Here is a 70,655-nt window from a genome sequence, read left to right as displayed (position 1 = left end):
TGACCCAAGGGCAAGGATAGTAAGAGCAGGCCACCCATACACCTTCTGCCCCCAAAGAGTCCCCAGCACAGCCCAGCAGTTGCACAGATGTGCAGGGCTAAGGGGACTCCCAGGTTGATGTTGGAATCACAAAGTATCTTTCCCCTAGGCCAGCTCTTCTTCTGGCAGGGCATGTTGTCCACCTCTGCTTGGTGGTCTGCTCCCCTACCAAGATCATGGATAGAGCTGTACAGCCTGGTCACACTGGGGCAGGGCTGCGGGAAGCCTATGAGGTACTGCATGAGAAGGCCTCCAAGGATGGGGGGAGTGCAATGGGGAGAGCAGGTCCTCCAGACCTCAGCACACAGCCATACAGCAACTGGAGGGTCCACAAGGTGGTTCTGAGTATTTTTGAAAATTATTGTAATCTTGTAATTCCAGGAAGGACCATTGCCAGAGGGCAAGTTTTCCATCTTTCTTTGAACTCCAGCCGCTAAGGGACATATCTCAGAGGAGAGACTCAAAGAGACAGGCCCACAGGAAACCCTACAGAAGCAGTGTGCAGCAGGGAGATCCAGAAAGCAAAGAGCAGCAGTGAGGAACCATTGCACAAACCCCCACAACCTCCTGCATTGCCCACCAGCTCACCAGAGCCATTGGGCAGAATAACCACATAACCCCCGGTGAAAACAAGGGAACCTGAGAGTCTTTCACCACCTTCTCTTTCTTCTCAGGTCACTGACACTGTCCTCTCCTGGAAGAGAATCTTGTCCTGCAGATCCCTGGGTGAACAGGGGAAGCAGCACTGCCAGGGCACACCTGACAGCCCCTTCCCTCACCCTCAGCCTTGCACAGACACATCTCCTTCCTCCCCTGCGTTCTTGTACAGACAAGGAAGCTCCCTGCACCGGGGTGTCTTGCACAGCACAGAGGTACAAGGCACTGTCAGAGAGCTCGACTTTCTCCAGCTGCAGGAGGCTGTATTTCTCGGTGGTGTTCAGCACGGTGGTGAGACGGCCGCTGCGCTTGCGACCAGCTGCTGCCTGATAGGAGATACGCTGTGGGGCTTGTCCTTTCCTCTGATGGTACCAGAGCAAGGCATCAAAGCTGGGTGTTCTGTAGGTGCAGGTGGTTTCAAAGATGTCTCCCTGCTTCACTGTGACTTGTGCTTCTTGCTGGGTGACAGTGGTCTGTCCCACGGTGCCTGGAAGAAAGAGAGGGTCAGTGACTGTGCAGGGAAAGACTCAGAGACTCAAAACAAGAGGAGATGTAATATGTCAGAGGAGCAGGCTCCCTTTTCCTTTCTCTGCAGCACTAGCCCCATGGATGGGTACAGCAAGGCGGTATCTTTGGGCAGGCAGCCTCACACCTCAGCTCAGCATGGATCCCACAACACAGTAATGCCAACTACCTCCCACAGGGATACCCCCAGAGGAGAGCTGTGCTTTCACCCACACTTTTAATTTCCACTCTCCTGCTGCCCAGAGTCTCCAGGGAAGAGCCTGTGGTGCCTGACCTTCCTGTGCTGGCTCCAGGACACCTCCAGCATGGTGAGAGATCATGGGAACACCTGTGAGGAGTTTCATCCTGCTCCCCATTCCCTGTCCTCTCAGGAGTCTACAAAGTCAAGAAAGGGAGGGAAAAAGAAGCCCAGGTATTGAGGACTTGCAGGAGGAATGGATAGTCCAGGCAAGCTGCATGACATGTGCCAGCCAGGAGAGAGACTGGGACACCCTAAGAACGTGAGTGGCATGAGAGAGCTTTCATGTCCCTGCATCAGCTTTCAAAAACCCTGTGCGTCAAAACACAAGCCAAGGTCAGAAAAGGTGTACTACCAAGATAGAAAAGAGCTTCTGCAGTGATATGTCTGCAAAACACTGGGCCCAGAGAGATCAGAAGAGACAGGCAGAGAGAGGTGGATGGGTGGCAAGAGAAAAGGAAGGCAAGAGGTCTGTGATGGTCAGGAGAGGAGCTCTTTCTTCTCGGTCTCATCTTTTCTTTTCCATCAGTAGCAGCAGTATCTTGAGAAAGCAGGTGCAAAACCACACTTGCGATCTGGTGTTTCCCAACATTTGCCCGTAATTCAAGAGCAACTCCCTGCAGAGACCTGTTGAGGGGGTGAGGGTCTCCTGGGAAGAAGGGGAATCATGCCTCCAGTCAAAGCCAATGCTTACCCAGTGGTTGCCTCAGGAAGGCAGCAAGGACAAGATACCCGAGGTGCATGCTGAGACCGATCCTCCTGCGTGTGTGGGAGAGACTCAGAAAAATCACACATCCCCACCAAGAGCCCCGAGAGAGCAGAGCTGCCGGAAATGACTCTGCAAGGGGAACAAAGAATGAAATGGGGAGGAGAAAATGCTTGTTCTTAGCACATCTCAAATGCCTGTGCTGTGGTTTTCTCTCCTTCAGTAATGTCACATCTTACTTGATGCTGATTGCGATGCTGATGCTTGATGCTTGATGCTGGTGCCAGCGCTGATGCTGATGACAACGCCTGGCGGCAGGGGAACAGTTGCCCCAGCGCCCGTGTCTGGGTATGGCTGGACGGGGAAAGGTGTTTCCGTCAAGCAGCGCAGCAGTGCCCGTGGTGGGCGTGGCTGGGGTTGTCATAGATTCAGAGAATGGTTTGTGTTGGAAAGAACTTTGAAAGACCGACTAATCCAACACTCCGGCCACGGGCAGGGACATCTGTCACTAGATCAGATTGCTCAAAGTCCAATCCAGCCTGACCTTGAACACTTCCAATGACGGGGCATCCACCACTTCTCTGGGCAACTTGCTCCAGTGTCTCACCACCCTTATGCAAATTTCCAAATTATACAAAATGTCCAACCTAATTCTACCCTCTTTCTGTTTAAAACAATTAGCCCTTGTCCTGTCCATACTGGGACCAATAGTGTTTGATACCTTCATTAATAACATAGACAGTGGGATTGAGTGCACCCTCGGCAATTTTGCAGGTGACACCAAGCTGAGTGGTGCAGTTGGTACTCTTGAGGGAAGGGATGCCATCCAGAGGGACCTTGACAGTCTGGCGGAATGGGTGCATAGGAACCTCCTGAAGTCCCACAAGACCAAGTGCAAGGTTCTGCAGCTGGCCTGGGGCAATCTCCATTATCAGTACAGACCGGGAGTCAAGTTGATTGAGAGCAGCTCTGTGGAGAAAGACTTGGGGATACCAGTGGTTGAAAAACTGGACACGAGCTGACAATGTGTGCTTATAGCCCAGAAAGCCAGTTGTATCCTGAGCTGCATCAAAAGAAGCTTTTCCAGCAGGTCAAGGGAGGTGATTCTCCCCTTCTGCTCCGCTCTGGTGAGAGCCCACCTCGAGTACTGTGTCCGGCTGTTCTGGGGTTCCAATAAAGAAAGACAGGGACCACGGGATGGCTGTAAAAAATGACCCGAGGACTGGAACACCTGTCTTAGGAAGAAAAGCTGAGAGAGTTGGAGTTCTTCAGCCAGGGACACTAAAGAGAAGGCTCCAGTGAGACCTCATTGCTGCACGTCAATATATTAAGTGGGGTTATAGGATGGAGAAGGGCTTTTTATGAGGGCCTGTAGTGACAGGACAAGGCATAATGGTCCACCAGAGCAGCCACTGCCACGCTCAACATCCAACAATGGAAAACCCTGACATAGGTGTGCTTTTTACACACATTGTACATATCTATTATGGCTGCCCTGTGGCTAATGACAGAAGCAGATGATTTAGCCTAAGCAATGTGGCAGCCGCTTTCTGAGAAGATTTCTAACAAACCCGTCTGGCTGGCACCTTGCTTCCTGATGCTGCCCTTGCAGAGCACAGCTGGGAGAGGGACTCCTTCCATGGGAGGCAGGTCCCAGTTGGCGGGACCTGAATGGGAGTCTTTCAGGCCAGGTGAGGACCCTCGGAAAATGCCAGCCTTTCTGGGAGGCTCTCCAGGCACAAGGCTTGTCCTCCTGGTGCCTGTGCAGTGCTGGGCACAGCCTTCTGCCACCACTCCTCTGACTCTCCCGGCTGCTCCAGTGCTAAAAGCAGATGAGGAGATGGTCACCTCAGCAGAGCAGCTCCCTGAGCTCAAATGAGCCACGTTCACTGACAGATGTCAGGGCTTGGCTCAGACAGCTTGAAATCTCCTCCTGATGCCACCTGCTAATTAATATTAGTTTGTCTTTTGAAGAGATGGTATTTATCTTAAGGCAACTTCATCAGGCCAGCTTCCTCTCTGGTGTCCCAGCCCCAGCATTTGCAGCTGTAGGCTGCCCCCACACACAACATTTGCTGCCATGTGAGCATGTCAGGGCAGCACCTCTCCCAGCGCTGAAGCTGGAACTGGTCCCAGACCTCCACAACTGCCCTACAGCAATCAACCAGGGATGGGCCAGAGCTTGCAAAACTTCAGGATCATTTTGACTTGTAAAGTGGAGAATGTCTGGAGCTGCAGCAATAGGGATGGTCTTGAGCTTTGACTTTGTCTCTCACACACGGACTTGCCTGAAGTTGTCAGGGTCACAGGGGCAGAGAACTGCCCGTGGAGTCCTGCTTCTCAGAGTGTGGGGGGAGGCTGGGCTTCCTCATGTGCATATGCATCTGTCTGTGCCTGGGGGCATATTTGTGCCTCTGTGTTTGCATTTGTGCGGGTATTTGCAAATGCACACGTGAGAGTGTGTGTCTGCCAGCATGTGTGTGAACAAGGGCATTTCTCCATGTGTCTGTGCGTGTGTTTGTGTCCACGCATGTTTTTGCAGGTGAGCAAGTGCGTGTGTGTGTTGTCAGTGTGTGTGTGTGTGTGTCTGTGGGCATACGTTCATGGAGACAAGCACATACATCTGTGTGTTTGTGCAGGAGCTTGCATATATACGTACATGCAAGTGCGAGTATGTAAGGGAACGCTTATGTGATGACAATCTGGGGGGGTGAATGTGTGTGCATGTGCAGGGGGTCCTGTGTAACTGGGTGTGCATGCACGTGCGTTTATATGAGTGCTGACATGTGAATGAAGGGAGGATGGAGCTCCTGGTCATTCCCTTTTGGAGAGATTAAACATCTCCCATTCTCCTTGCAAAGGAAGGCTGAAAGCATGGCTCATGTCTACCTTTGCTTCCTGCTGCTCTCCCCTTTCCCTCTCCTCTCATGTTGGCTTCTGGTCCTCTTTAGTCTGCCCAGGCCAGCCTAGGGGGGAACGTGCTGCACCTCTCCCTCCTCAGGGCAAGCTGAGGGATGCCCTGCAGGAACTCTGCTACAGGCAAAGGGCACTAAAGCTCCACTGTTCCTGGTGTTCTCTCCAGGGTGACCCTCTGCTTGAAGGAACATTGTTTTCATCCTTTGGGGTATGAAAGTTCTGCTGCATCCCAGCCTCTTTCTCTGTGTTGTCCTTCCCTGTGTGGACACTCTGGCAAGCGCGCAGTGAGCAAGGTGTTAGTCTCGGGTGAGCAGAGTGGAGGGAAAAGGGGATTCTTCACTGTCCTCAGAGGAAGGGGAGTGTGGGACACAGTGCGTGGCCCCCTTTAAGGCACTGCTCCTGGGAAGGGAGGAAGGCTCCTCCAGAGCCAGTGGCCTGCCTGGCTTTGTCTCTCCCTAGAAATGCCCTCTTGAGTATGTCGTGTGGTTGGGGAGCCTGATCAGCAGCGTCCAGCCTGGGCACTGCAGCAAGCAGGTGGGAGGCTCACAGACTCCTCTTGGGGTTGGGTGTTCCATAGTCTGCCGGGAGTTTTGCTGGGAGCCAGAACGGGAGAAGATGACCTTGCAGTCCCACACAATTCCTGTGCAGAGGGAAGAGGGAAGCAGGAGAGAGGCATGGCAGGAAGAGAGGCTGGGGCTGCTGCCTAAGTGTCCCAAGGGTGGCCAGAGGCTTTCCAAATTCCTGCTTTTACCCACAGAGGGGTTGGAGAGCACTTTCCCACTGTGGAAGGGGACCTACTGAAGTGTTGCAGGAAAGTGCTGGGCCTGCTGAAACGCCTCTGCCCAAGGCGTTGCTCAAGGGTTGATCTGGCAGCAGAGACGCAGCCCCCTTTCTGATCCTGCACATCTTCCAACTCCTCACAAGCAAAGCCCAAGAGGGGAGGGAGGAAAAGCTGCTGAGAGAGGAGGCAACCAGTTCCACACAGACATGTGAACTGAAGTGCTGATACGCTGATACAAAATCTCCTTTTCCTCTCAGATGTTATTTAAAGTGGGTTTTTTTGGCCTTTGGAGAGAATGCATTTCCCTACAACTACACCTGGGAGAATCTTCATTAACTGAACCTCTTTTCTGTGTGCAGAACTCAGCATTTGCAGCCTGCGGGAAGCTGGGCTGTCAGGAGACACACAGTCCTTTGCTGCAGCCTTGCGTCTTGCATAGGAGCTGAGGAGGCTGGTCCCAGACAGCAAGGTGTCCCTGCAGGAGATGACAAACACCCCATGGAGAGTGTCATGTGTTCTTTGTTTCTACCAGGGGAGTAGAGGAGACACCTGCTAATATGAGGCTGAGGCTGGGGCTGTCTTCCCAAAGAGCGCAGGGCAATGAGGGCCCAAGGATACCCCATGCTGGCGTTTGCCTGGGTTGAGCTTTACTTTGTCTGCATTTGTTTTGTTCTATCGTTAGTCATGCAGACAGGAGAAGGAAAAGGTACAGCATCGCTTTACATCAACAGCCATGGCTGAAGTTCAAGAGGGAAATAAAACAATGGAACCAATTTTAAGGTGCCTCCATATTGAGAGAAGACAAACTCAGTTGCTGTGAGGGAGGATGTATGTGCTGTGGTTATTAATAGTGGTCAAGATGAAAAAAATGCTAATATGTAAATGCAAAGGCCCTTGGATGTTGGACTGCAGAGTTGTGGGTGCACCGGGGAAGCAGCACTGCCAGAGGACACATGAAGGCCTCTTCCCTCACCCTCAGCCTTGCACAGACACATCTCCTCCCTCCCCTGGGTTCTTGCACAGCCAAGGAAGCTCCCTGCACCACAGTGTCTTGCACAGCACAGAGGTACAAGGCACTGTCAGAGAGCTCGACTTCCTCCAGCTGCAGGAGGCTGTATTTCTCGGTGGTGTTCAGCACGGTGGTGAGACGGCCACTGGGCTTGCGGCCAGCAGTTCCCTGATAGGAGACCAGCTGGGGACCTTGGCCTTTCCTCTGCTGATACCAGAGCAAGCCTTGAAAGTAGGAGGTCTGGTATGTGCATGTTGTCTGGAAGGTGTCTCCCTGCTTCACTGTGACTTGTCCTTCTTGCTGGGCGACAGTGATCTGTCCCATAGTGCCTGGAAGGAAGTGAAGGTCGGCAGCTCGTCAGGGAATGGCTTTGGGAAGCAAACCAGGAGTGGATAAAAAACCCTTGTAGAGAATGCTCCCTGTCCATTGCCCTGCAGGAAAATCCTAAAGGCAGGGGGAAAGCCAGGTGGAGAGTACTTTTGGGCAGCAGCTCCGGGCTCTAAGCCCAACGTGGACCCTGAGGAGAGCTGTGCTGTGTCCCTTCTCCTCCTGCCTGCTCCTGTTCCTGCTGCTCAGTGGAGCAGGGAACAGCCTGTCATGCCTGACCTTCATGTGCTGGGACCAGCAACCCTCCAGCAGGTAAAGGGGCCCATGCAGCTATGGCAAAAAGATTCACCCTGCTTCCCCATCCATCCCATCTCCGAGGGCTCCCAGCTCCCTGAGTATATACAATGGTGAGCTTGAAAAGAGGGATCCCTGGCTGTGTCAACATCCAGGAGAAAAGTGGAAGCCACGGCAGACATGTGCCAGCCAGGAGGCAGAATGGGACACCCAGTTAATGTCAGTGGGATGAGAGCTTTAAAGTCCCTGTAAGAGCTTTGACAGGATCTACTGATTTGCACTGGAAAGGGAGAAATGTGAGAGTGAGAGAGAGCGCCAAGATCTCCTGTGGTGAGAGCAGGTGGATCAGAAGAGAGAGGCAGAGAGAAAGGCATTGAAGGTGAGAGAAGAGCAGCAGAAGAGGTCTGAGGTGTCTCTCCTCTCTCCTTTCAAACAGTAAGAGCATCTTGAGAAAAGAGGTGCAAAACCAGAAATGTGAGCTGGTATTTCACAGTGTTTTCCTGTAATTCAAGAGTAGTTCTCTGCATGATCCTGATCAGGCTGGCAAGGGTTTCCTTGGGGGAAGAAGGATGCATTTATAGTAAGCCAGGACTTACCCAGCAGTTGCCCCAGGAAGGCCGTGAGGATGAGAGATCCGAGCTGCATGTCGACATCAACCCGCCTCTTTGTGGAGTGAGAGAGAGTCAGAAAACCCCCTCCCAGCCCCGAGATAACAGAGCTGCCAGAAACAACGCTGTTGGGGGAGCAAAGGAAGAAGCGGGGAAGAGCAGAGGTCTGTTCTTCCTGTGCCTCAGATGCTGCTTCTGGGTTTCTCCCTCCTCCAGCAGCAACACCTGTGGCTCCCTCAGCCAGTGGCATTCTCAGCCTGTCCATGTTTTGTGTCCCTGGGGGCTCTGCGTGTCCCAGTGGTGGGAAGAGGCTGTTCCCAGTGAGCTCACAGTACAGTCCCCACCTCCCCAGTTACAATCCCCTGCTCTTCTGCACACGCACTGCTGGGCCATTTGTGACGTTAGGGCTTTACTCCTCAATGAGGTTTCATATTTTCTCTCTGTGCTCCTCAGTTGTGTAGGATGTTGCTGTTTCTTTTGGGAACAGAATTCTCTTCTGTTTCTCTCACTTCTCCCCTTTCTTTCCTCATCTGCTTGGGAACAATGCCTCTCCCCCAAATTCCCCCAGTTAGGAAAGGAACCCTCCTGTGCAGCAGCCCCGGGCTTCTGGCCGTGTCCTGTTCTGGTGGGATCCAGAACTGCTCTTAGATGTCACAAACCCAGAGATGACAAGGACAACCTACTTCTACTCTAGGGAAAGGGTGAGGGGTCAGCAGGGAGCAGGATGAAGATGGGTGGGTCACCCCCACTCCGAGGGAGAACATGGGACACCCATTGGGGTGCTGCACTGCGAGGGCTGTGGATAGGGCAGCCCTGCGCCCACAGCTGAAAGGGCACGTGAAGGGGTGGGGGTACTGCAGGTGGGGACCCCTTCTCCCACCACCTTTCCACATGAAGTCCAGAGTGATCCCATGCACCACTCACGGCAGAGAGAACCAACTGCTCATTGTCGTTAAGTTAACCTGACCTGAGTAGGCCCCGACCTGTGCTATGCTGAGCTGTATATATCACTTGGCAAACTTGGCAACACTGCCACAAACATGGGGACTTCAACTTCCCAGATGTCTGCTGGAAATATAACACAGCAGAGAGGGAACAGTCCCGGAGGTTCCTGGAGTGCGTGGAAGACAACTTCCTAACGCAGCTGCTGAGGGAGCTGACTAGGGAAAGTGCCCCACTGGACCTGCTGCTTGTTAACAGAGAAGGTCTCGTAGGGGATGTAAAGATTGGAGGTCATCCTGGGCAGAGTGATCATGAAATGATAGAATTTTCAATTCTCGGTGAAGCAAGGCGGGGAGCCAGCAGAACTGCCACCTTAGATTTCCGAAGGGCGGACTTTGGCCTGCTTAGGAGCATGGTTGAGAGTGTGCCTTGGGGGACAGTCCTGAAGGGCAAAAGTGCCCGGGAAGGCTGGTCTTACTTCAAAGAGGAACTCTTAAAAGCACAGGAGAAGGCCATCCCCAAGCCCCAAAAAACGACCAGACAGGGAAGTAGACCAGGCTGGCTAAATAGAGAGCTTTGGCTGGACCTCAGGATGTCCTGGTTCCGGCAGGGATAGGGTTAATTTTTCCTGGTATTCCATGCCATGTGAGCCATGCCCACCCTGAGCTGCCGGGGGAGGGGGCAGGAATTTGCTGCTTGGAGCGGGCTGGTGTGTCCAGGGTCTCGTTGGTGAGCGGCTGGGAGCAGGGGTTCCGTCCTCGTGTTTGTATATTCCTCTATCCGTGTTATTGTTGGTGTTTGCTTGTTCCCTTTGCTGTTCTGTTAAACTGCCTTTGTCTCAACCCAAGAGTCTTGCCTTTTTCTTCTGATTCTTCCTGTATTGGGAAGACCCGAGCGAGTGGCACGTGGTTCTTTGTTGCCGTCTGAGGCCAAACCACGACACAAGAAAAAAAGGAAAGTTTATGATCTTTGGACAAGGGGGTTGTCTACTTAAGAAAAATGCCGAGATGTAGATAAGCCACGCAGGGCGAAAATTAGAAGGGCCAAAGCTCAAGCAGAACTCGTCTTGGCCACCGCAGTTAAAGATAACAGGAAGAGGTTCTTTCAGTATATCAATAGAAAAAGGAAGACTAGGGAAAATGTAGGCCCACTAACGAATGAGGTGGGCACCCTAGTGGTGGAAGACACAGAGAAGGCAGAGCTACTGAATGCCGCCTTTGCTTGAGTCTTCACTGCTGAAGCTGTCCCTCATGAATCCCAGGCCCTGGAGGCAAGGGGGAAGGTCTGGAGAGAGGAGGAGTTTTCCCCAGTAGGGGAAAATCAGGTTAGAGACCACTTGGCCAAACTGGACATCCATAAGTCTGTGGGCCCTGACGAAATGCACCCGCGAGTGCTGAGAGAGCTGGCACATGTCATTGCTTGGCCACTCTCCATCATCTTTGAAAAGTCATGGAGAACAGGAGAGGTGCCTGAGGACCAGAGGAAGGCCAATATCACTCCAATCTTCAAAAAGGGCAAGAAGGAGGACTCAGGGAACTACAGACCGGTTAGTCTCACCTCTGTCCCTGGGAAGGTAATGGAGCGACTCGTTCTGGATGTCATATCCAAGCACGTTCAGGAGCAGGAAGTTATTGGAAGTGGCCGACATGGATTTACCAAGGGTAAATCATGCTTGACCAATCTCATAGCCATCTATGATGTTATAACTGGTTGGCTGAATGAGGGGAGAGCAGCAGGTGTCATCTACCTTGACTTCAGCAAGGCTTTTGACACTGTCTCTCGTAACATCCTCCTTAGGAAACTGAGGAAGTGTAGACTAGATGAGGGGACAGTGAGGTGGATTGAGAGCTGGCTGTGTAACAGGACCCAGAGGGTTGCAATTAATGGAGCAGGGTTGAGTTGGAGGCCCATAACCAGTGGTGTCCCCCCGGGGTCAATACTTGGACCAGTATTGTTTAACATATTCATGAACGACCTGGAGGAGGGGACAGAGTGTATCCTCAGCAAGTTCACTGATGATACCAAACTTGTTGGGGTGACTGACACCCCAGATAGATAGCCGTGCTGCCATCCAGTGTGACCTAGACAGGCTGGAGAGCTGGGCAGAGAAGAACGTAATGAGGTTCAACAAGGACAAGTATAGGGTCCTGCACCTGGGGAGGAAGAATATCAGGCACCAATATAGGTTAGGGGTGGACCTGCCGGAAAGCAGTTCTGGAGAAAAGGATCTGGGGGTCTTGGTAGACAGTAAATTATCCATGAGCAAGCAATGTGCCCTTGCTGCCCAGAAGGCCAACAGAGTTCTGGGCTCCTCTGGGCTCCACAGGGAAGAGCGCGGCCAGCAGGGCAAGGGAGGTCATTCTCCCCCTTTCCTCTGCACTGGTGAGGCCAGAACTGGGATAATGCGTCCAGTTCTGGGCTCCCCAGTACAAGAGAGACATGGAACTACTGGAGAGAGTCCAGCGTAGGGCAACAAAGATGAGTGAGGGATTGGAGCATCTCCCTTCTGAGGAAAGGCTGAGAGAGCTGGGACTCTTTAGCCTGGAGAAGAGAAGGCTGAGGGGAGACCTTATTATGGCATACATATCTAAAGGGTGGGTTGAAGGAGGATGGTGCCAGGCTCTTTTCAGTGGTTCCCAATAACAGGATGAGGGGTAATGGGCACAAGCTGGAACATAGGAAGTTCTGATCAAATATGAGAAAAAACTTCTTTACGGTGAGGGTGACAGAGCACTGGAACAGGCTGCCCAGGGAGGTTGTGGAGTCCTCTCCTCTGGAGACTTCCAAGACCCGCCTGGATGCAGTTCTGAGTAATGTGCTCTAGGCAATCCTGCTTTAGCAGGGGAGTTGGACTAGATGATATCTAGAGGTCCCTTCCAACTCTGAAATTCTGTGATTCTGTGAAACACATCCTCGCCTAGATCTAGAAGTGAAATGCTGTGCTTTCTTTTGCTGAACAGCAGAAAGTGGGAGTGGTTTATTTCTAAGGGAATGCCATGAAAACTCCAGAGATGACAATGCCTAAAATGAATCTCAGCATGGGCAGAATTTGCACTGTTTGCCTAGGCCCACCTTGATCTCCGCCTCATGCTCCATAACTCAGGATTCACAGCATCTGGAGGGACATAACCTCACCTGTCCTACCCCCTTTACCTTCTTGTCTTATCAAACAGTCTGCTGTCGGGCAACAGGAGGCTGCAGGCTGTTTTCCTGCTTTTTGCTCCTTCTGGAGATCACAACCAGACAAACTGCCCCAAACACGGGAGGAGTGTCCGTGGTGAACTTCTCCTGCCTTCCAGTGACCAGCTGGAGACAGGGTCCTGCACCCACCTCTCCTGGGGTTGGAGACAGGCTCTTTTGTAGCCCGCAATGCGCTCCTTTTCCCTTGGCATTAGCTGAAAGGAGGTAGAACCAGGAGCAGCCAAAACGCAACAGGAAACGGGTGCCTGTCTCCCTGTCCCCATAGGCATATTATTGGCCTTCTTCCCAGGCCATGGATGAGGCCCTTCAAGGGAAATAAACATCCCTGGAAACAGCATCTCCTACAAATATCCCACCCAGAGTCAGGCACACCACCTGAGACATCAGGTGTGCTGAAGACATCTGGCACAATCATCTTCATCACAGACATCTATTCCCCATCCCTTCAGGTATTCTGGTTACTTCTTTGCCTGGGGATGACTCCCTCCAGAAGGGTGAGAAAAGAGGATCATCTTATAAACTCAGGGGTGTTTTTGCTTACAAGGCAATAAAATGCCTTGTGGATGAATTCTGGATTGTGCATGACATGGGATGCTTAAGAGAAGCAGCAAAGACAGTGGAAGGGAAGGATCAAGGCAATTTGGCCAGGAGCAAGCATGGGAAGACAGATGGAGAAAGAGGTGAGAGGGGCCAATCCCATGTGACCATGATGCATGTACTGACCTGGCCATGCCTCTTGCTCTACCTTCTTTGTCACCTGCCAAGAGTTGCCTGGAAACACATTTCTCAAGTCCAGCTGGAACAGGGAGCAGGGCTGATCCTTCCCTCTGTGCCTTGGAAGCCTCTGCCTATGGGTTTGACCACCTCTGTCAGCTGCTCGAGCCACACAGGGTTCCCCAGGGACTGGCTGGAGCCCAGAATCTCTTGCCAGAGGCTCCTGCCAGCTCTCACTCCCCTCAGACCTCCAGCCCCTGAGAGCAACTCGGCAAATCCCTTTCTGACTCACTCCTCAAGGAGGAACCTGGCATGCCTTGAGGCTGTGCTCAGTGTGTCCAGGCCAAGCATTTTGCCCTGTCTCCTGGGCCTCAACTCCAGAGGTGCTGAATCCTGTCAAACAAGCTCGTGGTCTCACCACTGAACCCCTGTGGGAAGCGCTTGAAGGTGCCTCTGACCTCGACACGCCCTTCTCCTGCTGCTGGGGAGCTTCAACTCCTGACCCCATGCAATGACTTTGTAAGGCTAGCAGGAATATTTTGAAAGCTCTGGGAAATTCTGTAGCGGGAGGACTCAGTTTTCCATTGTATATCTGAGCTTTTACACAGTAACAAAATGAGAAACCCTTTCTGGTTGTCCTTTTCTAAGGACCATTTGGCATTGGCAACTGCACCCTGGAGTCCCCATGGTCGCAGAGCAGACAAAAGCAGCTGCTCAGGGCTCCCTCGGCATCCTCGTGGGGAAAGTCAAAAGGCCGAGAAGAGGCCCCGTTTGTTCCATGTCAGCAGTGGGCGGTCCGTGCGGCAGGAGCGAGGGCTGGGCGGCTGCCCGTGGGCAGGAGGATCTCTGCCGCCCACCGCCCTGTGCGGAGCAGAAAGGCGCTGCTCCTGGCCGGGCGCCAGCGGGGCCGGCGGCTGCCATCGCTCCTTGCCGGGCCCCGCCGGACACGGCCAGCGCTCCGGGCGCCATTCCTGCCCCGGCGGCGGCGGCAGTGTGGCGGGGGATTTCTGTGTGCGTCCCGCTGGGAGTGCGGGGTTGCCGCTGCCGTGGCCGGTGGGGCGGGGGAAGCGGTCCGGGGCGGGGGACCAGTTGCGGCCGGTTGGGGCGAGGCGGCCCCGGCGGGCGGAGCGGCAGCGCCCCCTGGCGGGCCCGTCCGGGGCTGTCCCCCCGACCCCGACACACACGCCCGGCCCCGCCCGCGCCGGTTCCTGCCCGGCCGCAGCCCCGGCTCCTCTCCCCGTGTCTCCCAGGGCGCAGTAATACACCGCCGCGTCCCCGCGCCGGGGCCGGGCGAGCCACAGGGCGCTGGAGCGGCGGTCTGCCGACACCCACAGCCGCCCCGGCGGGTCCCGCACTGGTTTATCTCCAGTGACACCCGTTACAATATGATGCGGTGCCTGGTCTGGAAGGTGACGGTACCATTGAACGTTCATGTCCCCCTGAATGCTGGGGTGCGAGCAGTTGATGTTGATGCCGGTGCCCTCGGGGGTCTCTGCCGACGGCTCCTGCAGCACCTGGGCTCTGCCCACAGCCACTGCCGAGAAAGAGAAGGAAAGGCCAAAAATCAAGAATGGTCGCCCAGCTCTGATGGCTCTTTTCCCCAAGAAATCACTACAAAGAGTGGCAGTGTGACAGAGACAGACTGGCACAACTGGGGACAGGGAGCTCATCAACAAGGATGGAGAGTGATCCAGGCATGTGTGGAACAAGGGGAGCAGTCTGGGAGGGAAATTGCAAACGATGCCTGGAGAGACAGAAGGAAAGTCAGGTGCATGGATGGATGGATGAATGATGAGAGGCAGAAGGACAGGAAAGGTGAGTGTGTTACAGTGAAGGATGGAGGGATGAATTCAGAAGTATAAAAGGTGAATGCACAGGGGGATGAGTGGATGTATGGCACGATGCAGAAAGCAACCTTGTGCCTACATGTATGAAGGAAGCAGAGGGTAAGAAGAGAAAGGGACCTCAGGGAGCAGGAAGAGAGGTTAGGGATGGTAGTTGCATGGAGAGATGGGTCAGAAAATCAGTGAGGGAAGAGAGGAAGAGTAGACAGGGAGAGGGCTTGTTACACTGAAGGAGAGAGGGCTATATTGAGGCCAATTAGGACTGCGGAATGCACAGGGGAAGGAAAGGGTGCATGAAAATAGGAGAGGGGCAAAAAAGGGGCACAAAAGATGGCAGAGACAGGAGCGGGAAAGACAGGCTGAAGAAGGAGAGGGAAGAGTTGTCGCTGGGCTCCCTGGGGAACCCACCGGGCACAGCCCTGGCCCCATCCACCGCCGCCAGCCCCACGCACCCAGCAGCAGCGCGGCCAGCCCTGCCAGCCCTGCGCCCCGGCACCGCCGCATCCCGCCGCTCCGCCGCCCGCGCCTCGCTGCCCCCCGCCAGCCCCGGCTCTCTGCTCCGGCCGCACCGCCTCCTCTCCGCCGCCTCCTCTCCTCTCCTGCGCCGCCGCCAGCTCCGCCCCGGGGCTCAGCCCTGCGCCGGCGCCGCTCGGGGGCTCGCCCGGGCTCAGAGCGCTCAGCGGCTCCGCACGGGTACCAGTCTCCCACCACACATCTCCAGCAGGCTGGTGCCATCACCACTCCGCTGCACTCGGGCTCCATCTGACCCTGGGAACCTGCAGCTCTCTGTTGCTCATGGACAGGGCAGTGGACAGTATCCCTGCCATAACCAGCACATGCCCTCTTGATGTGTGACACACAAGGGGAGATACACAGAGGCTCAGGCACACTGGCATAGAATCATGCACAAGTTTGTGCTCCCGTATATAGTCACAAAAACCTGGTTATTTACAGTTACACAAAACACAAGAACACACATAGGCACACCGTGAACCATGGACTTTGCTGAGGACCCCTGGGAACGGGGCAGTGGTAGGCAGGAAGGGATCATAATCTGGCAGTGCAACATCTGGGGAAGCAACATCAAGTGACTACCAGGGTGAGCTGAAGAACGAGGGAAAGAGAAGGACATGGCAGGTCCTCCTGCACAGGAGCCCATGGGCTGCCAGCTGAGGATGGCTGAAGATTCTTCCTGAGAACAACAATTCAAACAGCCCCAACAGGTGACCCAAGCTGACATGTCTTTCCTGCCCTGGAACCATACAGCACTTGAGCTGACTCTTCCACCCGCGCTGCTGCATTCCTGCCCTGGAAATCCTGGGGCCTTCCATCCCAGTGATCACAGGAAACCTTCACAGGTGAATGGGCATGGAACAAACCTGGAAATGAAAAGGCAGCAGTGTTGGAAACCAAAGCACAGCCCATATCATTAGCTGTGATGGTTTGCATTCAAGATGAGCTTGTGCAAAAATTGTTACCTCTGCAAAGGGTGCCTCTGGTGCTGCGTCAATGAAGGGCAGGTATAAAAGCCAGCCCAAGTCCCTGCTGTCTCATCCGCTTCTCTGGCCTCCTACTCCTTGGGAACCAGGTGAGTCTGCAGTTCCTTCTCCTTCTCTTCCAAAGTGACATCTCCTCAATGGACCTCTCAGCTGATCTTGGCTCTCTCCTGTCTTGTGGTTTGCATGTTCTTGTCATGCTAGAGGGAAGTGTGGAGAAGGGTAGAGAGAGGCTGGGATGTGGCAGAGGGGCTTTTGGTCTACAGACTAGGAGAGAGTCACTCCAGGCCAGGCTGCTCAATACAGGGTGATGAAATCTGTGTGTCTTCTGGCTGAGCTGCCAGCTCCCCACCCAGAAGTGGTCGTGGCTCTTTTTCTAACAGGCTGCTCCTCACCCACCCTTATGCTCTCTTCCTCCCTGATCTTCTCCCAGGTGCATATCCACACTCGAGACATGTCCTGCTACAACCAGTGCCTGCCCTGCCGGCCCTGTGGCCCAACACCTCTGGCCAACAGCTGCAATGAGCCCTGTGTCAGGCAGTGCCAGAACTCCACCGTCGTCATCGAGCCTCCTGCTGTGGTGGTGACCCTGCCTGGACCCATCCTCAGCTCCTTCCCACAGAACACCGTTGTGGGATCCTCCACCTCCGCTGCTGTTGGCAGCATCCTCAGCTGTGATGGAGTGCCCATCACCTCTGGGTGCTGTGACCTCTCTGGCATTTCCAGACGCTACAGTGGCAGAAGGTGCCTCCTCTGATAAAGATGCTGGGAAAGCCCCAGGGAGACACCTCGAGCAACGCAGAACATGATGCTGGGCAAGGGATCAAGATTTAGGATGTGTTTTCAGTGTAGCTGAAGAGCTTTGCTTTTCTCTCCATTTTCTTTATTTGCTTTGGTTCCCCTTTGCAGCATGGTCCCACTAATGCCAGCCTGGTGGGTACCTTCTGTCTCCTCTTCCTCTATGGGGCAGGCAGACAGACATCGTGCAAGAACTTCTCTGTGGTTAAGGACCACAGAGTTTCCGTGGCTGCCAGGGCTCCATGAACTTGCGGCCCCCACCTGGAGTGACTTTGTTTCCCTCTTTGGACTCATTAAAGTTCTGCTGCATTCAAGCCTGGCCTCCATGGTGTCCTTCCCTCTGTGGACATTCTCCAATCTACCAAAGGAGAAGGGTGTTGCTCTGGGGTGGAAAGGGGTGAGGGCACAAGGAGACCTGTCACCATTTGCAGAGAAGTGGGAGATTGGGACAGCCTGCAGTGGCTCCTATTTTTGGGCAGCAAACCTTGAAGCAGAGGAAGATAGCCTGAGCTGCTCTGCTGACAGTGACCATCAGGCTGATATCTCTGCCCGCAAATGCCCCAGGAAGGCAGGAGGCCCGGAGGTGTCAGCAACCCCATGAGCTCTTGGAGAAGGGCGTTCCTCTTGCTATGGCTGGAAATTTGCTGGGCTGTCAGGCAGTCAGTGTGGGCCTCGAGAAGATGAGTTGCTCCGCAAATGGCAGGAGTGATAAAGCAGGGAACATCCCTTGGGATGGCCCATAGCTGCTACTCCACCTTCCTCTCCCCTCCACGGCCCAATCCAGGAGCCATGGACGGTAGGCATTGGCAGGAGTAGCTGGGAAATGTCACCCGTGCTGCTGAATGCATTGAGGCTGGATTAACTGGAGCTAAGTAATTCTTCACAATGATGATACTGTCTGCAATTGTCCTTATAAAAGAGGGAGAGATGGTGTTTCTTCTGAGAGATGAGGAAGCCCTTTGGCCAAAGCACTGCCAGAGCCCTGCTACTGGCTCTTGGCGTGAACTCTAGTTTGGCTGGGTAAGTGAGGAGATCTTGTAAAGGTGGGAAAAGGGCACAGGATCCATGTGGGTTTTACACTTCAAACTAAGGGCATTATTGACAGAGGTTGCTCTTTTTTCACAGTGATTTTAATCATGCTAGGGTTCTGCTTTGCAGAAGGCAGGCACTGAGCTATCGCAATCTGTGCTTCCCATTTCACTGCCGTGGTCTGTTTCTATGGCCCGTGTGTCTCCACCTACATGGGAGGTCCCTTCAAAGGGCCACTAGGCAGAGCAGTGGCTCTTCTTTACATCCTTCTTACTCCCCTGCTCAACCTCTTGGTTTACACCCTAAGGAAGAAGGATGGGAATGCTGCTCTGAGCAGGTTCAAGAGTTGGAATATCTTCACATGAAGTAAACAACTGGCAGGGTCCTGTCACCCTAACCCAAAGATCACTGTACATCAAGGAGTTAGTGACCCATGTAACCTGAGAAAGCCCTGGCCTCTGCTGTGCTGTGCTACAGGCAGAGCTTGGCCTTCACAGCCGTCTTGTGCTGCACAAATCCCTTGGCCAGAGGACAAACTCAGCCACTTGACTGTAACCGATGAGCCTGTAGGCAGCTCCTGCTCGGTGCCAGTGATTGCACTACCTGCATGTCCTTGCCTCTATCTAAGTATACGGTATGAGGTTCTCGTGTGAACATTGTTTCTGTTTGAAAGCAGAAATGATGAATAGAGCTGTTTTCTTTTATGAAAATCCTCTAAAACTTGATCGACTGGAATGGGGTAACCCTTTCATGGGCAGGACCTGCACGGCATGCTGTGCCCTGATTAGAGGTGCCTTTTTGGCAGCACATAGGGCTCCTAGCATCCGAAGGACATAGGATCCTCTATACTGCCTTCTCTTTCTTCATAGTCTTAGTTTAAGAACTGGCATTTTAAAGGATACTTTTCAGAGTCTGATTGATTTTATTCTGCAAATCAAAACAAATGAGCAGCAAAATATTTGGTGTAGTCGGCAGGTCCCAGTGGGAAATGCCTCTGCAGAGAAAGGACAGTGAAGAAGAGACAGACCGAATGCCTGGCTGGCCCCACACACAGTCATGGGGGGCCATCACAAGACACTTGGCCTAGGTGGTTTTCCTGGTGAATTGGAAAATTGACGAGGAATTTGCTGAATGTCCCAGCCCACCTGAAGTAGTAATGTGTTTCAAGAAACATGGGGTAGAGCAAAGAAAAGGGAAATTGGTGCTGTGCTTGGCTGATTGTACCATGCTTGAAGTGGACGTGGGGATGTTTGGAGCTGAAGCAGCGGCCCTGTGTGAGATGCAGGTGCAGCAGCACAAAGGGGTGTGGGCAGCAAATGGTGCGGGGGTGGGGTGGGGGTGAACATGGTGGCATCCCCCCCTTCCCTGCAAACAAGCCCAGGGAAGGGGCATCCCCTCTTCAGCACGGGGCCAGGGATGGGGCCAGGGATTGGCATGAGTGGGAATGAACCCTTATGTTCTGCAGGCAGCACCCTCTCGCTACAGGCAATGACACCCCCTGCACCTGCATGCAAAACACAAGAGGAAAAAAGGCCAGCACAGCCATTAAAACTGGGGAAAATATCAAAAGAATGCATGAACATTCCCAGGGTAGCCAAACCATGTTCTCATCTGCTCTGTAAATGGATGTTGCTTCTGCCTTTCTCCGCCTTTTGAAGAGAGGGTATTTCCCTTCAAGTGAGTCTGGAGACAGGTTCACTACTCCATCACTTCTGATGTCCCAGCCTCAGTGTCTGTAGCCTGAGGGGAGGCTGGCTTGTCCCAGAGACATACCCTTCTGCTGCCACATGAGTGTGTCACTGTGGCACTGCTCCCTTTGCAAGGGCAGAGGCTGGGCCCAGACCCTTGAGCAGATCAACAAGGCCAGGCAGGAGCTTCCAACACTGCAGGATTTTATTTTTTTTTTTGATTGTAATGTGTGAATTCTTTGTTGGGCTGCAGGAATGGGGATGTTCTCTAGTTTTTATCTTTTCCTTCACACGCAGACCTGAGACGTGGAGAGGCTCAATCGTTGGAACGACATGACAGCTTCGACTCTGCTGTGGCTTCTCTTACAGTGAGAAAGAAGCTGACTGAACCCCTGCCAAACCCTTGAGCTCACTAAAGGTGATGGGGCTGGCCAGTGACTCATTCGTTCCTTACCTGTAGGGTCTGAAGGACTTGCCTGGAGTCCTCTCGAGGGGCTGAGAGCTGTTGTCAGGGGTCCTGCTTCTCCGTGGAGTGTGTGCATGATTGTGCTCAAGTATATGTTCCTCTGGCTGTGCTCATGTCTGCATTCGCACACACATGTGTAATACACATGCAAATATGAGTGTGCACAAATGTTCTGTGTGTTTGTGTTTGTTTGGACAGTGTGTCCATGAGTGTGTATGTGTTATAGCAGACACACGTGCCTTCATGCAGGAGAGCATGAATGTGTGTGACTGCTCTGCATATACGTAATTGTGTGGGCGTAGGTGTGTGCAGATGTGTGCTTTGGTGTGTGTGCATCTGTGTAGAGGAGCATGCGTGTAATCTGTATGCAAATGCATGCGTGCAGGAGCATGCATATGTATAAGCATGTGTGTGTGTGAATATCTGTGTGTACCTGTTGGTGGGGGGAGTGGCCATGCATGTTGCTGTGGACATGGGCTCCTTTGGAAAAGTGTGTGCACACACCTCGTTATAAGTGCACAGGAACGAGTTGCTCTTTGGGTGTGTGTCAGCTGACGTGTGTGGTTGTGCTCATGTGTGTGAGTTTGTGTGTGCACTGAAGGGGAAATTCAACTTGTAACTGCTCAGCAGTGGTAATTTGTGACCAAGGAATGACCTGCCACAGAGGGCACAAAGGCCCAAATGCAGCAGGGGATAAAGTGGCTGGCAGCAGGAATGCGGAGACAGAAGGACTCTCTGGAAGGGAGAGCAGTTTCCCTTGGTGATGAGAAACAGCTGCAGCATTGTCTTGTAGCAACCCTGGACTGGGAATGCTGAATGGCCACCTTTGGGCAGCAGAGCTGGTGCTGGGGGTGTAGAATAATTACTAAATTGCCTAAAAATACAAAAGTACAGCATTGTTCACACATTAAGGAAAAGTATAAAATTAAGAGGCTTCTGGGGTAGAAAACAGCTGCAGCTGGCATGAAGAATACAACATCTGTGGTCCCCTGATAAGGATGCTTGTGAAGTTACATGAGGCATGGGGCGGGATGCAATTACTCCGCGGCTTTACTTTATGATGTATAGCAGATATGGGAATGGGATGATAGCATGAAACAGATAAGCTGCCAATTAGCTGCCCGCTCAATACTCGGAGCCAACATTTTGTCAAATTTTAATGAAATCCTGTCCTTTGTGCGAACTTTGCTCATTATAATGTCATTATAATACCAAAACACACCTCCATCCCGAAGGCTACCCGCCTCCAAGGTGCGACCACTCCTCCTTGAGTCTGCGCCCTGAATTTCTCGTAAACTATACCTTTAACTGTGAGGTGAGAGAATTTTACACCAATCATAATAAAAGTATGTACGACTAAAGTCACTCAAACTCCACCTTGAAGATAACAAATAGTATAAAAACAGTCCAAGAGAGGGGGGATACCCAGGGAAGACACCATCACAAAGAATTCCATCACTGACTTCCGGGATCAGTTGACGGGCTGAGCCTCTCTTCCCTCCCATAGGGACACCTTTGGGTAAGACTTAGATTATACCGAGTGCTTTCTTGGGAAATTTAGCAATTTCTCTAGAGACTGTCTTTCCTACATTTATAGCCAGGCTGTATCGTTTATAACTTTGTCACGCAATATGTATATGTAACAACACTTTCATTTGCACGTGCTTTGCAGACAGTGTATTTATCACTGGCAATCCTAAAAACATATATATCTGTTGTTTAAATAAACTGCACTTTTTAAATAGATAGTTGTTTCGGTTTCTCACAGAACATGACCAAAGACTTAAGAGTGGCCATGCTAGTTCATGAGCACGACTAGACTGAAGGTGCAGTCCACTATTAGTGTATCCATAACAAGTTTAACACATATTAAACGCGATTGGACTAATAGTGCTGCATTAGGCATCACTCAGAATTTAAACTTAGCCGCACATAGCCTCCCACCTCGGTGAGGAGTGTTGGAATGCAAGGGGGTTTATCTTCTGCCAAAACCGCTTTGCCCCTTTCGCAGAACAGGGGGACAGACCCATCGCCAGGCTGAGGTGTGCCTTGCACCATTCACAGGATTGGTGCTGCTGCCAGTGTATGTAAGGAATCGGCTTCTGACATATATTTGCAGACTCCTTGTAGAACTGCTTATGGTTGTAGGACTCTGGCCAATAGATTGATCATTTGGTGGTTGGTTGGTTGTTCTGGGTTTTTTTTGTTTTTTTTTTTTAAAATCTAAGCATAAGCATGTGTTTAATTTGCCTCAAATGGTACAATAAAATTTCCCCAACAGTACACATATCAAGGTGTATGCATGCCTGTGAGTGTGCATGCCTTGCTGTGTGTATGGGTGTGCATGTGCGTGCACCTGTGAGGCTATGTCAGAGGTCCTGATGAAATCAAGGTACACCCTAGGTAGTGCCCCTCCCCTTCCCACAGTGCCTGTCACCTCCTCATGGAAAGCAGTGAGGTTGGTGAGGCATCATTTGTCCTCAGTAAGACCATGTCAGCTGCTCCCAATCCCCTTCTTGCCTTTCATGGGTTTAGAAAGGGCTCCTGAGAGTATTGTCTCCATCTTCCTTCCAGGGACTGAGTAGAGGCTCTCTGGTCCGCTCCTTGAATGCCCTTGGATGCATCCCAAGTGATCCCATGAACTTGTGTTTGTCCATATGGTAGTAAAAGATCCTTAATTCCTTATTCTTCTACTGTGGGTGCTGCTTCATTCCCATAGAGTCTGTGGGGATGTGCAGGGATCTGGTCGGCCTGAGGAGAAGCCATACCAGTAAAAGCCGAGGAGAAATAGACACCCAGTATCTCAATCTTTTCCCTGTCATTTGTCACCAGGTTGCCATCCTCACCGAGCAATAAGCCCACATATACTTAGCCTTCCAAGCACCCCCATCCCATGGTGAAACCCCATGTCCAAGGTACTCGAGGACAGATGGATAGCAGACAGAAAGCTTCTGTGTGGGTGGAAGGACTGAAGCTGGGCACATTACTCTCACTCAGCTGCATCTCCCCTTCCCACCAAGTGCAGATCAGTCTCCCCTCAACCACACTGATGCCTTGGACACAGGACTTGCAGAAGATGCAAGTCCAACACCTGTGTTGTGATCCTGGACAGTGTAGACAGCTTCTCTTTGGGCGAGAGTCTTCTCAACTAACTCTGGATGCATAAAGACCTGTATAAGTGTGTGTATGTGTGTGTGTTGTCTAGTCTACCAGCTGTCTTGTCCACCTTGTCAACAGAAGAAAAACTGGTGTTTGGAAGGCATGGATTGCCTGCTGTGTATGAAACAGGATGAACTGAGGCTTGGCAGTGCCTGTTTCTCTCTGCCCATTGAGCTAGCGACCTTCCTTGTCTGCGTAACTGGCCTGCTGGCCTCCCGTGTGTGTCACCCTCTTCTCCTATGTGTACATCACCTCTTCCATGCTCAGAAACATGTCAGCCCATGGTCAAAAAAAGGTGTTCTCCACTTCCTCCACCCACCCCAGTGTTATCACAGTCTGGTGTGGCTCCACCATGTTCCTGTGCGTCAAGCCATCAGCCTAGAACTCCCTGCATTTGAACAAACTCATGAACACCTTTCACACAGCTGTAACTCCTTTGTTGAGCCCCTTCATTTACACACTCAGGAACAAAGATGTGAAGCAAGCTCTGTGGTGGGCCTTCCAGAGCAAGTGAAGTGACATTTCAAAGGGCCTCATTGGGAGCAAAGAGGTTCGTCCCCTCCCTCCCATGGTTTCCACCCTGCAGAAGGTCCTCACCAAAGTGTAACTGCACCTGGGCATCACAGGTAGTGAGAAGCCACCAGTTCCTCACTGAGCCCATCTCACTCACCTCACAGCCATCTTAGGTTGGGCTGCACCTGAATTTGAATCCTCCCACCTCCCTCTGTTCCCTCCTGGGTAAACTCAGAATGCCTCCCAGTGCTCTAAAGACCACCACTTGGAAAGGCTAACAAATCCCATCCAGAAGCAGCTCTCCAACAGAACACTGGAAGAGTAGTCCTCCCACAGGTTTGAATTCCAGCTTGCCAAGGGCTTCATTTTGTCAGGGATTCACCTGTGTCCCCTAAATTATTCCCAGCAGCTGGCTCACTGCTTTAGGAAATGGGCATGTATTTCTCAGTTTAGTTTGACATTTTCTGGAAGGATTTATGTCCCAATCCCGTGGCTGTTTCAGAGAATCATGCTCTGGTTCAACAGAAAATTTGGCAATGTCTGGTATCTCTACCTATAGCCATTATTCCTAACAGAAGTCAGTCAACAAAATTTACACTCCCTCTCCATCCCTCAATCCTGTATCTTAAGGTATTTTTAAATATTTAATTAAAAATATGCAAATCACTATGCTTCATGCTAGATGTGTCAGGACATTTCCACATCTGAAACTCCACATCAGTTTTTAACAGTCCATCTTGCCACCCGTTTTGGGCTTTGTTGTGGAAACACTTCAATGAGATTGGCAAAGTCCCCAAACTGCAGAACTGTGAAAGGCTGGCTGGGCAGCAACTCTCTCCTCACACTCATTGGGAGGATGTCAGCACTTCCAAAGGGCACTTGCTTGTCCCCCTTCCAACTTTCATTTGAGGCATCATGTTCTCAAAGCTCTTCTTTCTGCACAAGGACACTGAAGGGAGTCCATGTGACCACTTCAGAAGGAGGAGGCATCAAGATGGCAGACACACCTTTAAGATCAGTGTGGGACTGATTTCACCTGAGTGTAGAGCTCTCCATTGAGATGATTGAATCCATACTGAACATTCTCTCCTCCCTTCTGGAAGCAGTGGTGCTTCTGGAGGTGATCTTCCTGTGTCCACCTGTCCTGGGCACTTGGCTCCTAGACTTGCAGCCAGACCCAGGCACCAGTGCCAAGGACAGGCTGATGCCCGCCCTTGTCAGCTGTGCTCTCTTTCTCAGGGGCACTTGGGAAAATCCCTGCGACAGCCCACTGAGGCTGGAGAAAGAACCTGAGCATGGGTGTGTCCTCAAGTAGCCATCACTGTTTGTCATTCCTTGCTTTTGGGGGAGAACTGTGTCTGTGGAGTGTTGAAGCACTCTGCAGCCCTGGAGAGCAATCAAAAGCAGGACCTGAAGTGTCCAAGGGACCTGAGACACAAAGGAGTGTGAACCCCGAAGGCTGCTGTCAACTCCCCATCAACACTGCCTAAAGCCCTCTGAGATAAACAGGGGCATTCAAAGCCTGCAACAGGGCTGTCAGAGCAGACCCACATCACTTGGGAGAGGCAGGCCATCCTGCAGCAGCACTAGGACAACTGCAATCTAGCCTAGGCTTTCTCAGGTGAAGTGGATGATGCTTCATGAGCAACCATTGCGTTCCCTATGGGAGCAAATGAGATCACTGGGATGTGGTTACCATTTGTTGGACAGAGAAACCAGCATGGGCTCGGGGACATAGGGGTTCCTCCCAGTTGAGCACTGCTGGTTTTCCTGATAAGGAAAAGAGACATGAAAAAGAGTGGGACTACTCTCTGGCAGTGGATGAGTGCAGGAAGGGTTTAACCAGAGAATCTTGTTCAGCATCTGGCTGATGGGTCTTTTACACTTGATGATGCCTACATATGGGGCAAGGAAGGGCTCTTCCCTTCTGCGGCTACTATGGCCATGTGGCAAAACCAGAAAAGCAGTTGTGCCTCCTACCACAAGCTTCATTCTCCAGCTGTGTCCATCAGTGGAACCACAGGGAAAGGGAAGAAGCACACAAGCTGATAGGTTACTTGCCCTGAGGACTCATGCCACTGTACCAGCTATTTTAAGCAGAGGGCATTTACAAGCCTGGTTTGGCTTCTTTATGGTTTAGCCTCCAATGGGCCTGCCCAAGTCAGGTTTCTTGGTTCTATTCACCACCAAAGACCCTGGATCTAGACACAGCTGTAAAAGTCACGTTGGCATGTGCTTCACAGCAGCACAGGCTGGGGAGGCAGAGGCCCACCCTCACCACAGCCCCAGATGCCACTGCTGGGCAGGCTGAGCTCAGAGCTCCATGCAAGCAGTGGCAGGGAGGGAACTGCTCCTCAGAGCACCCCCATGTTTCTGTGCACTGCTGCCAGCTGTGGGCACCAGTGTGGGCTCAGTGCACAGAAATAGGCAGCGCTGTCCTGGAGCTCGGTGTCTTGCACATGCAGAAGCATCTGGGAGTCCTTTGCAGACAGTGTGGAGGAGAACCTCCCTGATGCCTCGTGAGCTCTGTACTTGCTTACTCGTAGCAGCATCTGAAGGGGCTGGGTCTGGTGCTGCTGGTACCAGAATATGTAGGGATTGGAATCGCTGGTGGAGAAATTGCAGTGCAGCGTTGCCTTGTGTCCCACCTGGATGGTCATTTCTGCTGGGAACTGGAGCACAGAGTCCTTTTGGGCATGACCTGTAAAGCCAGAAAGAGCTTTCAGATTTGGTGCCAATGGACCTGTCCATCTACAACTTCATCAGCTTGCTCACTGTCCCCACTGTCCATCTCACTTTTCTAGCCTCAGAAATGATGAGCTGTTTGTCCCTTTTTGTTCTGCAGCTTCCTGTTTATGACCATCCCTACAGAGATTGGTAGCATTGTATCCAATATAAACAGCAGAGAAGCTGCTCTATGCCACGTTGGTCCATTCCCCAGCACCTTTCCCTCTTTTCAGGCTTAATATGTATTAGCAGCACATTCAGGAATGCTGAGCAGCTGCAAAGTTCAGGTGAGGTCTTGTTCCTCCTTTGACGCCCATTACTCCTGACATCTCCCAGATTATTTGCTGTACCCATATGCAGCCCCTGATCTCCCTATGGATACACTCCAGGCATCCCAGGCAGTCAGCACTCACATCTCCTCCCTTCCACCACCAGATGCACAAACTCTTGCCTCAATCTCCCCAGCCTGAAAGTCACATCTCACCAAAGTCAGCCAGTCCCACCAGGGCTGACAGGAAAATCAGGACCATGTCACGCTCTCTCTTCAGGGGGTGCCCAGGGACCTGCGAGCATGAGGGACCCGAGGCTTGCACCTTCACCTCTTCTTCTACCTCTGCCCGATCAAAGAGGCCTCCAAACCACAGCCCAGAGGGTGGAGCAAAACTCTCTCCCTGCTGCTCCAGCCAGGCCTCTTTGGGCCTGTCCCCCGACCTCTACCACAAGGCAGCCCTCTAGAGACATAAAAGAATCATGGTTTAAGTAGTGGCCATCTAAAGAACAAAGATCCCTTGAGAACTTCTCCTGACACCCACCACCTAGCCAGCTGCACAGTCCTGCACCCAGCTCTGCAGGAGAGGGAGAAGGCACCCCTGCACCCACCCATGTCCACCCTGTCCCTGGGACTGTCTGGATGGAGAGAGGACCAGGCACACTCTGAAGTGCCTTGGACCCAGGTTTCACACACTCTTTCCCTTCTCCTCTGCCCATAGAGGAGGAACCTGAAGAGAAACATCTCTGTGAAGAGCATCTGCTCCAGAAACCAGCTGCACAGGGACAGACACACTGCCTCACTCTGGCAGGGGGAGGACATGGCAACCCAGCTCTCTGTTGTGCAGGCAGTCCTTCTGTGTCCCTTCTCCTACCCACATTACCCACAGCCTCCAGATGCTTCTCCCACCCTGAGCCCCAGAACGTCAATACCCAGGCAAGCAAAAGGCCTACTTGATTTTCATGTCTTCTGGTGTCTGCTGCCTGGAGCAGGGCTCCTCTGCCTCTTCTCACCCAGGGCCTTTCTCGCACAGTTGGCAGGGACTGCAGGAAGCACGTTCTTGACACAGCAGCCCCCATTCACAACCACACTCCCACAAGGCCTGTACTGTCCTGTTGTTCAGTCGAGGCCATGGCAGAAGGACAGTGGGCTGCCATCTGCTCTGCAATGACTGCAAAACTGCCAGGAGTTCCCTTGGAATACAATTATGGCTGCCACTACAGGCCCCAGCTGAGGCAGGGAAGAGGCCTGACCCTTTCCTCTCTGCCCCTGAAGCCTCTGAACATGGACTGTCCCAGCTCTTTCAGCTCCTACAGCCACACAGGCCTCACTGGGGAACGGCTGGGCCCAGGACCCCATGTCCAGAGGCCCCTTTCCATGTCTCCCCACAGACCTTCAGCCCCATAGGGCAACTTAGCACATCTCTTTTGGGGCTCCATCCTGAGTCTGACCTTGAGTCTCAGATGTGTCTTTCAGCTAGTGCCCTGCTCAGGCTTCTCTCCTGTCTCCTGGACTTCCCTTCAACACCAAAGGCTCCCAGTCTGAGGTTAAGGGGAATCCTGTGCCCTAAGCTCTATGTTCTGATCACCAGGCACTGCAGGAGACACTTGAAGGTGTCTGTGACAATCAGTATCTCCTTCTCAAGTCGGTGCCGAGGTAGAACTGCTGGCTCCACAGGATGCCTTTGCAACACCAGCAGGAGCACCCCAGAAGCAGAGTGTGGAGCTGGAGGATTCAAGTTGTAAAGTGTGTAGCTGAGCAGATTGACAAAGTTACCACTTGTGGTTGTGGTGTCAAAGCAAGGGCTTGTGTTGGCACTGTACCAATTGGGTCTTTCTGTTCTAAGAGTGCCTGGCGACATGAGTGGGGTGGAAGAGATCCCCAGCCCCTGCCCGTGGAGCAGCAGCAGTGGGCGGTCCGTGCGGCAGGAGCGAGGGCTGTGCGGCTGCCCGTGGGCAGGAGGATCTCTGCCGCCCGCCGCCCTGTGCGGAGCAGAAAGGCGCTGCTCCCGGCCGGGCGCCAGCGGGGCCGGCGGCTGCCATCGCTCCTTGCCGGGTCCCGCCGGCCACGGCCAGCGCTCCGGGCGCCATTCCTGCCCCGGCGGCGGCGGCAGTGTGGCGGGGGATTTCTGTGTGCGTCCCGCTGGGAGTGCGGGGTTGCCGCTGCCGGGGCCGAGGCCGGGGCCGGTCGGGCGAGGGAAGCGGTCCGGGGGGCGGGGCCGGTTGTGGCTGTTTGGCCGAGGCGGCCCCGGCGGGCGGAGCGGCAGCGCCCCCTGGCGGGCCCGTCCGGGGCTGTCCCCCCGACCCCGACACACACTCCTGGCCCCGCCCGCGCCGGTTCCTGCCCGGCCGCAGCCCCGGCTCCTCTCCCCGTGTCTCCCAGGGCGCAGTAATACACCGCCGCGTCCCCGCGCCGGGGCCGGGCGAGCCACAGGGCGCTGGAGCGGCGGTCTGCCGACACCCACAGCCGCCCCGGCGGGTCCCGCAGCTCTTTGGAGTCTTTGAGAGTGCTCAGGAGGAAAGCGGGGCCTCGTCCCGGGAGCTGACGGTACCAGTAGATGAACTCTGTGGTTCGGATACTGGGGTGCGAGCAAGTGAGGTTGATTTCGGTGCCCTCGGTGGTCTCTGCTGACGGCTCCTGCAGCACCTGGGCTCTGCCCACAGCCACTGCCGAGAAAGTATAAGAAAAGGCCAAAGATCAAGAATGGTCGCCCAGCTCTGATGGCTCTTTTCCCCAAGAAATCACTACAAAGAGTGGCAGTGTGACAGAGACAGAGTGGCACAACTGGGGACAGGGAGCTCATCAACAGGGATGGAGAGTGATCCTGGCATGTGTGGAACAGGGGGAGCAGTCTGGGAGGGAAATTGCAAATGATGCCTGGAGAGACAGAAGGAAAGTCAGGTGCATGGATGGATGGATGAATGATGAGAGGCAGAAGGACAGGAAAGGTGAGTGTGTTACAGTGAAGGATGGAGGGATGAATTCAGAAGTATAAAAGGTGAATGCACAGGGGGATGAGTGGATGTATGGCACGATGCAGAAAGCAACCTTGTGCCTTCATATATGAGGGAAGCAGAGGGTAAGAAGAGAAAGGGACCTCAGGGAGCAGGAAGAGGGGTTAGGGATGGTAGTTGCATGGAGAGATGGGTCAGAAAATCAGTGAGGGAAGAGAGGAAGAGTAGAGAGGTAGAGGGGTTCTTAGAGTGAAGGAGAGAGGGCTATATTGAGGGCAATAAGTACTGTTGAATGCACAGGGGAGGGAGAGGGTGCATGAAAAATCAGGCGTGCATGCAAGGAGGCTTGTACCAATAGAGGTGTTGAAGAAAGAGGGAGAAGAAGAATAGGAAGACTCGGAGGGTTTTTAAAGGGACAAAAAAGATGGCAGACGCAGGAGGGGGAGGGAGAGGCTGAAGAAGGAGAGGGAAGAGTTGGTGCTGGGCTCTCCAGAGAACCCGCCGGTCACAGCCCTGGCCCCATCCACCGCCGCCAGCCCCACGCACCCAGCAGCAGCGCGGCCAGCCCTGCCAGCCCTGCGCCCCGGCACCGCCGCATCCCGCTGCTCCGCCGCCCGCGCCTCGCTGCCCCCCGTCAGACCCTGCTCTCTGCTCCGGCCGCACCGCCTCCTCTCCGCCGCCTCCTCTCCTCTCCCCTGCACCGCCGCCAGCTCCGCCCCGGATCTCGGCCCTGCGCCGGCGCCGCTCGGGGGCTCGCCCGAGCTCAGAGCGCTCAGGGATTCCGCACGGGTACCACTTTGCCCAGCTGGGAAATGGACTGTCCCCGTCCTCCAGGAAGAAGCCTGCTGTCGTGGTTTAGCCTCAGATGGCAACAAAGAACCACGTGCCGCTCGCACGTGCCTTCCTAACACAGGAAGGATCGTAAGAAAAGGCAAGACTCTTGGGTTGGGACACAGGCAGTTTAACAGAACAGCAAAGGGAACAGGCAAACAACAACAACACGGATAGGGGAATATACAAACGCGATTACGGAACCGCCACTCCCCGCCGCTCGCCGACCGGCCGGACCCGGGACGCCCCAGCCCGCTTTTAAGCAGCAACTTCCTGCCCCCTCCCCCGGCAGCTCAGGGTAGGCGTGGCTCACATGGCATGGAATACCAGGAAAAGTTAACCCTATCCCCACCGGAACCAGGACACCTGCACAGTGCCAGCTGCAGCCTGGCACAGTAGCGGGGCCTTGGCACAGCAGATGGTCCAGCTTCCCATATGAAATCCTACAGATTTCTCCCCATGCTAGGTGATGTCCATTGACGCTACTCAGTCACTTAGCACTTCCAGTGTCTTCGTCCTTTGTCTCTTTTCTCTCTGATCAAACAGTTGTAGAAAGCAAGGAGGTCTCCCCTGAGCCTTCCCTTTTCCGAGATGGTCAGGCCCAGTTCTCTCAGGCTCTCCTCGCACGTCATGTTTGCCCGCCCCCTATCTACTTTGGTGGCCTTTGTTGGACTTGCTTCAGTAGGTCAATATCCTTCTTGGACGAAGGCACCTCAGCCTGGAGGCAGTGCTACAAATGTGTTCTCACATGGGCCAGAGGGGCAGGGTCACCTTCCTGGACCTGTGGGCTAAGCTTTGACTAATCTAGCTCAGGATGCACTTGACCTTTGCTGCAAGGGCACACTGTGGTCTTACATTCAGCTTGCTGTCCTTATACCCCACATCCTTTTCTGTGGATCTGCTTCCTAGGCAGCCAGCTCCCAGCTTACGTGAGTGCATGGGCTGGTTCCTCCATCAGATACAAAACATTGCCCTTGCTCTTTTTGGCCTTCATGAGGCTCCAGTCAGCCCATTTCTCCATAGGCACAACTCTTTGAGCCTGGTAGTCCAGCCAATTTTCCACCCATTTTATCATCCTCTTAATGAACCCATTCATCTCTAATTTGGTCATAAAGAAGAATGGGAGAGGGTATCAAAGTTCCTTCTGAACTCCAGGTACCCATATCCCCTGCCCTTGCCCTCTCCACAGTGCCTGTTACCTCCTGAGAAAGCAATGCACTTGGCCCTTGACTTCATGTTCTTTTCATTCAGTACCTGTTTGGGACACACTCTCAGGCCTTGCCTGACACAGCACCAGGCCAATGAGCTGAACAACTCCGTTGGGCCTTAGCTTGGGCATGAGAGGGGCCCTGTGTCCTAACCCAGATATCCCTGACACGGTATTGGAAGCAGATCCACTCAGGGATGGCCAGCACATGGTGGGCAGGATTTCTCAGCCTTCACCTTGCCCAGAAAGCAATCCCCATCCTTTGAACTCTCTAGCACTGGGGAGAGCAGCTGTGTCCTGGCCTGGAGAGGCAGGGAGCGGGGACTGCCAGCCATGCTGAGGTGCTCCTGATATTGTCACACTCAATTGAACTAAGGATCCCAAGTGGAGTGGAACCATCCTTGTTGTGGTGTGAAATAGGCAACAGCAGAGCGTCAGCTGTGAAGAGGCAGAAGAAGGAGATCTCAGAAGGCAGGGGCTGCATTTCAGTGCCTCTTCCCTGGACGCATCTCCAGCAGGCTGGTGCCATCACCGCTCAGCTGCACTCGGGCTCCTTCTAATCCTGGGAACCTGCTGCTCTGTGGTGCTCATGGAGAGAGCAGGGGAGATTGTCCTCACTATGACCTGCACATTCCCTCCTGAGGAGGGACAACAAGGACATACACACACACTCACACAGGCTTATGCACACTGGTGTGGAATCATAAACAAATTTGTGCTCCCGTATCCATTCACAAAAAGCTGGCTGCACTCAAAAGCACACAAATGGAAACACATAAAAATGCACTGTGGGCTCTGCTGAGGACATCTGGGGACAACCACAGCAAGGCTAGGGCATTCTGGGGTAGTACAAGGCCCCTGGCATGCCCATGGTGTCTTTGATGTACTCACAGACTGCAAGGAGACAGTCAAAACTGGCCAATTTCCTGAGGGCAGTGTGAGGCAGGATGTTGTCATAACCTAGCAGCGCAACGCAGACAGCCGGGAAGGCAACATCAAGTGACCGTTGGGGTGAGCTGAGGAGGGAGGGCAAGAGAAGGATGTGGCACTTCCTCATGCACAGGAGCCCATGGGTGTCTAGGTGAGGACGGCTGGAGCTTCTTTCATTCTTCTTTCATTCGCACATGGGAAAGGGAGTGAAGGTACGCAGAAGGAAGATTAAGAAAGGATTTATGAAGAAGGTAGAGGGGACTGTGGTGATCGGGCACAGGGCTCATCCCAACAAGCGCACTGACCAGCCGCTGCCTACTTGCAAGTACCTCCCTTTTTCCTTCCTCCTCTCTATTGGCTCCCCTTGCTCATCCCCAGTCCCCTCTTTCCCCCTCACCTGTGACCCTTCCCCTAAGCACTGAAAACTGGTTGAAAGATAGAGCTCAGAGGGTCGTGATTAGAGGCACAGAGTTTAGTTGGAGGTCAGTAACAAGTGGTGTTCCCCAGGGGTCAGTACTGGGCCCAGTCCTAGTGAATATATTCATCAATGACCTGGATGAAGGGATAGAGTGCACCCTCAGCAAGTTTGCTGATGATACAAAACTGGGAGGAGTGGCTGACACACCAGAAGCCTGTGCTGCCATACAGTGAGACCTGGAAAGGCGTGAGAGCTGGGTGGAGAGAAACCTTATGAAATTCAATAAGGGCAAGCGTAGGGTGCTGCACCTGGGGAGGAATAACCCCATGCACCAGTACAGGTTGCGGGCTGACCTGCTGGAGAGCGGCTCAGTGGAAAAAGACCTGGGAATCCTGGTGGACAACCTGGCCTCAGACATGAGCCAGCAATGCGCCCCGGTGGACAAAAAGGCTGATGGCATCCTGGGGTGCATCAAGAAGAGCGTGACCAGCAGATCGAGTGGAGGTCATCCTTCCTCTCTACTCTGCCCTGGTGAGGCTGCATCTGGAGTGCTGTGTCCATTTCTGGGCTCCCCGCTTCAAGAAGGACAGGGAACTGCTGGAGAGGGTACAGCAAAGGGCTACCAAGATGATTAGGGGACTGGAACACCTCTCTCATAAAGAAAGGCTGAGGGACTTAGTATGGCAAGAGCCTTGTGCACAGAGGGACAAACTAGAGCCCAGAAATGCACATCGTGGAAATGCAGCCACCAGTGGTTTCCTGTTGGGCAGAGAACCCAGAGGGACCCAGAGGCATCGCCCCAGCCAAGTACTGGTGAGTGCTCAGGGCTGGAGGGGAGACATGAAAAGCAGGCGGACAGCTCAAGTGGTTGAACAGGGAATCTTGTCCAATGCCTGGTTGATGGGTCTTGCTCACATGTCTAGGCTTTCCCTGATCCCCAGACGTAGGGCCAGGAAGTCATTTTCCCACTTTGGGCTTCTGTACCTGGGAAGTAAAGCCACAGGAGCAGTCACGTCTCCTACCAAGAGCCCCCTTCTCACACAGTGGTCATTGAGGGACGCTCAGGAAAAGTTATAGCTGAAGAAGCCTCTGGGATGCTTCTCCTGAACACTCACTGCTGTGTCCCACTCAGTCTCAGTGGCTCAGGGGTGTCCCTGAGCCTGCTGTGGCAATGCACCCTCGTGGCAAGGCAGGCCAACAGCATCCTGGGCTGCAGCAGGAAGAGAATCACCAGCAGGACAAGGTACCTGACCCTTCCTCTCCACTCAGTGCTGGTGAGGCCACTTGTGGAGTGCTGGGTCCAGTTCTGGGCTCCCCAGTACAAGAAAGATACTGGAGTGAGCACAGCAAAATAGTGGATGGACTGGAGCATGTTTCCTCTGAGGATGGGCTGAGAGGGCTGGCAGTGTTCAGCCTGGGGAAGAGAAGGCTTCTGGGAGATCTTGGCAATGTGTGTAAATAGCTGATGGGAGGGAATGAAGAAGAGACTCTTCTCAGTAATGCCCACTGACGGGAGAAGAGTGAGTGCCCACCAGCAGAAAAACCAAAATGAACGCAGTCCTGGGAAACCTGCTCTGGCTGGCCCGGCTTTAACAGGGACTGCATGATCTCAAAAGATGCTTTTCAACCTAACCAATTCTCAGATCCTCTCCCTGCTGCACAGACTGTGCAGACAGAGACCCAGCCTCACCACAGCACCCGGGTGTGGTTCCTGGGCAAGATGAGCTTAGAGCTCCATGCAAGCAGTGGTGGGGAGGGAATCACTCCCAGGGTACACCCTCCCCTTCTTGTGCAGTGCTGCACACTGAGGGCACAGATGTGGGTTCAGTGCGCAGAGGTAGAGAGCGTTGTCCTGGAGCTCGGCGTCCCACACATGTAGAAGCACCTGGGAGTCCTCTGCAGACAGCATGGAGGAGAACCTCCCTGAATCCACATGAGCTTTGTATTTGCTCACCCACAACAGCATCTGAGGGGACTGCTTTGGGAGCTGCTGGTACCTGTAGATGAAGGCACCAGAATAGTTGGTGGAGAAATTGCAGTGCAGTGTTGTGTCGTATCCTGCCTGGATGGTCCTTTCTGGAGGGAATTGGAGCACAGAGTCCTTCTGTGCATGACCTGTAAAGGAATTCCAACATTCCTTGCATTGACCCAGCCTTCCCCTAGAATTTCAACCATCCCTACACAGGCTGGCAGCATTTGGTCAAATACACCTGGGAGAGAAGTTTCCATTTCCAGTGTAGGACTCTACCCAAGCAGCTCTCTCTTTCTCTAAACACCCGTGCAAAAATAACCCATAGAAAGGTTCTTGTGAGCACTGAAAGGCATGTGCAGAGTCTTCGTCCTCCTTCCATACCCATTACAGCTGACATCTCCCAGATGATTTTCCATTCCCACCTGTACTCCCTGCTCTCCCTGTGGAATGAATCCCAGTTTCCTGCAGAGTCAAACTCAAATTTCTTCTCCCACCACTGGCACAACAACCTCTTGCCCCGCTCCTCCCCAGCCTGAACCTTGTGTCTCACCAAAATATGCCAGTCCCACCAGAGCTGCCAGGAAAATCAGGACCATGTCACACTCTCCCATGCACCCCGTGTCAAAGCATGTCTCAGGAAGCGGGAGTTGAAGCTTGAGAGTTCACCACTTCTCCTCCCTCTGCCAGCCCAAAGCACCCACCAACCCTGAGCACAGGGGGTGGAGCAAAATTCTTTCTCTGCTGCTGCAGACAGGAGTTTGGGACTGTCTGGCTTGGGACTCCACATCTCTGCCACGAGGAGGCTCTGCAGAGAGACTAATTGAAGTTGTTAAAGTGCTCAGCCCAAGGAACGAAACCAAACTGTGACCCTAATTTTGCAAGGGCCAAGGGGAGGTTGTTCAGCACGGGAAGGCTCGTCTTTGGGAAGTCAGGCCACAGCCGGGCTTCTCACAGTGTTCCATGTCAGAAGGTGCTTGAGCATCCCCTCAGGCAGACATAGCTTGGTGTAGAAGCGCTGCCTCTCAGCTCCAGGTCACACTGCCAAAGGGACCTGAGGACGTGAAAACTCCTGTGGAAGCCTGAAGGAAGAGAGCAAGCAGTCTGTTGTCAGGCACTAGGAGGCTGCAGGCTGTTTTCCTGCTTTTTGCTCCTCCTGGAGATCACAACCAGCACAACCAGCCCCCAGCATGGGAGCAGTGAACTTCTCCTGGCATCCACTGCCCAGCCAGGGAAAAGGGCCTGCACTCACCTGTCATGGGGTTTGAGAGAGGAACTTTTGCACCCGTGATGTGGTCCTTGTGCCTCGGTAGTGTCTGAAAGGAGGCAGAACGAGGAATGGCCAATAGCACCTAGATCCAGGTGTCTGACTCCCTGTCCCTACAGGGTTTTCTCTCCTTTCTCCCAAGGCCATGGATGAGACCTTTCAAGAGAAATGTCTCTAGGAAGAGCACCTGCTGTAAACATCCCACCCACAGTAAGACACACCACCTCTCTTGGCTGGAGGACATCCAGCACAGCCCTCTGCTTCACAGACATCAAATCCTTCTTCATTCAAGTATCACAATCAGCCACTTTCTCTAGGGACGGCACCCTCCAGAAGTGTGAGAAGAGAGGATCATCACATAAACTCAGGGATGTTTCTGCCTACAAGGGGATCAAACGCCTTATGGGATAGAGTGAAAAAGTATTTGGGGATTGTGTGTGACATGGGATGCTTAGGAGAAGCAGCAGAGATGGGGAAAGAGAGGGATCAAGGCCATTTGGACAGGAGCAAGCGTGGGAAGACAGATGGAGAAAGCGATGAGAGGGGCTAAAGTGTGTGAGCATGTGTCTAATGTGTGTGCTGGCCTGGCAATACCTGTTGCTCTGCCTTGTTTGTCACCTGCCAGGAGTTCCCTGGAAATAAAGTCATCAAGTTGAAAGAAAATAAGGAGCAGGGCTGATCCTTCACTCTGTCCCTTGGAAGCCTCTGCCCATGGGGTTTGACCACCTCTGTCAGCTATTCGAGCCACACAGGGTTCCCCGGGGACTGGCTGGAGCCCACAGTCTCTTGCCAGAGGCCTCCTGCCAGCTCTCACTCCCCTCAGACCTCCAGCCCCTGAGGGCAACTCAGCAAAAACCCTTTCTGACTCACTCCTCAAGGAGGAACCTGGCATGCCTTGAGGCTGTGCTCAGTGTGTCCAGGACAAGCATTTTGCCCTGTCTCCTGGGCCTCAACTCCAGAGGTGCTGAATCCTGTCAAACAAGCTCATGGTCTCACCACTGAGCCCCTCGGGGGAGCGCTTGAAGGTGCCTCTGACCTCGACATGCCCTTCTCCTGCTGCTGGTGAGCTTCAACTCCTGACCCCATGCAACGACTTTGTAACGCTAGCAGGAACATTTTGAAAGCTCTGGGAAATTCTGTAGCGGGAGGACTCAGTTTTCCATTGTATATCTGAGCTTTCACAGAGTAATGAAATGAGAAACCCTTCCTGGTTGTCCTTTTCTAAGGACCATTTGGCATTGGCAACTGCGCCCTGGAGTCCCCGTGGTTGCAGAGCAGAGGAAAGCAGCTGCTCAGGGTTCCCTCGGCATCCTCGTGGGGAAAGTCAAGAGGCTCAGAAGAGGCCCCGTTTGTTCCATGTCAGCAGTGGGCGGTCCGTGCGGCAGGAGCGAGGGCTGGGCGGCTGCCCGTGGGCAGGAGGATCTCTGCCGCCCGCCGCCCTGTGCGGAGCAGAAAGGCGCTGCTCCTGGCCGGGCGCCAGCGGGGCCGGCGGCTGCCATCGCTCCTTGCCGGGCCCCGCCGGACACGGCCAGCGCTCCCGGCGCCATTCCTGCCCCGGCGGCGGCGGCAGCGTGGCGGGGGATTTCTGTGTGCGTCCCGCTGGGAGTGCGGGGTTGCCGGGGCCGGGGCCGGTCAGGCGGGGGAAGCGGTCCGGGCAGTGGGCCGGTTGGGGCGAGGCGGCCCCGGCGGGTGGAGCGGCAGCGCCCCCTGGCGGGCCCGTCCGGGCTGGTCCCCTCGGCCCTGACACACACGCCCGGCCCCGCCCGCGCCGGTTCCTGCCCGGCCGCAGCCCCGGCTCCTCTCCCCGTGTCTCCCAGGGCGCAGTAATACACCGCCGCGTCCCCGCGCCGGGGCCGGGCGAGCCACAGGGCGCTGGAGCGGCGGTCTGCCGACACCCACAGCCGCCCCGGCGGGTCCCGCAGCTCTTTGGAGTCTTTGAGAGTGCTCAGGAGCAGCGCGGGGCCTCGTCCCGGGAGCTGACGGTACCAGTGGATGAAGTCGTAAGACTTTATGTTGGGATGTGAGCAAGTGATGTTGATGCCGATGCCCTCGGTGGTCTCTGCTGACGGCTCCTGCAGCACCTGGGCTCTGCCCACAGCCACTGCTGAGAAAGTATAAGAAAAGGCCAAAGATCACCAAAGATCACTCAGGTCTGATGGCTCTTTTGCCAGGAAAATCGTCAGAAAGAGTGGCATGTGGATAGAGCTGCACTGGAACAAATGGGGACCAAGTGGGCATCGAGAGTGATCCTCGTGTGGGTTTGTGGAGCAAGGGGACAAGTCTGCAAGGGACTTTTTAATGGATGCATACAGAGCTAGAATGAAAGCCAGGTGGAGGGATCGATGCATAGATGCATGGGTGGATGGATGCATGGGTGGAGGGAAGAAGAGGAGACAGTAGAGTCAGATGTGCTACAATGAAGGATGAAGGGCTGAATTGAGAAGAATAATAAATGCTGAAAGCACTGAGGGATCAGAGGATATATGGAATAATGGCACGGTGCAGAAAAGACAATTTGTGGTTATGGATATGAAGGAAGCAGAGGGAAAGATGAGAGAGGGGTCTTGAGGAGTAGGAAGAGGCTTTGGAGATGGTAAATGCATGGAGAGATGAGTCAGAATATGAGTGCGTGGGTGGATAACGAGCAGACAGGGAGAGGGCTTGTTACAGTGAAGGAGAGAGGGCTATATTGAGGGCAATAAGAACTGCAGAATGCACAGGGGAAGGAGAGCGTGCGTGAAAAATCTGGTGTACGTGCAAGGAGTCTCGTACCAACAGAGGTGGGGAAGAAAGAGGGAGAACAGGAAGAGGGGACTCGGGGGGTTGGGAAGGGGCACAAAAGATCACAGAATCATAGAAACATAGGGTTGGAAGGGACCTCTGGAGATCACCTAGTCAAACCCCCCTGCCAGAGCAGGGTCACCTAGAGCAGGTGGCACAGCAACGTGTCCAGACAGGTTTTGAATGTCTCCAGAGTTGGAGACTCCACCACCTCTCTGGGCAGCCTGTTCCAGTGCTCTGCCACCCTGAAAGTAAAGAATTTCCTCCTCATGTTTAGGTGGAACTTCCTATGCTCAAGTTTGTGCCCATTACCTCTTGTCCTGTCCCCGGGCACAACTGAAAAGAGCCTGGCCCCATCATCCTGACACCCACCCTTTAAGTATTTAAAAGTGTTGATAAGATCCCCCCTCAGTCACTTTTTTTCCAGACTGAAGAGACCCAAATCCCTCAGTCTTTCTTCATAAGAGAGGTGTTCCAGTCCCCTAGAGAGCTTGGTAGCTCTCTGCTGCACCCTCTCCAGCATTTCCCTGTCCTTCTTGAACCGGGGAGCCCAGAACTGGACACAGTACTCCAGATGTGGCCTCACCAGGGCAGAGTGGAGGGGGAGGATGACCTCCCTTGACCTGCTGGCCACACTCTTCTTAATGCACCCCAGGATGCCATTGGCCTTTTTGTCCACAAGGGCACGTTGCTGGCTCATGGTCAAGATGTCAGAGAGGCAGGAGGGGGAAAGAGAGGCTGAAGAAGGAGAGGGAGGAGTTGCCGCTGGGCTACCCGTGGAACCCGCCGGGCACAACCCTGGCCCCATCCACCGCCGCCAGCCCCACGCACCCATAAGCAGCGCGGCCAGCCCCACCAGCCCTGTGCCTCGGCACCACCGCATCTCGCCGGTCAGCCGTCCGCGCCTCGCTGCTCCCCGCCTGTCCCGGCTCTCTGCTCCGGCGGCGCCGCCTCCTCTCCGCCGCCTCTTCTGCTCTCCGCTCCTGCCGTCCGCCGTCAGCTCCGCCCCGGCGCTCAGCTCTGCGCTGGCGCCGCTCGGAGGCTCGCCCGGCTTCAGAGCACTCAGGGGCTCTGCACGGGTACCACTTTGCCCAACTGGGGAATGGACTCTCCCCGTCCTCCAGCAAGAAGAAGCCTGCACAGCACCAGCTGCAGCCTGGCACAGCAGCGGGGCCTTGGCCCAGCACATGGACCAGCTTCCCAGAGCTCTCTCCAAGCCCAGGGGATGGAACCAGCAGCCACTCCTTTCCTGCAGCTGGGAGTGAGGAGGCTGAGAGCCTCCCTTCAGCTGCTGCTCTGCAGCCCCAGCACAATGCCTAGGAGTTGTGTTGGGGCAGAGGGAGTGTGAGGACAAATGTGCCCATGGGCAGGCAGGGGTCACGGAGGGCAGGGGTGGTGGGGAATCCCAGTGTCATAACACAGGTCAGAAGGGAGCTCCCAAGGTCATCTAGACCAACACTTGCATTGAACAGTTCCCATTATACCAGGCCACTCCAGGATGGAGATTGCAGAACCCACCCCCCCACCAACACCACCCCATTCCTGTTCTCAATTCTTTTAGCCTGCTTCTGAACTTGAGCTCCCCTCATTCCAGCAGATCTTCATTGCCTCTACTCCTGTGGCAGAGCACTTCCAGAGTCTAGGCAACCTTCTCGGTTTCCTTGAAACAGGTACTTCATGGACCTGCTGGGAACAATTTGGCTTACAGAGATCAGTGTCCTGCCTCTTCCCTGTACTTGGGTGTCATCCCCAAACCTGCAGGAAGTGCTGACCTTCCCACTACTGTTCATGAAAACACTAGGAAGTGTTGGTGCTACTGCTGATCCCTGAGGGACCCCACAAGGTCGTGTCTGCCAGCTGGGCTTTGCACCACTGCTCACAGCTCTTTCTGACCGACATTCCACTCTTACCTTACCATCCTCTTATTGAGCCCAATTACCTCCAGTTAGGTCATAAAAAGGACAGGAGAGGCTGTCAGAGGTCCTGCTATACTCTAGATACTCATCTCCACTGCCTTTTCTTGTCCACAGTGCTCATCACCTCCTGAGAATGCAATGAGCTTTGCCCTCAACTACACTAGAGTCTCGACTCAGAAGCAGCTCCACAGAGAGGGAAGTCATCCCTGGCTGAGCTGTCCCAGCAGAGCTCCCTGGCAATGAGCTCACCAAAATACATGAAAGGGAAGGGGGAAGCCTTGGCTGCACTGTCTCCTGGTTGGGCCTGAGTCCAGGAAGACAAACATTCGGGAGGGGAGATGGGCTCAGGAACTCCATACACCCTTGACACCCCGTGTCGGAAAGAGGGTCCCTTTTGGAAACCCCTGTGGGACAGCACTAGGATTTGGTGGATGTGGCCTCAAATCTAATGTCTGTACCCTCCTGCGGCAGTTGCTGGGCACTCAGACTGAGATTCCAGTGTGGGACATGAAGGTCCTTGTAGGCTGAAAGACCAAAGCAGTTGTCAGCTCTTTGGCTTTCCTTGTGCAAGCCACAGGGTCTGTCCTTCCACTCACCAGTGACCTCAGGCTTCATGTTCCTTTCATTCAGGACCTGTTTGATCCAAGGTCTCAGCCCCTGCCTGACATGGCATCAGGTCAATGGGCTGTACAAGTCCATTTGGCATTGACATGGACGTGAGATAAGACTGCATCCCACCCCAGACACCACCAACACCGCATTGGAAACTTGCACCCAGGGATGGCCAGCACATGGTGGACAAGATTCCTCATCCTTTCTCCCTGCCCAGAAAGCAATCCCCATCCTTTTGAACTCCCTAATACTGGGGAAAGGAGCTGTGTCCTGGCCTGGAGAGGCAGGGAGTGGGGACTGCCAGCCATGCTGAGGCACTCCCAATATTGTTAATATGAATTAAACTAAGGAGTCAAACAGGAGTGAAACTGTTCTTGTGGCCTGAAATTAGCAGCAGCTTTGGAGGGCAGGAGAAGGAGGTGTCAGGAGGCAGGGGCTGAATTTCAGTGCCTCTTCCCTGGACACATCTCCAGCAGGCTGGTTCCATCACCACTCAGCTGCACTCAGGTGCCTTCTGAATCTGGGAATCTGCTGCTCTCTGGTGCTCATGGAGAGAGCAACAGAGAATGTCCCTGTCATGAGCAGCATATTGCTTCTTGAGGAGGGACACACAAGGACACACATGCACACACGGTCTCATGCAGGCCACCATGAAATTATACACTAATTTGTGATTCCACATTCATCCACGCTAACACAGCTACTCATAAAGCACAGATGAGAAGAACAGATGTAGGAACACACCCAGGTGTGGATCCTGCTGACAACACCTGGGGACAACTGTGGCAGGGTTAGAGCATTTGGGAAAGGACAAGGCCCCAGGCATTCCTATGTCTTTACTTGTGTACTCACAGACTGCACAGAGTGGGGACGAGTCAAAACAGGCCACAGTTTTTTCCTGAAGACAGTGTTAGGCAGGATGGGGTCAAAAACCTAACAGGACAACGCACAAACCTGGGGAGGCAACAAGTGACCACTAGGGTGAGCTGAGGAGGGAAAGAAAGAGGTGGACATGTCAATTCCTCATGTGCGGAAGCACTTGGGCTGCCACCGGAGGATGGCTGGAGCTTCTTCCAGAGAACGACACCAAACAGCCCCACTGAAGTGACCCAGGCTGGTGTCACTTGCCTCCTCTGGACCCACCCAGCACTTGAACTGAGTCTTCTGCCTTGCACTGCCGTATTCCTGCCCTGGAAATCCTGGGGCCTTTCATCCTCTTCCTCAAATGCAATTTTCATTGGGGAATGGGCATGGAACAACTCTGGAAATTAAAAGGCAGCAGTGCAGGAAACCAAAGCACAGCCCATATCATTAGCTGTGATGGTTTGCATTCAAGATGAGCTTGTGCAAAAATTGTTACCTCTGCAAAGGGTGCCTCTGGTGCTGCGTCAATGAAGGGCAGGTATAAAAGCCAGCCCAAGTCCCTGCTCTCTCATTCACTTCTCTGGCCTCTTTCTCCTTGGGAACCAGGTGAGTCTGCAGCTCCTTCTCCTCCTCTTCCAAAGTGAGATCTCTCCTCGATGGACCTCTCAGCTGGTATTGCCCCTGTTCTTTTCTGCGTCCTGGAGCTCCTTGTCATGCTAGATAGAAGTGTGGGGAAGTTTTGAAAGAGAGTAGCTCAAATGTACCTTAGATGGCTTTGGTTTACAAATTACAAGACTCTCCATGGGCCAGGCTCCTCTTTTTAGACCACTGATGACAATGTGGCTCCTTAGCACAGCTTCCATCTCTCCACTCAGTAGTGGCCTTAGATCCTTTGTGACAGGGTAACCAGGCTGCTCCTCACACACCCTTGTACTCTCTTTCCTCCCTGATCCTCTCCCAGGTGCATATCCACACTCGAGACATGTCCTGCTACAACCGGTGCCTGCCCTGCCGGCCCTGTGGCCCAACACCTCTGGCCAACAGCTGCAATGAGCCCTGCGTCAGGCAGTGCCAGAACTCCACCGTTGTCATCGAGCCCTCTCCCGTGGTGGTGACCCTGCCTGGCCCCATCCTCAGCTCCTTCCCACAGAACACCGTTGTGGGATCCTCCACCTCCGCTGCCGTTGGCAGCATCCTCAGCTGTGATGGAGTGCCCATCACCTCTGGGTGCTGTGACCTCTCTGGCATTTCCAGCCGCTACTGTGGAAGAAGGTCCCTCCTCTGATAAAGATTATAGGAAAGCCCCAAGAAGAGACTCCCTGAGGAACTCAGAACACGGTGCTGGGCAGCGGATTGATCTTTTGAATGTTGTTTTCAACACAGCGGAATGGCTTTGCCTTTCTCTCCCTTTTCCTTGTTTGCTTTGGATCCCTTTGTCCCCCTAATGCCAGCCTGGTAGGGACTGTCTGTCTCATCTCCTTCTGTGGGCCAGGAGGACAGACATGATGTGGGAACTTCTCCATAGCCAAGGACAGCAGACTCACAGCTGCCCTTGGGGATCCACACATTGATGGCCTCCATGTGGAGTGACTTTGTTTCCCTCTTTGGACTCATTAAAGTTCTGTTGCATTTAAGCCTGGCCTCCATGTGGTCCTTCTCTGTGGACAGTCCCCTAGATCCCAAAGGAGAAGGGATGGAAGGGGTTGAGAGCACAAGGAGATCCTTCTCCATTCAGAGAGGAATGGGAGGTTGGGACAGGTTGCAGGGGCTCCTCTTTTGGGAACCATCCCTTGGAGCTGAGGAAGACATCCCGGGCTGTTCTGCTGCCAATGAGCATCAGGCCTTGCCCTGCTCTGTCTCTGCTCATGGGTGCCCAGGGAGGCAGGAGGCCCTGAGGGGGCAGCAGACCTATGAGCTCTTGAGGAAGGGTGTTCCTCTTGCTATGGCCGGAGCTGTGCTGGGGTGGTTGGGTAGTGGGTGTGGAGTTACAGAAGATGATTGGCTCCGCAGAATAGCAGGAGTGGTAATGCAGGGAACAGGCTTTGGGGTGACCTCTCTCCTCCATCACCAAATCTTGGGCCATGGCCTAGGGGCATCAGCAGGGAAAAGTCACCCATGCTGCTGAATGAGTTGAGGCTACAAACTGGGCTAAACCTGTGGGAACCGAGGGCAGTCAGCACAGAAATGGGGACAGTGAAACGGTGTATTTCTGAGGGAGATCAAATTGTTCTCATAAAGAGCATGCAGGGGAATGAGAAGATCAGCAAGGATGAGGGGACTGGGTGCACTTTCCAAGAGTCCCCACAGAAACTCTGTGCTCAGGGATTGGTTGCCATTCAGGGAGGAGAGGATGTTAATCTCTTCCCTTCTGATCAGTGAAAATGTCTCTTGGCAACCACTACACTCCCATATTTTATTTCCTGCATGCAAATCCAGATGTCTTGACAAAAGTGTACAAGTGGAAGGATGGAAATCCCCACAGCCATGTCCTCCACCAAGAGGGAATTACAGCTGACGATGTCCAGCTCAGCACAACTGAAGACAAAAAGCTTCTTCTCCGGTGTCTTCCTTCCAAAGGTGCTGGAGGGCTTCCTCAGGCCAGGGAACAAACCCATCTCCTTGCAGTGCTGCATGGCCCAGCTGTACTTCTCCCATGTCCTGTGGCCACTGCTTGGCTCTCTGCACCCCAATATGCTACCGGGCCATCACGCATCAGTTGTGTGCATCTGGGTGCTGGCAGTGACAGGACTGGCCAGTTCCCTGTGTGCTCTGCCTACAATAATCATGTCCCATTTGGTTTACTGTGCACCCAGGCACATGCACCAGTTCAGTCATCTGCCACCCCTCCTCCTGGACATGGCTTGTGCTGGCACTTCTGCCAACAAGGATGTCATCATGTTTGGTATTGGTGAGGTGACCCTCTGCTGCTTCCACTTCATCCTCACTTCTCTACAGATGCAGAGCAAGAATCGTCCTGTAGCTCTGCTGTGCAGAAGGAAGGCACTGAGCTGCCTCAACCCGTGCTTCCCATTTCACTGCTGTGGCCTGTTTCTATGGCACGTGTGTCTCCACCTACACATGAACCCCCTCCAAAGGGTCACTAGGCAGAGCAGTGGCTCTTCTTTGCATCATTCTTACTCCCCTGATCAACCCCTTGGTTTCCACCCTAAGAAACAAGGATGGGAAAGCTGCTCGTAGTTGTTCACATGCAATAAACAACTGGCAGAGTTGTAGCGTTTGACAGTTGAAATGATGAATGGAATTGTTTCCTTTGAAGAAAATGCTCTAAAACTCAATGGACCAAAATGGAGCAACGCTTCTGTGAATGGGATCTGCTCAGTGTTCCCAGCGTCTCGAGGGATGTAAGGTTACCTATATTATCATCTCTTTCTTTCTAGTCCTGGCACTAACAAATGACATTTTTAAGGAATGCTTTGAAGAGGCAGAGTGCCTTTCTTCCTGGGATCAGTTATTATAATTTCGGGTGCCCCAGCCTCAGTGTTTGCAGCCTGTGGGGAGTCTGGCTTGTCCCAGGTGTGCCACACTCTGCTGCCCTGTGAATACTCATCACTGAGGCACCAGTGACTTTACAGAGCTGGGACTGGTCCCACACCCCCACGGCACCCTTAGGAAGATCACTTATGACAGTTGGCACTTATGCTGCTGACAGTGTATATAAGGAATTGACTCATCTTTGCAAACTCCTTGTAGAACTGCATACGGTGGGAAGATTGTCCAATACATTGATCATTTGGTGATTGTTGTGTTGTTTTTTTTTTAATCTAAGCATAAGCATGTGTTTAATTTGCCTTAAATGATACAATAAAAATTCCCCAACAGCACACATATTTGTGCATGTGCATGCCTGCTAGTGTGCATAGCTCTGTGTGCCTATGGGTGTGCATGTGTGTGCACCCATGAGGCTATGTCAAAGGTCTTGCTAAAGTCACGGCACACCCCAGGCAGTGCCCCTCCCCTTCCCACAGTGCCTGTCACCTCCTCATGGAAAGCAATGAGGTTGGTGAGGCATCATTTGTCCTCAGTAAAACCATGTCAGCTGCTCCCAATCCCCTTCTTGCCTTTCATGCATTTAGAGAAGGAGCCTTCTCTAAATTATTTGCTCCATCTTCCTTCCAGGCACTGGGTAGATACTGTCCAGTCAGCTCCCTGAATGCCCTTGGATGCATCCCAAGAGATCCCATGAACTTGTGTATGTCCAATTCCTTATTCTTCTACTGTGGGTGCTGCTTCATTCCCATAGAGTCTGTGGGGACATGCAGGCATGTGGTAGGCCTGAGGAGAAGCCATACCAGCAAAAGCTCAGGAGAGACATCAAGTACATGGCACATGTCACCAGATCCACTTCTTCACCAAGCAATAAGCCCACATCTAGTTAGCCATCCTGTTGCTGCCAATAGGCCCAGAAACACCTTTCTTGATTCCCTTTACATCTCTTGCAGTTTTCCACTCCAGCTGCATTCTTTTGTCCACATTGCCGAGGACCATCTTTGTGCTCTGAGGAGGCTCTCCTTGAAGGTTAGCCAGCTCTCCTGGGACCGCTGTGCTCCAGGGAAGTTTCCCAGGGCATCTTGCCAAGCAGGTCAATCCCTGGCCACTTCAAGATGTGCTCTCCTGAAGTCCATTGCAGTAGTTGTCCTGTTTGTCTTGGTCAGTTCTGTGAGGATTTTACATTCCACAGTCTCCTGGTCACCGCAGGCAAGGCTGGTCTTGAACTTTACATCATCCAACAGTTCTTCCTCACTTGTGGTTAGCAGGTCACAGAGAGCCTCTGTCCTAGTCTGTTCATGGATTGCCTGCTTCAGAAATTTGTCTACCATACACCTCAGACAACTGGTTTCCTTGTGGCAGCCATTTTCCTCCTGCAGCAGATATTGAAGTGGTAAAAGTCATCCATGAGCACCTGCATCCTTCTAGCGTGGACACTGCCTGACCTGGGCTGGGGTCATCTCCATTCCTACCTCCTGCTCTTGCTTTCCTGGTCTAGCCTACCCCATTGCACGTGAAAATTAAAACCTCACGGACTCCTGCTGTGGGCTCAGGTCAGAGACATTCTGCAGCAGCTGCTGTTCATGGAGATGTTTTGCTTGAGGAGCCACCTCTGTGCCCAGGGACAAAAAGGAGAAAATATCACTCTAGGGTAAGAGAGAAGTGCTCAGGCACACAGTTTGATCATTTGCAACTGGCATTGTTCAAAGACTTGAAGGAGCATTTCTAAAACAAGTAGGGAACCAATTGTTATTTAAGCTATTGCTGCAATTAATGTTGTTTTTACAAAAAAGACAGTTTCCTTAGTTTATTGTCCACATACGCTCTCATAGCTGTTTACCTGGTCCTTTAATTGAGGGAAACGGAGTTGCAGATTATCACACTCTGTCGGTAACAACTCCGAACATTATGCAGCAAGCTAAAATGTCACATGATTTTTTTCATCAAAATGCAAAGGCGTTAAGGAAGCAATTTTCTTTAACAGAACAACAAGCACATGATATTGTGCGAACTTGTGCCGATTGTCAGCAGCTGGCTCCTCTGCCATCATTTGCGGGGGTTAACCCATGAGGGCTTACACCTGATAAACTTTGGCAATCTGAAGTTACACACATTATGGAATTTGGATGTTTGCGCTACGTACATGTTTCAGTTGATTTGTTTTCTCACTTTGTTGTAGCTACTGCTCATACAGGAGAGAGGGCTCGTGACGTTATTCAACATTGGTTGCAAGGCATTGCAGTCACAGGAGTATCAAAAACTGTAAAAACTGATAACGGACCAGCTTATGTGTCCGCTAAAATACAGGCCTTTTTACAGACATGGGGTATTAAACATGTCACCGGTATTCCTCATTCCCCAGCTGGGCAAGCAATTGTGGAACATATGCATCATACTTTAAAAGCCATACTTGCTAAACAAAAAAGGGGAAATCCCGTAGGTATGACACCTCAAGAGTGACTGTATAAAGCAACTTATGTTTTAAATTTTCTAGAGATGTCTTCTTTGTCATCCACAACAGTAGAGCGACATTTCAGAAGAACTGTTGAATGGCCTGAACAACCGAAGGTGTATTATAAGCGCTCGGAAGGACCAGTCCTCCTGATAACATGGGGTCAAGGGTATGCTTGTGTGTCTTTGTCCTCAGATTCCTTCTGGATTCCTGCAAAATTTGTTAAGCCGGCTCATCAGCTGAGCCCAGTACAGGAAAAGGAAGGCTGGAACCAGTCGAGCCAATCAATGAGTAAAAACAGGCATACCTAGGGATGTGTATTCTTATTAATCTTTCAGTTTTTAATGCTTATCTCTTTTCTGTCTCATGTAGATTCTTTTTTTATTGGACTACGTACTGAGGGCTGGCGAATGGGATTTGTATTTGTAAACAGAAGTCTTCATAAGCTAACCACAGATAATACTACAACAAATAGTAGTTGTGAGCAAGAAGATTCTGTAATGATTTGTACTTCTCAGCTGTATGTATTTGCTTTGGCTCAAAATGCAAGTGTACAACAATGTAATCAATCTTATTGTGTAAATTTAATGTGAGTATGGTATAAAACACATATATCTACACAAGAACCAATAATCAATAATATTTCATGTCGTCTTCTATTGCGACGACAAGTGGAAGTGTGGTTGCCCATCAACCTTACCAGAGAATGGGAAGGTTCTGGAGGGTTAGGACATTTTAGCAGAATTTTGCAAGAAGAAATAAACCAAACACGCAGACGCTCTAAACGATTTTTTGGATGGCTGATTTTTGCAATAATATCTGCAATTGTTATTTTAGCTTCAGCTCCTGTAGCTGTTGCTGTGTTTACTGAATGTGTCCAGACTGCTAAGCTTGTAGGAGAAACTTTATTTAATGTAACTGAAGAATTAGATACGCAAGAACATATAGATGAAGAAATATTAGCCAGATTACAAGCTTTAGAAGCAGCAGTAATATGGATAGGGGATCGGCAAAATGCATTAAAAACACATCTTTCTCTGTATTGTGATTGTATTGTGATTGGGGGTACAACTCTCAAAGACTTTGTGTTACATCTCTCCCCTGGAATACGTCGCTACATGGCTTGGAAATGGTTAAATACCATCTCCAAGGTGGTTTTGACATGTTTTTGCAACAAAATATTCGTCCTTTACATGATCAACTAAAAGCTCAAATACTAAAAATTCAAGATTTAATGAACTGCAATGCATTTGAAACATTACAAAAGGATTTCTCATGGGTAAATAAAAAAAAAATTGCTTTCTGCACTAAATTTAAAAATCTGGGTATTTATTGCTGTCCTGGTTCCGGTGGGGATAGGGTTAATTTTTCCTGGTATTCCATGCCATGTGAGCCACGCCTACCCTGAGCTGCCGGGGGAGGGGGCAGGAAGTTGCTGCTTAAAAGCGGGCTGGGCCATCCCGGGTCCAGGCGGGGAGCGGCGGTTCTGTAATTGTGTTTGTATATTCCCCTATCCGTGTTGTTGTTGTTGTTTGCCTGTTCCCTTTGCTGTCCTGTTAAACTGCCTTTGTCTCAACCCAAGAGTCTTGCCTTTTCTTACGATTCTTCCTGTATTAGGAAGGCCCGAGCGAGCGGCACGTGGTTCTTTGTTGCCGTCTGAGGCTAAACCACGACAATTGCCTAGCAGGGTTCTTTTTGATTCTGTTTTTAATTGTTTTTAGTATGATACATAACCTGCTAAGAGCGTCACGACGAGTAGAAGCACGAGTCATGGTGACCTTGTTAATAAATGGTCTGGTGTTAAACAAAAAAGGGGGATCTGTGGCAGATCTACAAGCAGAGGCCTGCGTATGGCCAAAGACAGTAAACACAGCACACAGAAAAAGGAACGCAGATGTCAATATGGACGAAATGAAGAGGAATCTGTCCAATATAAACATGGAACAGAAAACAGCTTTGCATACTTATCTTAGTGGGAACTGAATAAGGCAACTGGGTTAGTGATCTGAAATATGTGTTTACTTGTCTAGCAGGTGCATGGAAAATTTTAGAGCTTGGGTATAAAAGCCGAGGCTTGAGAAGCAATAAATGACTTCGTGCTTATCACAGCCGGAGTCCGTGCCTTCATACACCATACAGCCCTCCATGTCAGAAGGTGCTTGAGCATCCTTTCAGGCATAGTCCGGTGTAGAAGCGCTGCCTCTCAGCTCCGGGTGTTTCTACCTACACGAGGATCAAACCCCTTATGGGATGAAGTGGAAAAGTTTTTTTCCTGGATTGTACATGACATGGCATGCTTAAAATAAGCAGCAAACACAGGAAAATGGAAGGATCAAAGCAGTTTGGGCTAAAACAAGTGTGGGAAGACAGATGGAGAAAGGGATGAGAGGGACTAAAAGTGTGTGAACATGTGTCTGATGCGTGTGCTGGCCTGGCCATACCTGTTACTCTGCCTTCTTTGTCACCTGCCAAGAGTTGCCTGGAAACACATTTCTCAAGTCCAGCTGGAACAGGGAGCAGGGCTGATCCTTCCCTCTGTGCCTCAGAAGCCTCTGCCCATGGGGTTTGACCACCTCTGTCAGCTGCGCGAGCCACACAGGGTTCCCCAGGGACTGGCTGGAGCCCATAGTCTCTTGCCAGAGGCCTCCTGCCAGCTCTCACTCCCCTCAGACCTCCAGCCCCTGAGGGCAACTCAGCAAATCCCTTTCTGACTCACTCCTCAAGGAGGAACCTGGCATGCCTTGAGGCTGCGCTCAGTGTGTCCAGGCTAAGCATTTTGCCCTGTCTCCTGGGCCTCAACTCCAGAGGTGCTGAATCCTGTCAAACAAGCTCATGGTCTCACCACTGAGCCCCTCTGGGGAGCGCTTGAAGGTGCCTCTGACCTCGACATGCCCTTCTCCTGCTGCTGGGGAGCTTGAACCACTGACTCCGTGGGAGTCGGGAGCGCGTCTCCCGGGAGCGAGGGGGCTGGGAGGCCTCGGCAAGCCTGGGCCAGTTGTGGCCGCTTGGGGCGAGGCGGCCCCGGCGGGCGGAGCGGCAGCGCCCCCTGGCGGGCCCGTCCGGGGCTGTCCCCCCCGACCCCGACACACACGCCCGGCCCCGCCCGCGCCGGTTCCTGCCCGGCCGCAGCCCCGGCTCCTCTCCCCGTGTCTCCCAGGGCGCAGTAATACACCGCCGCGTCCCCGCGCCGGGGCCGGGCGAGCCACAGGGCGCTGGAGCGGCGGTCTGCCGACACCCACAGCCGCCCCGGCGGGTCCCGCAGCTCTTTCGAGTCTTTACGAGTGAGCACGAGAAATGCAGGGCCTCGTCCCGGGAGCTGACGGTACCAGTAGATGAACTCCGTGGTCTGTATGTTGGGGTGCGAGCAAGTGATGTTGATGCCGGTGCTTTCGGGGGTCTCTGCCGACGGCTCCTGCTGCACCTGGGCTCTGCCCGCAGCCACTGCTGAGGAAATAAAGAAGAAAAACCACTCAAAGTTTCTGCCCAGCCCTGCTACTGTTTCCTAGAACAAATCTACTAGAAGCAGTGAGGAACAATTAGAGATAATTAGATGTGTTTCCAGAGGATGTCAACATGTGCATTAATGGAAGTGTCCATTCATATTTGATGGAGAGATGAATGCATGAATGATAGGTGAAAGGGTGGAGTCACTGAAGAAGAAAAGGGGATAAAGGAAAGAAAGTAGCAAGGGGGAAGGAATGACTCCATGAGTTATATGAGTTATATGGAAAGACACAGATGAAAGAAAGGAAATAGGGAGAGCTGAACATAGAACTGAGCACTGAGTTTTCACATGGAATGTGTGATGTAACAGAGGGGGAGATGGATGGGAGGATGATTAGAGAAGTACGTGAAGAAGTCAGGGACGTGCCAGGGCCTCCCCAGGGTCAGCCCTGGCCCCACACAGCCCTCAGACCGGCCCCCCGCCGCCGAGTAAACAGCCCCACGCACCCAGCAGCAGCACGACCAGCCCCGACAGCCCTTCGCCCCGGCACCGCCGCATCCCGCCGCTCCGCCGCCCGCGCCTCGCTGCCCACCGCCAGCCCCGGCTCTCCGCTCCGGCCGCGCCCCCTCCTCTCCGCCGCCTCCTCTACTCCCCTCTTCGCCTCCGCCAGTTCCGCCCCGGGGCTCAGCCCTGAGCAGGAAGGCGGCGCCGCGGCAGAGACCGGCCGGAGCGGAGCTGCCCGCAGCGACACCGGCGGTGAGGGAGGGCGGGCGCGGGCTGTCCCCGGCACGGGCACCTCAGCCACGGGGAGGCTGGTGGCCTGGAAGGAGCCAAGGGGAGGGCAAACGGCACAGCAGCAGGGCATGGCAGGAAGGTTTGGAGGTCAAGTGCTTGCTATTTTAACAGTACTCTTATTTTCTCGAATATGTCTCATTGGAAACTTGGACATTTAAAACCAGATGTGGAAGGGAAGGGCACGGGGTTCTGCTGGATGCTCTCAGGTAGCAATAGAAAAGGAACAGTCAGCTATCGTGGCTACACTAGAGCCTCAGCTCAGAAACAGCAGCTCCACGGAGAGGGGAACCTGCCCTGGCTGAGCTCTCCCAGCAGAGCTCCCTGCCTCTGATCTCACTAAGGTCTCTCAAAGGCAAGGGGGAAAGCCCTTGGCTGTACTGTCTCCAAGCTTGATGTGAGCACAGGGCGACCGATATTCAGGAGGGGAGATGGCCTTAGAAAATTTCCCCACTGGGCACAGCCCTTGTCAGAAAGAGGGTCTATACTGGACAGCCCTGTGGGACAGTAGCTGGCTTTGGGGGATGTGGTCTTGAATCAAACGTCCCTTTCCTCCCAGGGAGAGCTGCTGGGCTCAGACTGAGATTCCAATGTGGCACATGAAGTTGTTTGTGGTCATCAGCTGTTTGGCTTTCCTGTGAAGGCCACAGGGTCTGTCCTTCCACTCACAGAACAGCAATGTCAGGCTTCATGTTCCTTTCATTCAGGTCTTCCTTGATCCAAGGTCTCTGGCGTCCTTCTCCTTAGGAACCAGGTGAGTCTGAAGCTCATCCTCCTTCTTTTCCTAAGTGAGATCTCTCCTGGTGGACATCTCAGCTGATATTGGCTCTGGCTTGTGCTGGGGGGCTTGGGTGTTTTTGTCATGATAGAGGGAAGAGGGATGAGCGTCTGCTTAGCGAGAGGCTGGGACATGGCAGAGGGATCTTTTAGTTTATGTGCTAGGAAATGTCCTCCATGGTCCAGGCTCCTCTTTGTAGGAAAATGGGACCATCTGGCTTCAAGCTGAGCTTTCAGCTCTCCACTCAGTAGTGGCCTTAGATTCTTTGTGACAGGGAAATCAGGCTGCTTTTCACTCAGCCATGTGCTCCTCACTATCCGTATCCTCTCTCCCAGGTGCACCTCCAGCCCTGAGACATGTCCTGCTACAACCACTGCCTGCCCTGTGGCCCCACCCCACTGGCCAACAGCTGCAATGAGCCCTGTGTCAGGCAGTGCCAGAACTCCACTGTCTTCATTGAGCCTCCTGCTGTGGTGGTGACCCTGCCCGGCCCCATCCTCAGCTCCTTCCCACAGAACACCGTTGTGGGATCCTCCACCTCCGCTGCCGTTGGCAGCATCCTCAGCTGTGATGGAGTGCCCATCACCTCTGGGTGCTGTGACCTCTCTGGCATTTCCAGACGCTACAGTGGCAGAAGGTGCCTCCCCTGCTAAAGACTCTGGGGAAACCCCAGGGAGACACCCTGAGGAACTCAGAACATGGTGCTGGGCAAAGGATCGATGTTTTCAATGTTGCTTTCAGCATAGCTGAATGACTTTGGTTTTCTCTCCCTTTTCCTTGTTTGCTTCACATCCCCTTAGCAGCAAGGTTCCCACAAGGCTACTCTGGTGGGGACCATCTGTCTTCCTCATCCTCTGTGGGGTGGGCAGACAGACACGATGAGGAAACATCTCCACAGTCAAGGACCAAAGACTCACAGCTGCCCCTGGGCATCCATGCATTGGTGGCCTCCACTGGCAGAGATTTCTTTCCCTCTTTTGACTCATTAAAGTTCTGTTGCATTCAAGCTTGGCCTCCATGTGGTCCTTCCCTATCTGGATGGTCCCCAAGATGCCAAAGGAGAAGGGGTGGAAGGGGTTGAGAGCACAAGGAAACCCTGCTCCAGTCACAGACAAATGAACGGTTCAAACACCCTACATTGGCTTCTCTTTTGGGAACCATCCCTTGGAGCTGAGGAAGACATCCCTAGCTGCTCTGCTGCCAGTGACCATCAAGCCTTGCCCTGCTGATATCTCTGCCCACAAATGCCCAGAAGGCAGGAGATCCTGAGGGCTCAGCAGCCCCATGAGCTCTTGAGGAAGGGCGTTCCTCTCACTATGGTTGGAGCTGCTCTGGGGTGGTGGGGTGAAGGGTCTGGGGCTCTGGAAGATGATTTGCTGGCAGAATAGCAGGAGTGGTCATGCAGGGAACAGCCTTTGGGATGACCTCTCCCCTCCACCACGTAGTTTAGGGGCCATGGCCTGGAGGCAGCAGCAGGGTAAAGTCGTCTATGCCGCTGAATGTATCAAGGCTCGAAACTGGAGCTAAGCATGTGGAGCTGAGAGTGGTCAGCACAGAACTGTCCCCAGTTGATTTCTGAAGGAGATCAAATTGCTGTGATAGAAACTGTGCAGGAGAACGGAAAGATCAGCAAGGATGAGGGTACTGGGTGCACTTCCCATGAATGCTGAAGGCAGGTGCAGAGCTCTTGACTGCTTCATTGGCCCCCCTAAATAATTTTTACTCAGGAATTGGCTGCCTTTCTTGGAGGGAGAGCACTTTTTAACATGTAAATTCCTTTTACCAGGGCCTGTAGTGAAAGGGTAAGGTGCGATGGCTTAAAAGTGAAAGTGGGTAGATTAAGATTGGATATAAGGAAGACATTTTTGTATGATAAGGGTGGTGAGACACTGTAAAATGTTGCCCAGAGATGTTATGGAAGCCCCATCATTGGAAGCGTCAAGGTTAGGTTAGATGGGGCTCCGAGCAACCTTGTTTCCTTATGATCGGTGGAACTACCTCTTGGCAGCCACCACAGTCTCATATCTTATTTCCCACCATGAAAATCCAGTTGCCTTGGCACAAACTGTACAAGTGCAAGGACAGTAATCACCCTACCCACGTTCTCCACTGGGATGGAATTATGGTGGATGAACTGTAGCTCCGAATGACTGAAGACCAAAAGTTGCAGTCTCTCTTCTCCAGTGCCTTCCTTCCAAAGGTTCTGTATGGCTTCTCAGGCCAGGGGACATACACATCTCCTTCCACAGCTGCATGGCCCACCTGTACTTCTGGCTCCTGGGAAGTGCTCAATGCTTTCTCTACACTTTCATGTCCTACAACCACTGCTTGACCCTCTGCAACCAACTGCACTATGAGGCCATCGTGCATAAGGCTGTGTGCATCTGGCTGGCGGCAGGCACATGGCTGGCCAGTTCCCTGTCTCCTTCTCTGCATGCATTACTCGCCTCCCATTTGGCTTCCTGCAGGCCCAAGCACATCCTCCACTTAGCTGATTCACAAGCTGCCCTGGACATGGCTTGTGCTGGCACTTGTGCCAACAAGGCCATGATTACCTTCAGTACTGATGATGAGACCCTCCACTGCTTCATCTTCATTCTCACTTCCTACAGGTGCAGACCAAGAACCACCCTGTGACTCTGCTGTGCAGAAGGCAGGCCCAGAGCTGCCTCAACCTGTGCTTCCCATTTCACTGCTGTGGTCTGTTGCTAGGGCCCATGTGTCTTCACCATCATGGGAAGTGACCTCCAAATGGTCACTGGACAGAACAGCAGCTGTTCTTTACATGATTCTTACTCCTCTGCGCAACCTCTTGATTTGCACCCTAAGAAACAGGGATGGGAAAGCTGCTCGTATTTGTTCGCATCCAATAAACAACTGGCAGGGTTGTGGTGTTTGACAGTAGAACTGATGAATAGAACTGTTTCCTTTGAAGACAATGCTCTAATACTCGACTGACCAAAACTGGGTAATCGTCTGCGGATGCGATCAGTCCAGTGACCTGTGCCCTGGAGAGGGGGCAGCACATTGTCCTGTGCTGTGGGAGTGACTGGGCACTGGCATAGGTGTCCCAGGGAGTTTACCTAGTCTCCCTCTTTAGAGATATTCAAAAACTACCTGGACACGGTCCTGGGCAACTGCCTCTTGGTGGTTCTGCTTGTGTGGGGAGGGTGGACAAGGTGACTTCCAGGAGTCCCTTCCAACCTCAGCCATTCTGTGATTCTTTCGATCTGTGAGAGCAGGTGATGTAAAGCAGCTCCGAGTTCCCAGCCTCTGACGGGATTTCAGGTTGTCTATACTGTCCTCTCTTTCTAGTCTTAGCACTAGTAAATAGCATTTTAAGGAATGCTTTGAAGATGCTGAGTGACTTTCTTAGTGGGATCAATCTGTGTCATTTCTGGTGCTCCAGTTTTTGCAGCCTGTGGGGAGTCTGGCTTGTCCGAGGCTCACCACTGAGGCACTGTACCCTTTACAGTGCTGGGCCAAGTCCCACACCCCATCGCCCTTAAAGAGATCACTTAGGACGTCTGGGATGATCTGAGGGCTGGAGGAGTTTTTCTAGTTATAATGTGGAGATTCTTTTTAGTTGCAGCAGTATGGATGTTCTCTAGATTTTATGTTGTGCCTGACCCGCAGAGCTGGGGCATGGAGAAGCTCAATATCTAGAAAGGTCATGGCAGCTTCGACTCCACTGTGCTTCCTCTCTCTTTTCTAGTAAGAAAAAAATTGACTGAACCAGCATCAAGCTCTTGAGCTCATTAAAGCTGATGGTGCCTGATTCGTTGTCTTGACTGTGGTGCCTGAAGGACTTGCCTAGAGTCATCCCGAGAGGCTGAGAGCTGGCATTGGGTGCCCTAGTTCTCAGCGGTGTGTGGGCATGTTCATGCTCACATACATGTTCCTCTTGCTGTGCTCATGTATGCATTTGCACACATGGGAAGACACCTTGAAAGACCATCTAGTCCAATCCCCCTTGTCATGGCCAGCAGCATCTCTCACTAGATCAGGTTGCTCAGAGCCCCACCTAACGTAACCTTGAACACTTCCAATGATGGGGCTTCCATAACATCTCCGGGTAACATTTTACAGTGTCTCACCACCCTCATCATACAATGATTTCTTCCTTATGTCCAATCTAAATCTACCCTCTTTCAGTTTTAAGCCACCAACCCTTGCTCTTTCACTACAGGCCCTGATAAAACGTCTTTCTACTTCTTTCTTATAAGCCACCTTCAAAAATTGCAAAACCACGAGAAGGTCTCCCCAGAGCCGCCTCCTCTCCAGGCTAAACAACGCCAGCTCTCTCACGAGAGGTGTTCCAACCCTTGGATCATTTTTGAAGCCTTTCTTTGGACCCACTCCAACAGACTCTACAGACTCCGACTGTGGGAAGTGAAGAGACATCAGCTCACTCACGGGCCTTGTCCCATCCTAAGCAGACACCTGCAGGAAATGGAATGAGTCGTCTTTCTGGAGACACCGATCCTACAAATGACCAATGGTAGCCTCTGATCTCTGAACTAAGCTCACAGCAGGGCCTGCCTACCTGGTGACCTGCACATGGCTTGCTTCATCATACGGTCAGAAGTGAACCCACAGGCTCTTCCACCAGAGCCTACAAACACCTCTATCCCATGGCTAAACCCCATATCCGTGTCCCTGGTACTCAGGCACAGATGGATAACAGGGAAAGGGCTTTTGTGTGGGTGAATGGAATCAAGCTGGGTATGTTACTCTCCTCAGCTGCATCTCTGGCTCTCCCTGAGTGCACATCAGTCTTCCCTCAGCCACAATGAACTCTTTCAAACAGGATTTGCAGAAGATGACTCTGTGAAGTGCGTGTCCTGTGCCCTGGACAGTGTAGGCAGCCTCTCATTGGGTGTCTTGAGTCTTCTCATTTCACTCTAGATGCCTAGAGGTCTAGATTAGTGTGTGAGTATGTGTGGGTGTTGTCGATCCAGCTGTTTAGTGCATCTTGAGTGACCTTTCCTGGACTCTTCCAGCATGTGAGATGAGTCCTCTGACCACGCCAACATGTATTGCACCAGAATGCTTGGGGCTCTCATCCTGTCATGCAAAACATGCCTCCAACGGGGAATGTGCCTGGCATAAAGCTGGAAATGGAAAGACAGCAATCCAGGAAGCCAAAACATAGCTCATAGCATTGCTCGCGATGTTTTGTATTCAAGGAGCTTGTCAGCAAAGAATCACCTCTACAAGGGATGCCTCTGGCAGTGTGGGGCAGTTAAGGTGCATGATAAAAGCCAGCCCAGCTCCTCACTCTCTCATCCACTTCTCTTGCCTCCTTCTCCTTGGGAGTCAGGTTAGTTTGAAGCCCCTTCTCCTTCTCTGCTTTCTCTAAAAGGGGGTCTCACTTCAGCTGACCTCTCAGCTGAGACTGGCTTTGTTCCCTGCCAGCTCATGGGGCTGCTTGTCATGGGAGGGGGAAGCAGGGAGAAGGTTAAACATGGAGGGAGGCTGGGATTGTGCTGAGGTGGCTTCTGGACTCAGGGGCCAGGCAGTAGCTGCTTAGGAGCTGGTGGCTCTTTTTGGGCCCTGTCAGAACGAGGCCAAGAAGTCCTCACATTCTTGGCACAGCCTCCGTCTCCCAGCTCTGCATGTTCTTTGTCTCCCTCATGGTGATGTGACGGGCTGCTCCTCACACATCCCCTTGTTTTGCTTCCTCCCTGCCTTCTCTCCCAGGTGCACCTCCGAAGCCAAGACATGTCCTGCTATGACCGGTGTCAGCCCTGCCAACCCTGCCGGCCCTGTGGCCCCACCCCACTGGCCAACAGCTGCAACGAGCCCTGTGTCAGGCAGTGCCAGAACTCCACTGTCGTCATTGAGCCTCCTGCTGTGGTAGTGACCCTGCCCGGCCCCATCCTCAGCTCCTTCCCACAGAACACCGTTGTGGGATCCTCCACCTCCGCTGCCGTTGGCAGCATCCTCAGCTGTGATGGAGTGCCCATCACCTCTGGGTGCTGTGACCTTTCCTGCATTTCCAGCCGCTACTGTGGCAGCAGATGCCCCCCCTGCTAAACATGCGGTCAATGGCTCCCTGTAAGGACCCCTTGGAACTCAGAACATGGTGCTGGACAGAGGATCCGACTTCATGCCATTTTTTTTAAGAGCAGCTGAACATCTCTGACTCTCCCTGCAAGGACAGACATGAATACGCTGACCTGGGCTCTCTGAAAACACAGTCAATATTTACCTTTCCTGTCCTCCGTTCACCCTTTTTCTCTCTTTTCTTTGATGTCCGGTGCTTCCCTCAAAGCTTTGTTGTGAAGACCCCAGAAAGCAGCCTGGAGGGACCTGCTAGCCTGCCTTTCTCTGCTGGGCAGGTCAACAGATGCCCTGTGGGAACTCTGCCACAGGAAATGGGGAACACATTCTTGTCTGCTCCTTCTGCTCCCCACGCTGGGGGCCTCCACTTGGAATGACCTCATTTAGAATCATAGAATCATAGAATTGCTGAGGTTGGAAGGGACCTTTAAGATCATCGAGTCCAACCTTTAGCCTACCCTGACAAGAGCCTCTTCTAAACCATGTCCCTAAGTGCCCCATCTACTCTTTTTTTAAACACCTCCAGGGATGGTGAATCCACCACCTCCCTGGGCAGCCTATTCCAATGTTTAATAACCCTTTCAGTGAAAAAATGTCTCCTAATATCTAATCTAAACCTCCCCTGACGTAACTTGAACCCGTTTCCCCTCGTCCTATCACTTGTCACCAGGGAGAAGAGGTCAGCCCCCATCTCTCTACAACCTCCTTTCAGGGAGTTGTAGAGGGTGATAAGGTCTCCCCTCAGCCTCCTCTTCTCCAGGCTAAACAACCCCAGCTCCCTCAGTCGTTCTTCATAAGGTTTGTCCTCCAGACCCCTCACCAGCTTTGTAGCCCTTCTCTGGACACGCTCCAACACCTCAATGTCCCTCTTGTAGCGAGGGGCCCAAAACTGAACGCAGTACTCGAGGTGGGGCCTCACCAGTGCCGAGTACAGGGGGATGATCACTTCCCCAGTCCGGCTCTCCACACTATTCCTGATACAGGCTAGGATGCTGTTGGCCTTCTTGGCCACCTGGGCACACTGCTGGCTCATATTCAGCCGGCTGTCAACCAACACTCCCAAGTCCTTTTCTGTCGAGCTGCTTTCAAGCCACTCTGCCCCAATCCTGTAGCGCTGCATGGGGTTGTTGTGACCCAAGTGCAGGACCCGGCATTTGGCCTTGTTGAACCTCATACCATTGGCCTCAGCCCATCGGTCCAGCCTGTCCAGGTCCCTCTGCAGAGCCAACCTACCCTCAAGCAGATCAACACGCCCGCCCAGTTTAGTGTCATCTGCGAACTTACTGAGGGTGCATTCGATCCCTTCATCCAGATCATTGATAAAGATATTAAAGAGAACCGGCCCCAGCACCGAGCCCTGGGGGACACCACTTGTGACCGGACACCAACTGGATTTAACTCCATTTACCACCACTCTCTGGGCACGGCCATCCAGCCAGTTTTTTACCCAGCGAAGAGTACACCTGTCCAGGCCATGAGCAGCCAGTTTCTCCAGGAGAATGCTGTGGGAAACAGTGTCAAAAGCTTTGCAAAAATCCAAGTAGATAACATCCACAGCTTTTCCCTCATCCACTAAGTGGGTCACCTTATCATAGAAGGATATTAGGTTTGATAGGCATGACCTGCCCTTCACAAACACATGCTGACTGGGCCTGATCACCCTGTTCTCCTGCATGTGCCGTGTAATGGCACTGAGGAGGATCTGTTCCATGACCTTTCCAGGCACCGAGGTCAGACTGACTGGCCTGTAGTTCCCTGGATCCTCCTTCCAGCCCTTCTTGTGGATGGGTGTCACATTTGCTAACCTCCAGTCAGCTGGGACCTCCCCGGTTGTCCAGGACTGCTCATAAATGATACCAAGTGGCCTGGCGAGCACCTCCGCCAGCTCTTTCAATACCCTTGGGTGGATCCCATCCGGCCCCATAGATTTGTGCACCTCCAGGTGCTGAAGCAGGTCCCTCACCATTTCCCTTTGGATTACAGGGGCTTCATTCTGCTCCCTATCCCTGTCTTCTAGTTCAGGGGTCTGGGTGCTCAGGGAACACCTGGTCCTACTGCTGAAGACTGAGGCAAAGACTTCATTAAGTACCTCAGCCTTTTCCTCATCCTTGGTCACTATGTTGCCGGCCCCATCTACTAGAGGACAGAGATAATCCTTAGTCCTCTTCCTATTGCTAATATATTTATAGAAGCTTTTTTTGTTGTCCTTGACAACAGAAGCCAGGTTTAGCTCCAGCTGGGCTTTGGCCCTCCTGATTTTTTCCCTACATAGCTTAACTACCTCTTTGTAGTCGTCTTGAGTGGCCTGCCCTTCCTTCCAGAGGCCATAGATCCTCTTTTTTTCCCGAAGTTGCAACACTAGCTCCCTGTTTAGCCAGGCCGGCCTTTTTCCCCGACGGCTTGTCTTCTGGCACATGGGGACAGCCTGCTCCTGCGCCTTTAAGACTTCCTTCTTGAAAATCATCCAGGCTTCCTGGGCTCCTTTGCTCTGGAGGACTGCCTCCCAGGGGACTTTGTCAAACAGGCTCCTGAAAAGCCCAAAGTCCGCCCTCCGGAAGTCCAAGGTAGCAGTTCTGCTGACCCCTCTCCTTGCTTCTCGCAGAATCGAAAACTCTATCATTTCATGGTCACTGTTCCCAAGACAGCCTCCAACCTTCACATCCCCCACAAGACCTTCCCTGTTTACAAACAACAGATCCAGCAGGGCACCTTCCCTAGTTGGCTCTCTCACTAGCTGTGTCAGGAAGTTATCCCCAGCACATTCCAGGAACCTTCTAGACCGTTCCCTCCCTGCTGTATTGTATTCCCAGCAGATGTCCGGCAAATTGAAGTCCCTCACGAGGACAAGAGCTCGCGATCTTGAGACTTCTCCCAGCCGTTTACAGAATATTTCATCTGCCTCCTCATCCTGATTGGGCGGTCTATAACAGACTCCTACTACGATATCTGCCTTGTTAGCCCTGCCCCTGATTCTTACCCATAAACACTCAGTCTCATTATCACCATCATTAAGTTCAAAGCATTCATAGCACTCCTTAACATACAGGGCCACACCCCCGCCTCTCCTTGCTTGCCTATCCTTCCTGAAGAGCCTATAGGCATCCATGGCAGCACTATAGCTATGTGAGTCATCCCACCACGTTTCTGTGATGGCGACTACATCATAATTATCCTGCTGCACAATGGCTTCCAGCTCCTCCTCTTTGTTACCCATGCTACGTGCATTAGTGTATAAGCACTTCAGCTGGGCTACAGGTCCTTTCTCCTTTTTACTGGTGGGAGCCGAAATTCTGCCACCCCCAGACTTATTCCTAAGGAGCCTGGTTACGCCCCCTATCTTTTCCAAGTCTAGTGCCAGCATGCCACCTTCAGGCTTTTTGCTAGCAAGCATGGATCTATCCCCATCCCCCTTCAAATCTAGTCTAAAGCCCTGTCAAGGAGCCCCGCCAACTCTTGCCCTAAAACCCTTTTCCCCCTCTGAGACAGGCTTTTGCCGTCTGTTGCCAGCAGGCCTGGCGTCCTGAAAAGCAGCCCATAATCAAAGAACCCCAAGTCCTGCCGATGACACCAGTCTCTGAGCCAGGCATTGAACAGCTGGCATTTCCTATTAATCTTCTCATCTATCCTTGCAACTGTTGGGATAGAAGCAAACACTACTTGTGCTCCTGATCCCCTAACCATCCGTCCCAGGGCCCTGAAGTCTTTCTTCATTGCCCTCAGGCTTCTTCCTGAAATTTCATCATTGCCTAACTGAAAAATCCATAAAGGGTAGTAGTCAGTAGGCCTAACTAGGGTAGGGAGTTTCTTCCGGACATCCTTAACTTTGGCCCCAGGGAGACATCAGACCTCCCTACAGATTGGGTCTGGTCTACATATGGGACCTTCTACTCCCTTCAGAATCGAGTCCCCTACTACAAGGACCCGTCTTTCTTTCCTAACCGAAGATGTTGTTATACGAGGCTTAATCCGTCTCGGCCTCAGTGACAACTCCAAGTTCAGTAAGCTGTTGTCCTCCTCATCCTCCAGTTCCCTTTGCAGAACATCATATCCGTTCTGCAAGGGCACCTCAGATGGTGTGGGGGTCACCTGGATGGCACGCCTGCCACGCCGGACAGGGATTTGTTGCCACTGGCCCCTGTCCTCTGAATCTTCACATTCAGCTGTGCTGCTAGAGGGTGGGGAGTGCTCTGTATGTGGAGCTCTGTCTGCCTGAGGTGCTTCTTTCAGGGAAGGCAGGATCGACTCCAGTTATCTATCTCCTGTTCACAATCCCTTATACTTCTCAGACGACTTACCTCCTCACGGAGCTCCATCACTAGGTGAAGGAGTTCCTCTACCTGGGCACACCTCCCACAGGTCTGCTCACCACTGCCATTCAACACAGGCGCTACAGCAGGGCACACCCTGCAACCTGACACCTGGGTGGCAGCATGTTCCCACTCAAGCTCCATCTGAGTGGCCACATCGGAGCTGCTCGGTGCAGAGCTCAGGGATAGTATGGCCTTCTGCCGAGTTCTTACCATGACCCTTCCCTCTTTAGACTCATTAAACAATTGATGCAACCCTGCCTGTGCCCTTTACATGATCTTTCCATCTGCACACTGACTGTGGAAGGAGAAAGCCATTGCTTTGTGGTAGGAATCAGATGAGGGCACAGGGGAACCCTTCATCACTCCTAGAGGCATTGGAGGGTGGGACACACTGCAGGGAATCCCCTTTCAGGCACTGCCTCTTAAAGCTGAAGAAGACATCCCTGGTTACTCCACAGCCAACGGCCATCAGTCCTTGCCTTGCTGCAGCTCTGCTCAGAAATAGCCCCTTGGCCATGGACCATGTCATGTGAAAGGGAATCATGACAACTGCTGTCCTCCAGAGGGGAACTGTGGGCATGTGGGAGGCCTGGGAGGTCTGCAGTCCCACAAGCTCTTGGGGAAGAGTGCTCCTCTTGCTTTGGGTGGAGCTGTGCTGGGCAAGGAGGCTCAGAAGACCATGTTCCCAAAGGATGCCAGGAACTGGGAATGGGTGAATAGCCTTGGGGATGGCCCACATTGCCTACTCCACCTGCCGCTTCCCTCCATCTCCTGATCTAGGGGCCATGGTCAGTATGCCATGGCATGAGCAGCAGGGACAGCTTCCCCATGCAATTCTATCACCCTCTAGCATCTGGCATGTTTCATCTGTTGCCCAGATATGTAGGGCTGAGGTGTTCACAAGTTCCTATTGGTATCAGCTACAGCAGGCCACTCACTGGAGTCCCCTGTCCCAGTGAACCCAACACCCCTTGGGTGAAGGCAGGCCTAGGACTATGACCTGGTGCCCAAAGATGCAACACTGCTCTGTGCTGACCCAGGTGAATAGGGTCGCAGTTTGGGAGACGGATAGTTGTAAGCAACTGTTAGAAACAGGAGGACAGAGAGCACTGCACATTGGTTGGGTAAAGGGCCCTGATTGTTCGACCTCGATCAAGGCCTAATTCAACCAACAGGTAGATAGCCTCACGTGGCTGTAGCAAATTGATATTGTAGATGATGGTTGGGAATGGGAATGCTTACTCGAATGGTTACATGTTAAGCGTGGCCACACAGGCTGTGCTGACCTATACAAGCAAGATCTAGCCCGAGGGTTGCCTGTATCAGTTAAGCTGTGCAAATAAGTAGTAACTGCCTGTTCAGAATGTCACCTACGACTCAGTAAAGATCATTCCAGTAAGGCGCCTCCCTTACACATTCAGGACAAGAAAACATTGTGTCATTCATGGCAGATTGATTATATTGGGTCCTTGAGATCATCAGGTGAGAAAAGATACGTCCTAGTAGGAGTGGAGATTATCTCCGGCATCACTGTGGCCATCAGCTTCAAATCAGCTACTGGGGACAACACAGTAAAAGGTCTAAAGGGGTGGTTCAGCACACTTCCCCTTTCTGAGGAAATCCAAAGTGATAACGGTTCACACTTTACCTCTACAGTGGTACAAGATTGGGCCAAAGAAGAAGGGATTCGATGGGTATTTCATACTCCCTCTTATCCTCAGGCTAATGGCATTGTTGAACGCACCAATGGATTGGTTAAGCGTTTTGCAAAAACTCATGAACCTGGTTCGCATTTGTGATTGGATGATGCCATCTATCAATTAAATAACAGATGGAGTGGAGATGGCTGTCCTAAAATGAAAACTTTCTGTGTATCTGCCAATATCATCACTCCAAAAGTTCCCAATGAACCGGGAAAATACCTAGGAAGATTTCACCCTGGGCAACCTGTGCTAGTGAAAATGCCTCAGACTGGAATGGTTCCAATGGTGCTAGCTACTCCCAAAAATCCCCATGCATGGGAAGCCAAAGACTGTTCAGGGAAGACACACTGGATCAGCACCCGGTGGATCTCGCCCTCTTTTTAACCCCATCAGTAAAATAAGACCGAGCAGATTTTCTTTTCCTTTGTGTCTTACAGGAATCTTGAATGAACTGTACGTGGACAGACGGATTGGCCTACGCTAACCCTGAGTGTCTCCAGGGAATCCTGACATTGATCCTGGCAATAATGTTATTTTTATTATGTATGGCTATCTGGAGGACCAAATTCTAAAATGATGAATTGGCAGATGGAATTGATGCTATTCAGTTTTACCTTTTTATTTCCTGTTGTTTGTAGTCAAAGACATCCAGAGTGGCCATGGTCTCAAGCTTTTGTTAAACACAATGAGATGGCAGGAACAAGAAAGGGAGAACTGAGTTTGGCCATTGTAGTTCTACATGAAAATGAGGTGTTACATGAGTGGACCTGGAATAGTTGGTACCCAACCCTGAAAGGTAAGGCAGGGCTGGAAATCTAAGTAGGATGTAGAATGATCAACGGTTCAAACCACGAGAAGGCCATGAGAACAGAGATATTTCACCCTCAGAACTCACGCTCAATGACAACAAAGCACTGTGTCACCAACGAGTGGGATTGCTGTTATAATTTTACTCTTGTGGAACCCACTTTTGTAACTTGTTGTTGGCAACAGGATGAAATAGCACTGCTGTTAGAATTCAAGATAGACATAGTTGAACCTGACCCAACTAATGAGCTTTGGGATAATGCATTGTCACAGTACACTGCAAGCACTGGAACAGCAGAAAACAAAAAGGATTTAAATCTCTCCACTCTGGTTATACAAGGCAGTGAAGTATATTCCAGAGATAAATGGAGATGGAAAGACTCACTTCAAATGGCTAAAATCGAAGCCGCCCCTGGAAAGAAAATACACATTGGTTGCTGAGTTATCAATGGGTCTACTTACCACAGGCCAACTGAGATTAAAACCATCTACGTGGACTCTACCAAACCAGAAAAATATAACACTCAATGTTACAAAATTATGGAGCCAAATTCAGATTGCTGGCACAGCTTCACTTTTACCAAACCTATAGTAGTGTATTGTCTTTGGGGCTATAAGGGCACAGAATTGTCATTTGAATTTATGATTGACTCAAATACCCCTGAACCTGCTGAAAATAATGGAAAACCTACACCCTCACAAACTTTCAAAGGTGTACCGACTCAGCCTTCCATTAGTCTAACTCCTTACACCTTCAACACTGGCCCTTATGTTATTAAACACACAGGCCAACAACAGATACTGTTTAATCCAACATATTCCCTCAAATGAATAGAATTGTCAATGCAGATTAATATCTCTGCGATCAAGCCTACCTGCTCACCATTCCTGAGTATATCTTATGCAGGGGGGTCAGCAAGGTTACACAGATGAACTTTTGCCACCTCACAACAACTGAAGAGAGATGTGACTGGTATCTCAGGAACAGGACTTGGAGTCTTCAATAGTATAGATGCTGAGATACTTGCCAACAAACTAGTCACAACCACTAGTGATCTAGACAAATTAAAACATCCTCTACAGTCCTCTCTATCAGCGTTGGGAAATCACCAATGGCTTTTATCGAATATATTGCCTCAGTGGGAAGAAACAGGTGAAAAGGACCATCAGCTGATCACAAATTCACTCAGTACAACCCAAAATAATGTTGCTTTCTTTGGCTGTTAGTTGTATCCAAGCACAATTGTGGATGCAATCTATGACAGCCACAATCATTAGGGAAGGTGAGTAAGGCACCTAGCCCACCAAAATTCTAAAAGTAATATGGGATAATGCAATTGAGTTTGAGAAAAAATTTCAATCCTGATGGTACCTGGTTAATTTCACCTATGATCCCATTGAGAGCAAGGCCACAGCTTTTGTCTTAACAATACGCAATGCTTTAGTATACACCATATACCCAATCATCGCCCTGGGGTTGAGTCACCATGGAGCTATACTCTATCCAATAGAGCATAGACTGTGGGCACAACAAAATGAGAATAAATGGCAAACTGTTGATGTTGACGCATGCGTTTCATGAGACCAGCAAGGATTCATTTGTGAGAGTAATACTCTCAAAGCACAAGACATTTATCTTGACACCAACCAGAATGTTTCTCAGTTTAAGATACATCCCAATGAAACCCCAGAAACTGTGCTTGTATATATTGGGAAAGGGTGCGTTTGCATGAGGTCTCCCTGTAGTCTTGTGTTCATAGATGACATAGTAGTTGATATAAGTAATCACTCAAATCTTTGTGTTTGTAACTTTACTAACATTATCGGATGTGACTTCAATTATTCAGCTACTGTTACGTCTTTTCAATTGCTACAATCTAATTACACATTGATTCGAGATCTGTTGCCTACCCCTGTCAGAATGAATCTCATACTGGTGAAGAAGCTGCTACAAAACGATGACTTGAAGTGACTGCTGAAAGAGGCCCAAGAAAATGGGCAAAGAACTTTGATGACTGTCCGTCATGATGTTGAAGAAATACACCAAGTGCTGGAAAGAGTCAAGAGAGATGGAGGACATGAATGGTGGGACACTCTTTTTGGATGGTCACCAACAGCTACAGGACTTTTTAATAAGATGCTTCATCCTGTTGTTGTTTTACTAGTACTCACTGTATTGTGCTTTTCTTTGACAGTTGTTTTGTATGTTAGACTTTGGATTATGATGAAAAGCTTAACTCGCTTGATCACTCCACGATATGTATTTGCACTTGATAACCCCCACCCCAAGAGGACAAGTGATATTCCCTATCAGTATTGAGTATTGTGGAGCTTGAGCGACTGTAGTCACGGGGTGGATTATATGGAATAATTAATAAATTGGCCAAGAATACAAAAGTACAGCATTGTTCACACATTAAGGAAAAGTATAAAATCAAGAGGCTTCTGAGGTAGAAAACAGCCGGAGCTGGCATGTGAAGAATGCAACCTCTGTGGTTGCCTGTACAAGGTTGCTTGCGAAGCTACACAATGGATGGAACGAAATGTTATCATTCCATGACCTTGCCTTGTGACGAACAGCAGATATGGTAACGAGATGGTACTATGGAACCGATAAGCTGCCTACTTGCTACCCTGAGCCAACATTTCGTCAAATTTTGATGAAATGTTGTTCTTTGTGTGAACTTTGCTCATCGTAATGTACTAAAACACACGTCCATCCCAGAGGCTACCTGCCTCCAAGGTGCGACCGCTCCTTCTTGAGTGCACCAGTCATAACAAATGTATTTATGACTAAAGTCACTCAAACTCCACTTTGAAGATAAAAAATAGTATAAAAATAGCTCAAGAGAGGGGAGATATCAGGGAAGACACCATTGCGAACAAGTCGAGGAGAACTCCATCACTGGCTTCCGGGATCAGTTGATGGGCTGGAAGTTTCTTCCCCCCCATAGGGATGCCTTTGTGTAAGACTTAGATTATACCGAGTGTTTCCTCAGGGAACTTAGAAGTCTCTCTAGAGAATCTCTATCCTACATTTATAGCCACGCTGTATTGTTTATAACTTGTCACGCATCTTGTATATTTAACAATACCTTTATTTGCACATGCTTTGAAGACAGTGTATTTATCACTGGCAATCCTAAGAACCTATATATCTGTTGTTTACTTAAACTGCACTGTTTAAGTAGCTAGTTGTTTCAGTTTCTCACTGAACGTGACCAAAGACTCGAGAGTGGCCGTGCTAGTTCATGAACACGACTAGACTGAAGGTGCAGTCTACTATTAATGTATCCAAATCGTAACGCTTTAATACATATTAAACACGATTGGATTGATAGTGCTGCATTGGGCATCACCCAGAATTTAAACCAAGCCGCGCCTAGCCTCCCACTTCAGTGAGGAGTGTTACAATGCAAGGGGGTTTATCTTCTGCCAAAACTGCTTTGTACCCTTTCACGCAACAGACATTGTCCAAAAATGCCTCCTAACTACTGACAGGCATCAACCTCCTATCTAGGAAGCCTGTTCCCGTGTGTGAAAACTCTCTCAGTAAAGAAATGTTTCTTAATGACAACTTTGAACTTCCCCTGATGCAGCTTTGAACCATTGTCATGTGTCCTGCCGCTGGATCCCAGGGAGAAGACATCAGCAGCTCCCTCTCCACTTCCCCTCCTCAGGAAGCTGTAGAGAGCCATGAGGTCACCTCTCAGACTCCTTTTCTCCAAACTAGACAAGCCCAAAGTCCTTAGCCACTCCTCATAGGACATTCCTTCCAGCCTTTTCGCAGGCTTTGTTGTCCTCCTCTGGATGCATTCAAGTACCTGCACTTCCTTCTTAAATTGTGGAGCCCAGAACTACACACAGCATTCAAGGGGAGGCTGCCCCACTGCTAAATACAGCAGGATAATCCCCTCTCTTGACCAGCTGGTTGGACTGTGTTAATGCACCCCAGGCTGTGGTTTGCCCTCTGGCCTCCAGGGCACACTGCTGACTCCTGTTGAGCCTGCTGACAACCAGCACCCCCAGATCCCTTTCTGCAGGGCAGCTCCAGCCACTCCTCTCCAAATTTATACCTGTGTCTGGTGTTACTCCATCCCA

General features: G+C 52.0%; 2 protein-coding genes and 1 gene segment (V, D, J or C); 2 read left to right on the top strand and 1 right to left on the bottom strand.

Annotated features, from left to right (window-relative positions):
- Positions 1–25,278: 25,278 nt before the first annotated feature.
- On the bottom strand, positions 25,279–27,207 carry LOC141732617 (T cell receptor alpha variable 8-4-like). The segment is given in 4 exon segments: positions 25,279–25,336; positions 25,647–25,720; positions 26,491–26,651; positions 27,162–27,207. Coding segments are annotated over 4 exon segments (339 nt in total).
- Positions 27,208–43,676: 16,469 nt separating this feature from the next.
- On the top strand, positions 43,677–43,979 carry LOC141732616 (feather keratin Cos1-1/Cos1-3/Cos2-1-like). The gene has a single exon (XM_074561884.1). It carries the CDS (start codon positions 43,677–43,679, stop codon positions 43,977–43,979), a length of 303 nt encoding a protein of 100 aa, XP_074417985.1.
- Positions 43,980–54,024: 10,045 nt separating this feature from the next.
- Positions 54,025–54,321, top strand: LOC141732544 (feather beta keratin-like). Its single transcript, XM_074561686.1, has one exon. It carries the CDS (start codon positions 54,025–54,027, stop codon positions 54,319–54,321), a length of 297 nt encoding a protein of 98 aa, XP_074417787.1.
- Positions 54,322–70,655: the final 16,334 nt, after the last annotated feature.

Source organism: Larus michahellis, chromosome 18 (genome assembly GCF_964199755.1).
Source record: "Larus michahellis chromosome 18, bLarMic1.1, whole genome shotgun sequence".
Lineage (NCBI taxonomy): Eukaryota > Metazoa > Chordata > Aves > Charadriiformes > Laridae > Larus > Larus michahellis.
This window is presented reverse-complemented; position numbering and strand designations above follow the sequence as displayed.

Excerpts from the sequence above, each read along its gene's own strand:
- LOC141732544 (XM_074561686.1), top strand. The coding sequence starts at position 54,025 with ATGTCCTGCTACAACCACTGCCTGCCCTGTGGCCCCACCCCACTGGCC.
- LOC141732616 (XM_074561884.1), top strand. The coding sequence starts at position 43,677 with ATGTCCTGCTACAACCGGTGCCTGCCCTGCCGGCCCTGTGGCCCAACA.